We start from the raw sequence: 51,487 nt of genomic DNA, 5'->3' as shown, positions 1-51,487 counted from the left end.
CAGCATTATGCCACTATTTCTCGTTTGTTGTTGATTTTTGGTCACATGCTTTTGTTGTGTACAAATTTGCAAAGTGAAAGTCTCGGAGCGATCCAGCCTTCCAAAGTCTGGCCAAGAATCGCTACCCACCTCCAAATGCATGTGTGACTACAACAACAACACGGTACCTAAATTTTTGACTGAATATCCAAGCTTTTGGTTTTCTTTTTCTTTTTTATAGATGTAATGAAAACGTTTTATACATAGTAGAACAGGGTTCCATGAATATAATAAATATTATAAATTTTATGATATTTTTCTTAAATGTTATGAAAAATACTCATAAATTTTATGGAAGTTTTTCAAAAATGCTATGACAATTTTTCACAAACTATATGTTTGATTTTCATAACTATTATGACATGTTTCATTGAATTCAGATTTATGAAACATGTTTCATAAGTGTTATGAAAAGTTTCATTGGGACGTGTTTGAACATTTTTTTCATAAATGTTATGACAAAATCATTAATATCGTGAACATTTTTATTTCTGTGAAGTCCAACTCCAGTGCCAAGTAGGGTTCAAATCGGTGCATAACCTGATCTGACTCCCACATAAACCATTCGCCCTGTGTGAATTATTGAGCCTCTAGAGGGCGCAAATGCCATCCGACTTGGCTAAAATTTTGTAAAACGACTTCTCCTATGACCTTGCCACATATGGTCTGAATCGGTCTATAACCTGATATAGCTCCCATATAAACTGATCATCCGATTTAAATTCTTGAGCCCCTATAGGGCGCAATTCTCATCCGATTTAGCTGAATTTTTTTACAATGACTTCTACATCCAAACTAAATATTGTCCGAATTGGGGCATAACCCAATATAGCTCCAATAGCATAGCAATTCTTATCCATTATCCTTTGTTTGTCCATAAAGAGATATCGGACAAAGAATTTGACATATTCCCATATGTGGTCCATGGTGGAAAGTATATAAGATGCGGCCCTGCCGAACTCACCACGCTTTATTTGTTTTTTAATTAATTTAAACGTCTCTTGCTTTGAAGAGACCCAATTTTATCTGTGTTTATAATCCATGTGCGTCATTTAAATAATTTAACTGAGTTCAAAGTTCCATGAAATAGTTCAAAGTTAGGTCACAGACCTTTTGGACAGCGACAGCACAAAATAAAAGCTGTGGTCTAGTAATTGAAATCTTTTTTTGTTGTTGCTTATTTAGGTGAGGGTGGTATTGAGCAATCATTTCCAACTAAATAATTAAAGATGATTCCCAATTGGCATTCGTTATTCGTTTTCATGGCTTGCGTTGATGGTAATGACCAGGTAGAGTCCACCACTTTATGTTGTAAACGGTGGCTGTGTTCTCTTAAAAGCGAACGGTGTAAAATTGTAAATCAGTCATTGACCAGCAATTAAATGATGATGTTTGTTGCATCAACAACTCATTAACTGATATTGGGTTGCCCAAAATGTAATTGCGGATTTTTTAAAATAAAGTAAATGCATTTTTAATAAAACTTAGAATGAACTCTAATCAAATATACTTTTTTTACACTTTTTTTCTAAAGCAAGCTAAAAGGAACAGCTGATAACTGACAGAAGAAAGAATGCAATTACAGAGTCACAAGCTGTGAAAAAATTTGTCAACGCCGACTATATGAAAAATCCGCAATTACTTTTTGGGCAACCCAATATATTGTATATGCTTGTCTATGACTGCAGGAATGTGGTTGAGCAGTTTTGAAGTAAATAATCTTTGAGAGAATAGGGGTTGACCCGCATTTTATATATTTAAAGGCCTTTCCAAATTTCCTCAAAGCCACGTAGAAGAAGCAAAGCATGTAAAGAAAAGTCGGCAAGTTGACTAACCTCGTAACGTTTTAAAAAGCTTTTTTTTGGATTGACTGGCGTATTTGTGAAGTACAAGGTCGATAAAAATAAGTGCGATAATATGTATTATATTTTCCATAAAACAATGGTTTTGGATTTATAGTTAGTTGGAGGCTTAAACACCTTGTCTTCCATTCATCGGTGGTGAATAAAAGGCCCTTCAACAAAATAAGAACATTTGTTATGGAAAACAACTTTATTGTTCTTCAAACTCTTCTCCATTAAGATTAATACTTTCTTGCAGGAACTCAAATCAGTTTCAAAAGCGCTTTCCCCATCAATGCTTCGGACGTCTACAAACGTTAACAACAAAGAGTTTTGTTTTTCTAAACGTGGAGAGAAAACTACGACCTGCAATCAGTAGCAACGTGCTAGTTGAAGGAAAGGTATTGGGAGAAAAGGATGGAGGAGAAAAGTTCGCAGAAAGAAAACGAAAATATGAGCGAATCGAGATGTACAGGTGTCTGAATGAGGTCCGGAAATTTTACCAAGGGTCGAACATCAAACCGATGGTCCAGTACATCCTCCTGCAGAGGTAAGGAAGGAAATCTGGTACCAAATGCAGATAGTATGCTAAGGAGGCCACCGTAGCGCTGAGGTTAGCATGTCCGCCTGGGCTCTAATCCCGGCGAGACCATCAGAAAAAATTGTCAGCGGTGGTTTTCCCCTCCTAATGCTGGCAACATTTGTGAAATACTACGCCATGTAAAACTTCTCTCAAAAGAGGTGTCGCACTGCGGCACGCCGTTCGGACTCGGAGCCCCCTTATCATTGAGCTTAAACTTGAATCGGACTGCACTCATCGATATGTGAGAAGTTTGCCCCTTTTCCTTAGTGGAATGTTCATGGACAAAATTTGCATTTGTGCTTACTTTACTTTACTTTAATTGGCTATGACAGAACATTTGTTCCACTAACCGAACGTAGAATACCGTTCCAAGTGCCTCGATCTTCTGCGCTCATTCTAAAATCTCTGATACCAAGTTTCGAGGTGTCTCCCACCACTTGATCTTTCCATCGGGCTTTTGGTCTTCCCGGCTTGCGTGTACCACCGTGTTTGCCTTCAAAAGACTTCTTTGCTGGAGCTTCTTCATACATTCTGACAACATGACCTAGCCAATGCAGCCGTTGTATTGTGATGCGTGTAACTAAGCTATCGTCGTCTTACAGCTCATACAGCTCGTGGTTCATACGTCGCTTATATTCTCCATTAACGCAAACTGGTCCATATAGAATCTTTCTCTCAAATACTCCAAGCACTGCCTCATCTGCTTTCACAAGTACCCATGCTTCAGAACCATATAACAACACGGGTAGTATCAGTGTCTTGTATAGTGTAATCTTCGTCTGTCGAGAGATGGACTTGTTTCTAAAGGCAGGGCAGCGGTCATATTCTCTCTCTAGGCGCTCGTAGAAAATATCCTTGGTCTGCTCGTCCTTGTCTTCCGCCTGAGTAACCACAAATCCACAGACAAATTCATAACTCGTGTTATGGCAGCTATAGTATAGTTCGTCACTGTTTGGTGTTGTAGTGGCGCCATTCCCAGTCCATCGCACTTCCTGTAAGGCGGTTATATCTGCCTTGTACTTCTCTAATACATCCGCCAGCACCTTCTCTATAGAGAGTGCAGACATTCCAGGTGCAGATCCGCAAATCATGTTCCTTTTTTCGTTTGCGTAGGTGGTCAACCTTGGGGGTCCGTTTTTACTATTTCTTTGTTTCTCATAGTTTTCCTCGGGCGGGTTACTCGCCCAGCGCCCCAACTGCATGGGTTTTGTGGGATTGCACATATATCCCTCGTTGTGGCGAGCCGCTTGCTCAAAGATCCGACGCTCGCATCCGGCGCAAAAAACTCGCCTTGTCATCTCGAGTATCATTGACATTCAGTATTTAATTAAGAGCCAGTGCCACCTGACTCCTCACTGAGACTCTCCTCTCGAAAATCGCTTCCCGCGACCGCATTTGCAGTTACTGCGCATAAAAACAGTGCTTTCCACCAACCACAACCTGTGGACGCGCCCGGTAGCTTTCAGCTAAGCTTCCGGAGGCAACGATGGACACACATAAGCCGGAGCTCAAAGTTCCAGCCTGTGTGGTGCTCATAGTTATCCCGTGTCAGCCGGATAGTGTGCTTAGAATATGGAAAGAACATTTTTCCCGGCTGCTAGTATGTGATAGTGGCGGCGGCGAGGATACCGCAGAAATATTCCTAATGATATCCTCTTATATAAAGGGTAATTTTTTAAGAGCTATAAGAAAGTTAAAAAAACATGAACTTCAGAAAAATGCATAAGTCTTTATTTGAATCGATGGTACGGTCCATATGTTGACAAATGTTGACCGTAACTGCGCCTCAAATTGTCCATCCGCTTAGTCCAATTTTGGATTGTCTTTCCAATTTTTCGACCGGTATCTCACAAATAAATACTTAAATTCTGTCTTCCAATGCGTCAATTGAAGCGGGCTTGTCTGTATAGCCTTTAACAAAGCCCAACAAAAATAGTCTAAAGGCGCTAAATCGCACGATCTAGGCGGCCAATTGACTGGTCCCGAACGTGAAATAAAATGTTTACCGAACTCGCCTCTCAATAAGTCCATTATTACGCGTGCTGTGTGATGTGTGGCAACGTCTTGTTGAAACCACATGTCATGCAAGTCAAACTCTTGCATTTGGGCAAAACAAAAGGTGGATATCATCTCACGGTAGCGCTCACCATACGTTACGATACGCATCATCTTTGTAGAAGTACGGTCCAATGATGCCACCGGCCCATAAACCGCACCAAAAGGTCACTTTTTTTGGATGCATTGGTAACTCTTGCAATGCTTCCGGCTGATCTTCACCCCAAAATAGACAATTTTGCTTATTTACGTACCCATTGAACCAAAAATGAGAAAAAATGACCGCGCCATGAATTTTATTAACAGAGCACGCATTTTGATAATAAAATTCAATAATTTGCAAGCATTGTTCCTTTGTAAGGCGATTCATGGCTAAATTATAGGCCAAACTAAAGGTGTTTGACAGTAAAACAAAACACGAAACGTACGTGAGCTGTTTAAACCAGCGTTGCCAAAAAGATAAAAGCTGAAAAATTACCCTTTAGTATTCAGGAACTTTAAATATTGGCAACATGAAAATATATTTTTGTTACATTCAATGCAAAAGCAATTATGGTTGTAGTAAATATGGTGCGTCCGTCCGTCTGTCGAAATCACGATAGCGGTCGAACGCTTAAAGTTAGCTGTTTGAAATTTCGCACTGATACTTAATATTGATATGGGTCGTTAGGGATTCAGATTTAGATTTGACTTCTTGAGCCCCGTGAAGCCGTATTTTTTCCCGATTTGTCCGATTTGGCTGAAATTTTGCATGTAGTGTTCGGTTACGACTTCCAACAACTGTGTTAAGTAGGGTCCAAATCGGTCTTAAACCTGATATAACTCCCATATAAACCGATCTCCCGATTTGACTTCTTGAGCCCTTGGAAGCAGCAATTTTTATCCGATTTAGCTGAAATTTTGCACATAGTGTTTTGTTATGACTTCCAACAACTGTGCCAAGTAAGGTCCAAATCGGTTAAGTACCTGATATAGCTCCCATATAAACCGATCTCCCGAGTTGACTTCTTAAGCCTCTGGAAGCTGCAATTAGTCGACATAGTGTTCTGTTATGCAACATAGTGTTCTGTTATGCAACATAGTGTTCTGTTATGACTTCCAATAACTGTATCAAGTACGGTTCAAATCGGCCAAGTACCTGATATAGCTCCCATATAAACCGATCTCCCGAGTTGACTTCTTAAGCCTCGGGAAGCTGCAATTTTTATCCGATTTAACTGAAATTTTGCACATAGTGTTCTGTTACGACTTCCAACACCTGTGTTAAGTACGGTCCAAATCGATCTTAAACCTGATATAGATCCCATACAAACCGTTCTCCCGATTTGACTTTTTGAGCCCTTACAAGTCGCAATTCTTATCCGATTTGGCTAACATTTTGCATGTAGTGTTCTGTTACGACTTCCAACTAGTGTGTGAAGTATCGTCCAAATCGGTCAAGAACATGATATAGCTCCCATATAAACCGATTTCCCGATTTGACTTCTTGAACCTCTGGAAGCTGCAATTTTTATCCGATTTAGCTGAAATTTTGGTCCAAATCGGTCTATAACCAGATATAAACTGGTCTCTCGATCATCCTTGCTCGGTTCCTAGAAGCTTTAATTTTTGCTGGTTTGACAGAAGTTTGATATGTAGTATAAAATTATCCTCTCCAACTAAATGTATTTTATATACATTTTTAGCAGATTCCATGGTGCAGGGTTCCCAATATTCGGCCAGGCCGAACTTACCACGCGTTTACTTGTTTTTTCTGCAAAAAGTTTATATTTTTCTATAAATAGTCGACTTTTTGATGATCGAAAATTTAGTCAGAAGTCAACTTTTTGATTATCAGAAAAAGTCGAAAAATCGTCTTTTTGATTATCAGAAAAAGGCGAAAAGTCGACTTTTTGATAGTTGAAAAAAGTTTATTTTTTGATTATCAGAAAAATTCCATAAGTCGATTTTTCAATTTTACTTTAAATCCTTGGTGGCTAATGGGGGACGAAGCCACCTCTCGAAAGACAAGAATTATTACATTATTATTATACATTACGTTGATACTATCCGTGTTGTTATATGGTGCCGAAGCAAGGATACATGCGAAAGCAAGCGAGGGAATACTTGGAGTGTACGTGGCATAGATTTTCCGTAAATGTATGAACTAATCTGTGTTGATGAAGAATTTCAGCTTTGTTAGAACTACGAGTAGTACGACGCCATTTGCATTGTTAATCGTATCAAAGGATAATGTTCGATAGGTCATGTTATCAGAATGAACCTAGAAACTCCAATTAAGAAGTCATTTGAAAATGTACCTGAAGTCAAACGCAAAAGGGGAAAATCAAAACTCCAATGGAAAGTTCAAGTGGAGAAAATTTCAACATCTCAACATTTATGTGATATTGGGTTGCCCAAAAAGTAATTGCGGATTTTTCATATAGTCGGCGCTGACAAATTTTTTCACAGCTTGTGACTCTGTAATTGCATTCTTTCTTCTGTCAGTTATCAGCTGTTACTTTTAGCTTGCTTTAGAAAAAAAGTGTAAAAAAAGTATATTTGATTAAAGTTCATTCTAAGTTTTATTAAAAATGCATTTACTTTCTTTTAAAAAATCCACAATTACTTTTTGGGCAACCCAATTGATAGAAGACATTTGCCCAACATTTTGGACATACGATCGATCCGAGGGGGGGACATCGAATTGGGTCATCACCTTGTTGCAACAAAGGTTCGATCTCATCCAGGTGTAGCGAGGATCTGACATGTTGAAATTAGATGCCAGAAATTGGACAATAAAAGTGGAAAAGCTAAAAGATCTGCTAAGTTCAGTTAAAAGATCTGCTAAGTTCAGTTAAAAGATCTGCTAAGTTCAGTTAAAAGATCTGCTAAGTTCGGCTAAACGATCAAACAATCCGCAACGGACAACTATGTAAACATCTAAACATTTTTTTGTTTCAACTCAATAGCAAGGTTCTAAAGAATGGGACTGGGCCAAAGCAGAGTAGACAGTACCTGATATCATCGAGATAAAGATTGTTCGTAAAATTCATGGATTAATCTGTGTTGATGGGGAATGAAATGAAATGAAAACGTGGTTATATTCATTTGACAATTAACAAACAGCGTTAACTATCGCTGAAGGGGACGAACACAAAAGCAACACTAACTGCCAGTAATCCATTTTGACTTTTACAGCCCATAATGTTGGAATTCCTCTGCGTTTTTTTGCTAGAACATTTTAGAACACATTCATTATTTTTCGAATTTATTGGAATTTAATTTCAATTGTTGATATAATTACAGTTTAATAGACCCATATCTTATATGGGCTTGCAATCGAGAGTTAAAATAGGTTGCTTAAAATCAAATGTTCATATAATTTTTAACTTTTTTTGGATTTTTCTTTCTTTGATTTTATAAATCTCTGTGGACTAACAATTTTTAACTTTTAGAGGTGTCCTCTTGGTGACTTTGCCACCGCAAAGATTAATGTTCACAGTAAACTTGGGACTCTCAGACATCTCGGAATCATAATCATCGCAATCACTGACTTTATTGTTGCACTTTGAGATGAGTTTGCGGCGCTTAAATTTCTTACTCTTCTTTCGTTTTGTTTTTGTGCGTGCATTCAGGGATAATCTTCCCAAGAGCTGTACCAATTCGGTGCGATATTTCTCCAACGAGTGTAGCTGTCGATCAATGGAGGCCTCATCCATTTCATCGTCACTTAGATAATCGGTTTCCGGTTCCAAATATGAAGCCTGCTGCAGTTGGGCACAACGCAATTGATTGATGCGTATCAACTCTTCGGTGAGGGCCAATTTGGCGGCAGCCCATTTGAAAACCTGGCGTGTCTTGAAGGGCATATTTTGTTTATAAGAGAATATGTGATAGTCAATACTTTCGCCAGTTTCTTTGGCAACTTCAATGCTGGACATGCTTTGTGTCAAAGTAGGCATGCTTGGCAGTAGCTGCTGCTGCTGCTGATGTTCGTGTTGTAGTTCATTGAATGGCTCGACTAGATCCGAACGCAGGTTTTCCTCATCACCTTCGAATGTATGGGATCCTTTATCCATGTAATTACCCATAATTTTCAGAAGGAAATCTTTTGTCTAAGTTCTTGACAGCTTGCCTGTCGACTTATTTATGTTGCTTACCTTTCCAGACAGACCATTTATATGTCATTTGTTTTCAGTCTAAGCGGGATTCCTAGAAAATGGAAAAAAATTCTTGCCAAATTTTAATTTTAAAATCCCAATCCTGTTGCTAAGACTTATGCGGAAAAAATAACTCGGCTACGAAAACTGCTAAACTCAGTCACCTGGGTTGAAAATTAGCGAGTGCTTGTTTTGTTTTTACCTGGTGTGTAATGGAAAAATAGTTGTTGGAAAAATTTCCCTAATTTTTATTATTGTTGGTAAAGAAGCCCCGCATTAAGACACAGTAAGTGCTACCATAAAACCTTAAAATAGGTAAATAAGAATGTGAAGGATTACACACACTGTTGAGCCGCCATAAAACTCTGATTATCCCATTTCTAGTTGGACTATTTACTTTAAAAGTGAAGATAATACAGCTTTTCAAATGCATCCTCTTTGATTTTTTTGTGTTATATGCTTATGATTGCTGTGTTTTATTTATGTACTGGTTACAGAAGCCGCGAAGATCAATAATAAACTGTTAAAACCACATGAGGAAAAAAGTGAAAATATTTGTAAAATTTAAAAGTTAAATTTACAAAGAACAAGCAAAAGCGTGCTAAGTTCGGCCGGGCCAAATCTCGTATACCCTCCACTAATATCTGTTTGTAGGCAAACAAGAAGTAATATTGAGAAATCGGTTTATATGGGAGATATATCAGGTTGTAGACCTATTCAAACCATATTTAGCATGCATGTTTAAGGTCATCGTTGTACAAAATTTCAGCCAAATCGGATAAGATTTGCACCCTGTATAGGCTCAAGAAGTATAATTGGGAAATCGGTTTATGTGGGAGCTATACCAAGTTATAAACCGATTCAAACCATACTTGACGTAATAGTTGGATGTCGAATCTAAAGACTTCATGGAAAATTTCAGCCAAATCGGATAATAATTGCGCACTCTAGAGGCTCAAGAAGTCAAGATCCGAGATCGCTTTATATGGCAGCTATACCAAGCTATGAACCGATTTGGACCATACTAACCACAGCTGTTGGAAGTAATACCAAAACCATATATGCAAAATTTTGGCCAATTCGGATAATAATTGCGCCCTCTAAAAGCTCAAGAAGTCTAAGGCAGATTTAGATCATACTTGGCATAGTTGTTGGAAGTCATACCAAAACAATTATATGCAAAACTTCAATCAAATTGGATAAGAATTGCGCCCTCTAGAAGCACAGGACGTCAACACCCAAGATCGGTTTATATGACAGCTATATTAAAACATGGGCCGATCTCAACCGACCTACACTTATAAAAAGTATTTTTGCAAAATTTCAAGCGCCTAGCGACTTAAAATGTCATGACGATCAGGAATATATATACTATATGGCGTCTTAGGCGCATATTTCGCGGTGTTACAAACGGAGTGTTAATGTTACAAACGATTTAATAGAAATCGGTTTCAATCACGAAATTAATTGATCCAATTAATTTGTAATTGTAACTGCTTCAATCACTAAATTGATAATATCAATCACCGTAATTGAAAAAATGTTCAACTAAAAAAATTGCGTGTATTAAATGGGCATACACCTAAGCCAGTATTAGGTTTGTTTTGCTCTCTAAATACTAAAAAACTAACCTCAAAGAAGAAAATTTAAGTTAGGAATTCCGTGCAACTTACAAAATCCTTAACTGTTTTTCATGCCACGCCCCTAAGGGGGTTCATGTCTGATATTGTTTCCCCACCCAAGTAGCGGTGTATTTTAGCCGCGAAAGCCGGGCAATGTTATAAGAAATGCTCCAACGTCTCATCATCCTCCCCACATGCCCTACACATGCTATCACTTGCCGCACCGATTTTGCATAAGTGAGCTCATAGTCCGATGTGTCCCGTTATGATACCGAAAGCTATTCTGACCTCCTTCTTACTTCTTATTAGTAATAGCCTCATCTTCTCACTAACTGGATCACCCCATAGAAATTTCGCCGTCCTACCGGCCCCTTTCGCTGTTCCAATCGCCCTTAACTGGCACTGCGTCGATCCGTAAGGCTTCGGGTTAACCAAATTTATTGACGGCAGTTCTCTGGCCTTCACTGCCAACTCGTCTGCTTTCTCATTTTCAGTTATTTCGCCCCGAACCCAAACGATGCAGATCGTGCAATCCTCAGAGATGGCGTTAATTTCTTTCTCACATTCCAAGACTGTTCGTGTTCTTACCGTCCTGGTTGTTATTGGCCATATGATCTGTTTACTGTCCGTAAAGACGTACTCGACGTCCTCCCGTTAGTACCACACCACCTCACGCATTCCGTGATCGACCGGATCTCTGCCTGCAGGACCGTATATGATCAGCCAGTTTAAAATAGATCTCAATATAGACCCCCAGGCCCACTCTGTCCCCCAGCTTTGATTCATACGTATGACATGATCTTCTAGACGGCTATGCTAGTGTTCCGTCAGTCCAAGAATGTGCCGCTGGCAGCAGTGCCTCATCAAGTGTCGTCTCAGGTATCCGATCGGAGACATATTCCATTCCTTCTAGGCTTGGGGGTAGGAGCTGCTCCTACCCTCAATCTATCCTTCTATCGCTTTAAGTCTCATAGCCGCAGTGGCTGCCTCGCACTTAATCTGTATGTCTATGGGAGGGATATCTTGAATAATCTCCAGTGGCATAGTGGGCATGGTACTCATCGCTCCGCCTATATCAAGACAACATGTTCTCTGAACCTGTTGTATTATCTTTACGTTGCACTTATTCTCCATCGCAGTCCACCAAACTCCTGAGGCGTAAGTAAGTATTGGTCTAATCACGCTCCAGTAGATCGAGTTGACTATCCTTGGATTCAGGCCCAATTTCGAGCCTACATCTCGTCTACATAATTCCCAACATCTTAAGTCTTCTCAGTACGCTCCTGAATGTGACACTTTTAATTCAGTTTCCTGTCCAAAATAACCCCGTATTATTTGACCTTGTCAGATATCTAAATCGTTCTATTGGGGAAACGTGGTGTGTCAAATTGGTCCACCTTCGTCTTCCTCGTGAATATACAGATGTTTGTCTCCTTGGGGTTAACATTGAAACCCTAGGTCAAGCCCAGTCGTGCGCCACCGGCAAGACCCCTTCGGGCCTTCTGCATATCTGGTTCGAATCCTTGCCCCTTAGAAGTATTATAACATTTTCTGCGTAGTAGTAAATCCCTCCTCAGTCAACACCCGTAAAAGGTCATTTGTGATGGTCACCCATAAGAGTGGCGAAAGAATTCCCCCCTGTGGCGTGCCTTGTGCCCCTTTCTCCCTTATAAAAGGTGATTTTTTGCTATTATATTTTTGGCAACACTGGTTTAAACAGCTTACGCACGTTTTGGGTTTTGTTTCACTGTCAAACATCTTCGGTTTGGTCTATAATTTAACCATCAATCGTCTTACAAACGAACAGCGCTTGCAAATTATTGAATTTTATTGGCCCAAAAAGTAATTGCGGATTTTTCATATAGTCGGCGTTGACAAATTTTTTCACAGCTTGTGACTCTGTAATTGCATTCTTTCTTCTGTCAGTTATCAGCTGTTACTTTTAGCTTGCTTTAGAAAAAAAGTGTAAAAAAGTATATTTGATTAAAGTCCATTCTAAGATTTATTAAAAATGCATTTACTTTCTTTTAAAAAATCCCCAATTACTTTTTGGGCAACCCAATATTATCAAAATGCGTGCTCTGTTAAGAAAGTTCATTGCACGTTTCTTCCATTGAGCGAAGACCAGCCAGAAGCTTTGCAAGAGTTACCAATGCATCCAGAAAGTCACAGTTTGCTGCGGTTTATGGACTTGTGGCATTATTGGACCGTACTTCTTCAAAGATGATGCGAATCGTTACGTAACTGTGAATGGTGAGTGCTACCGTGAGATGATATCCAACCTTTTTTTTGCCCAAAATGCAGTAGTTTCACTTGCATGACATGTGTTTTCAACAAGACGGTCGTCACCGGTTAATAGGCTGCCTAGATCGTGCGATATGACGCCTATAGATAAGTTTTGGTCGGGCTATGTTAACCGGCCGAAATATTGGAAAGAGTATGCCAAAATTGGACTAAGCGGATGGACCCTGAAATAATCTTTAAACATCTAATTACATGGACCGTACTATCGATTCAAATAAAGATTTCATGAATTTGATGTGTTTTTTTTTTTAACTTTCTTATGGCTCGTAAAAAAATCACCCCTTTGCTCTCTTCATCTTCCTCTATCGTTGACCTTGCCCTGATTCCACGATATATGGTTTGATTTTAACTCTGTTTTCGTGCAGCGGATCCATGTGTTTTTCGGGCGTCCCCTTCTTCGCTGTCCTTGCGGGTTCCAGTCTAGGACATTTCTAGTTATATCATCGCGCTGTCGGCTTAGGATATGACTCAACCTGGTACATTTTCTATTCGGGACAGGGGAAGTGTTTGTTCTTATTTGCAATTCCTCACTTGAAATTCGATTTGGCACCGATATATAAAAACTTGAATTTTGCGGGTAGTCGTACTTCCGATCCTCGGTCCTTTGTTATTTTGCTGCCAAGATAGGAAAAGTTGTCAACGTCTTCAATGACATGGTCGATTATAGTGAGCGGTGTCAGATTTGATGTTCCCATCACCATCAATTTGGTCTTTGCTATGTTTATCTTCAGACCTACTTTGGCAGCATTTTCATTCAATCGTTCCAATTTGGCCTTTTTGTGCTCAAAGCGATGCGCAAAGAGGCGGATAATCAGGCCTCCCTGATCATCCGCGTAATCGATGTCTTCAAGGAAGTCGTTAATACCCCAGCGTATGCCATAGGGTGCCTCAGCCTTAGTTGCTTATAATACGGAGTTTAATAAAATTAAAAAAAGCGTCGATGACAGGATGCAGCTATGCATCCCGAATGGTCGGCTCTCGTTTCTATTGAAACGGACTGAAACTTCAGTATTCCTACACAGCTACACAATGAACTTCGCGAAACTGTGTCAAAAGCACGCTCGGAGTCGATGAATAAAAGGTATAGGTGTGAATTAAGTTCTGCAGACTTTTCTATGATTATGCACAGCGAGTAAATGTGGTCGGAACAAGAACGTCCTGACCGAAAACCTGCCTGTTCCTTCCTCAAAATGCTGTCAAGTGCAAGCGAAATACGCTGCAGAAGAAGACTTGCCATCACTTTATTGCGTTTAGCAACGTAGTCGCCCTCCAGTTCTTACACTGTGTGAGGTCGTCCTTCTTTGGGATTGTGACCACGATCACCGTTCTTCCATTCCGTGGAGACAGCGTTTGTATCCAAGGCCTCTCTGATTATTGGGGCGATCGCTTGAGCTATGGGGTATGCCCCATACCGCAACAGCACAGCAGATATAAAGGGTGATTTTTTTGAGGTTAGGATTTTCATGCATTAGTATTTGACAGATCACGTGGGATTTCAGACATGGTGTCAAAGAGAAAGATGCTCAGTATGCTTTGACATTTCATCATGAATAGACTTACTAACGAGCAACGCTTGCAAATCATTGAATTTTATTACCAAAATCAGTATTCGGTTCGAAATGTGTTCATTCACCGTTCAGCGATGAGGCTCATTTCTGGTTGAATGGCTACGTAAATAAGCAAAATTGCCGCATTTGGAGTGAAGAGCAACCAGAAGCCGTTCAAGAACTGCCCATGCATCCCGAAAAATGCACTGTTTGGTGTGGTTTGTACGCTGGTGGAATCATTGGACCGTATTTTTTCAAAGATGCTGTTGGACGCAACGTTACGGTGAATGAACACATTTCGAACCGAACACTGATTTTGGTAATAAAATTCAATGATTTGCAAGCGTTGCTCGTTAGTAAGTCTATTCATGATGAAATGTCAAAGCATACTGAGCATCTTTCTCTTTGACACCATGTCTGAAATCCCACGTGATCTGTCAAATACTAATGCATGAAAATCCTAACCTCAAAAAAATCACCCTTTATTATCAGGGCCGTTTTTGAGTACGACCAGAACGGTTTCAATTTCTTCGCAGGTGGGTGGGGCCGTAGATATATCCCTGCGTGGGTTTCGGGGCACAGGGGGATTAAGAAGGTCGAAGCTTACATCCTCGGTTGCTGGTCCTTCGGAGCTGAAGAAACCGTGCCATCGCTCTAATTGCTGTTAGGGTGTTGTTAATTCCGATCCGTCCTCATCTTTTATTATTGCCGTTGGCCTTATATTGTTGACGCTCATTTGTTTTACTGACACGTAGACACCACGCATGTTTCCGATATTAACTGCATGCTCGGTTTGCTCTGCCAGCATATTAAAATATATTCGCTTATCTCTGCGAACTAGGCTCCTGACCAGCGAGGCGGAGGCGCAATATTTAGTCCTGGCCGCGATTTTAGTTACGCTAGATTTTGCCTGTAGCAGAGCGTTTCGTTGCTTATCCATGGTTTTTAGGATTGTCGAACAATGCCTATGATAGAGGTGGCCGTCTCCGTACATGCTGCTATTATGTCGACCCATGTATGAGTGTTATTTTGCACCTTCTCTGTTAATATTGCCTTGTATTCGTGCGCTGTTTCGGGGTCTTTTAGGTTTAAGAGGTTGAACTTTGTGAACTTTGTGTTGGATGGCAAACAAAAATAAGTGGAAATAAGTTTGCCATTTTGGAATGGATAGAGATATCTTCATGATTACGGTTATAGCTGAGGTGTTATCCAGGTTATATGCAAAATTTCAGGTTTCTGGATGTCCCAGGAGGCCATTGGTGGGTCTTCAAAGTTGGTCACCTCGACCCTACAAAATTTTGTTCGGGCTGTCAAAAGCGTATTTATGGTCCGATTTTCATAAATACGTACTTAATGGAGATGCGCTTTAAGTGTAATTTTAATAAATTGTGTTAACTCTAAGAGGAGATCTGTGAAGTATAATATTGGCATTTTTTGACAAAAAAAATCTGGGAAAACCCTTCGAGTTCTCATTGCCCAAAGTAGTAACTAATTGCATGCAAAAAATTTTTTGCGTCATCCAAGGATTGAGGTCTCTACGGACATTTTACTAAAAAATGCAAATGAACAATAAGTCCTTTTTTATGGAATCGGATTTTTAGACCCAACCGCACTTTTATGATCGTCCGCTTTTGAAAAAGTCTATATGCTAGAAATTTTGATAAACAATTTCTATTTATAAGAAAAAACTTCCACACAAAGAGTGTTTCGCCTACCTTATTTAATTTCTAGACTCAATTCTAATGTTCTGTATAATCAAAATATACATTTTATCGACATAACATAATGGGGTCATTGTCACCGGACAACCGTGATTTGTGTTCCAGAAATTGATGGTGCGCCCTATATAGCGCGCTTGTTTTCAATGATTTCATTTCACTTTTAATTGCCTTCGGTGCTGAGATATGCAGCCCATTGGGGTCTATATTTGGATCTGCGCCGCCAGGGTCGCGCTTAGGCTGAGAGAGCTCGGCATTCTGAAGAAGAATGGTTGCGGCCACAGTTCGATTCGGGGTGTTATGTCTGCGGAGGGTAGACTGAGGAGGATCTCCGACTACCTGGCACCAGTGCCGACCGGAGTGAAGGCATTCGCGATTCGTTTTCCTGAGAGGGGCGAATGGAGAGCGGATAGTGTACTTGAGGAGGATGAGACCTAGATCTACACAGATGGCTCCAAGATGGAGTCAGGGACAGGATTGGGGGTCTACTCTGATGCACTCAATATCAGTATGTCTCTGAGACTGCCGGACGAGTGTACAGTCTTTCAGGTCTATGCCATTGTAGTAACCGCAAGATAAATTGTGGCAAAGGGCTTACCGCCCTCGAAACTCAGAATTTATGTGGACAGTATGGCGGCCCTCAAGGCCTTGGGGTCGAGGTCGGATGGTGAGGTCGAGACGAGTGGCGGACTGTTTGGAATCCCTGCATGGGCCCCGGACCCACGATGTGACGCTGATATGGGTTCCTGGGCATGAAGGGATTCCAGGAAATGAGAGGCCGGCCGAGTGCGCCAGGAGGGGTTCGTCTGCGCCGGGCGGACCAGTAACCGGTCTTGCCTACTTGCCATTTGTCGAGCTACTGAACACAGTAGAGGGGATGGCCAGGGCGGCGTTTTTGGCAAGGTGGGACACGGTAGATGGTTTCCGAACTGCGAAGGCGCTATGGCCGGTCATCGACCGGAAGAGGACGAGAAAATTGCTGGAGTTCGATAAGAGGTTGATGAGTACTTTGACAGGCGTCATAACCGGACACTGTGCCATAGGCCGCATGAGGATACCGCACAATGACTTCTGTAGGAGTTGCCTTGATGAGGATGAGGAGGAGACTATTGAGCACTTGCTTTGTTTCTGTCCGGGTCTGCAGAGACGTAAGCTCTTCTTTCTTGGGAGCCGTTCTTCTGTGATCTGGGTGAACTTGCGAACGTACCTCTGGTATCTCTCCTGCGGTTTGTTGACCTCTCCTCCTGTCTTTTTCTTTTTATTCGTGTATGACCACTAGCACAAGGTCTCACATTTTCCCTTTTCTTCCCTTTCTCTCTCTAGGGTACCACAATAGGCCAAACTGGCCTCCGAGTGAACTCACCTTTGGTGGGCGACCCATTCAGCCTAACCTTACCTAATTGCTCTAATTAAAAAATTATTCGAAATTTTTAAAATTTCAATCATTTTTATAATTGGATCAATTAAAAAATTAATTGGAATTTGAACATTTTTCAATAATTTTTTAATTGAATATGCAATTTTTTTAATTTAAATTTTTTCAATCACGTTTTTCGAAAACTGTGATTGATATTATCATTTTCGTGATTGAAGCATTTTCAATTGAAAAATTAATTGGATTAATTAATTTTGTGATTTAAACCGATTTTTATTGTTTTTTTCTGTGTATAGTGGTGGGTATAAAAATGATTGAATCAATCAATTTATTAATTGAACAATGCCTTAAATTTTATAGCGATGGCAACTGGAAAAAGTGCTGATTCAATTAATTTTTTAATTGAAAGCGATTTTATTTTCAATTATATTTAAATTGAAAAAAATTTCGTCACATTATTTTCTGTGTAATTGGAAAAAATCATATTCAATTAAAAAATTTAATCAATTAATTTTTTAATTGAGAAGGTTTTATTTTCAATTAAACTTTTAATTTATTTAAAAATTGTTATCGTTTTTTTCTGTGAACATTTATATGTGAGATGTGCAATTGCAAAAATTATGAAAATTTTATTTCGTCAAAATAAAAAATAAATTCATTTAATTTTCTATAAAAGCATTGGAATTTCTTTTACTTGATAGATCTTTGATACTTTAGTAAACGTTGTGTTAAAATTACTCATAACATCTGCCGCAAGGCTTTTAGTTTTCTAATCAGATGCCTTTCGATGATTTGCTTAGCATGTTCAGCCATGCTAGCTTGAACACAACATTTCAAAATGTTGTAAATCAGAATTTTTACCTGACACTAAATCGACCAGCGATTATTTGTTTGCAGCAATAAAACCTGCCTGGTTGAAACTGCTTGGCTTAAACTTCGTTTAGAGTTTACCTGAATTGGGTATATGCCAAATTTCCGCGAATGTTTTGAGTTTTTCCCAGTTTAGAGATGTGGTGTAGGCTGTCTGGTCACATAACGCCCATTACCTACCTGTGATTAAATAATGCCACTGGTTACTTGTAACGCCCCATATATAAAAAGCCAGGTCATACTCCTTAGATGTATTAGTTTAAGGTTTGTTTTCATCGTGAAGACACCATAAAAACGCGCGCGCGAATTTGTCAAAAGTCTATAGAAATTAAGCAATGAGCGAGTTGAGTAACGAAATAGTGGTGGTTGACAAAGAGACAATCGATGTATGTGATCCCCATGGTTATTACGGTAACCATGGTAGGCAGGAGCCCAATTTCAAAAGTCCCTCGAAGCGATCCTTCCTCAATGAATGCATAAGGCAGATATACATATTGCATGGCAGTGATATGTCCACGATGACCATACCAGTAGAATTTAATCGTTGTCTTATATGGAACACCTTAAACGCCTTGATGGTGCCCCAGAGAATGTCTCCTTATCAAGCCTCCGTACAAAGAGTTAGACGTCGCCTATTCCGGGATGCCAAACAGAAGAGGCGTAAAACCAAAAGGCCCACGCATAATAATATAACTGAAACTGAATGCTACCACTACAAGCCCTTTCGTCATCAAATAGGCCTTAGAAAAATACCTCGCTCCTATTTGGAAGAGGCCTGCCGCCAAATCTATGCCGAACGCAGTCAGAATTTGAAACGAAAGCACGAGAATATAGAGCCCTTACATTTAGCCACCAAAGAAGGTGTTTTCCAGGTTTCACAACAGGTCATCAACAAAGTGTGTCGTTATCATGGCAATATGGCACGTCCACAACCATCGCGAGAACGTTCCATGGAGGAGCAAATAAAACGTGAACGCAACACCGAGGCATGTCGTCTGAGTCGTCGGGCCAAAAAACTAGAGGAAGTATTGGTCGAGCAGCAGTACCGTGAACGTTTGCAGGCCAATGAAAAAGTTCTAGAGGCCTCGATTCGTTCCATTTTGTATATGAAGGCTTTAATGGGTCTCATGGTGAATGGAAGCCTGCCACAAGATGAACGTAATCTTTATATATGAAGAAAGTAAAGATTTATCTGTAAGATAAATCTAAAAAATTTTAAAAAATCTTATAACAAATATGTACATAAACAACCATATATATGTAAGGAATTGTCTTTTTGTGATTCTCTAGGAGAGTTTTAAGTCTAAAACATACAAACAAATCATTGCAAAACTCAAATTAAGCTAAGCTTTTTATATATACTTGTCATATAAAGATGTACTTAGAGAATTTGAGGGTCTTATGCAAAAAAATCTAAAACTTTATAATGGATGCTTATAAAGTCAATTTAGTATATTGTAATATTTTTTTTAATTTCAACAAAGATTGAACAAAACCTAAAAACTTATTTTTTTCCTAAAAATAAAAAGAGATATTATTGTGTGACTTTTTTTATTTTTTATAAAAAAATTATTTGTATTTAAATTCGTATTTTAAAGAGATGTCTGAACAAAAAATTGTAGACGTAGAATCAAAATTTTGACAAATGTTATAAAACGTACAAAAAATGTATCTAACATTTAAGGGCAGGATTAAAAAAAATATGATTACATTCCATCGATTAGTTTCATGTGAACATCCATCAGGCACTGAAAAAAATTATTAAAAAAAATTATATAAATTAATAAATTGCTTTTTATTGTCCTAATATATAAAACAACATAGAGAATACATATGGCTGATCAATAGGCACAAAGAAACGTTAAAGAAAGAAACGCGAACAAATTGTTAGCAACATTTTATGGCAAATAGTGTTTTTCTCTAATATTTCTGCACAATATGGAACTTTGGAAATTACATACAATCTTTGGCTTATAAGAAACCATAAAAATGTTGTCTTCCATAAATAATTGCTTCTATTGCAGTAAAAACCTATAATTTTCAATTCTTCAATTCAATCTTTGGCTTATAAAAAACCTCAAAAACTTTTGGCCTTATTCACAAAACTTAATGTAGATTAGAAAAAGGGTATATTTGACATATTTCCTTCATAGAACTGTCAAATAAACCTATTTTAAGTCTTCATAAAGTTTTGTAAATAAGGCCGTTTGTCTTCTTTAAATATTTGATTCTGATTAAGTAAAAACCTATAACTATTTTAAAGTAAAAATGCTTCGTCTGCAGTAAAAAGAGGATTGCCATCGGACTAACTGAGACATTTTAGTTGTGTGTTGTCACTGAGACGGCAGCCCTTGCCGTTGAAGGAATCCATTGGGTCAATCTGGTACGTACAACCGCCTGCCATGGATTTATTGATGATTTATCAATGATATTCTAATCCCAAGGAACTCCATGAAGCCTCCCGCCCGGTGTCCGCATCTAACAAATCAACATGGACTAAGATTAGTCCACTGTGATTTGTTATATAGGGGCACCGGGCGGGAGTCTTCATGGAGTTCTTTAGGATTAAGAAATCATATAAGCCTCAGGTGTTGCGTCTTTCAGGCAGAGTTCTTTGCGGTCCCGAAAGTTTTGGTGTCGTTGTTAATGTAAGAGTGGCTGCCCGAACGAACTGTGCTGATATAATTACAACGCCAGAGCCTTCTCCGCCGCCTGAAGTCGAGACCAGGTGTTTCTAGGGATCATGGGGAAGACTGTCAAGCTCTGCTGCGATTCGGGTCATCACGGTATGGCGGGGAACGGGGCGGCCATAGGACTAGCCAGTAATAGCGCCTATGAGCGCTGACTTGCTACTGAATACCTCTGATCCACCTGTTTCTCTTCGTTTTTGTCCTGTGCGTTTGTTCCTCTTCTACTTTTTTTCGTTCAACTGATGTGCAAAGTATTGTAGTATTTTCCCAATGAAAAGGCACTTTTCCAAAGAAAAGGGTAGTTTTAGTACCATTCCACAAAGAAAAGTGTATTTTCAATATCCTTTTCCAGAGGAAAGGGTAGTTTCAGCACAATTTCCCAGAGAAAGGAGGAGTTTAATAACTTTTCGAAGAGAAAAGGGTAGTTTTATTACCCTTTCAAAGAGAAAATGGTAGTTGCCTTTCCCAGAGAAATGGGTAGTTTCATTAAGGAAAGAGATGATTTTCAATACCCATTCGCAAAGGAAACGGTTGTTCTATTATCCATTTCCCAAACAAAAGGGTAGTTTTAATACCCTTTCCCAGAGAAAAAGGTTGTTTTTAATACCCTCTCCCAGAGAAGAGGATAGTTTTAATACACTTTCCCAAAAAAGGGTAGTTTCAATAACCTTTCCCAAAGAAAAAGGCAGTTTTAGTACCTTTTCCCAGAGAAAGGGGGAGTTTCCATACACTTTTCCAGAGAGAAGGGTGGTTTTAATACCCTCTCCCAGACAGAAGTGTAGTTTTTATAACCCCAGAGAAAAGGGTAGTTTTAATACTTTTTCCTAAAGAAAATTGTAGTTTCAATAACCTTTCCCAGAGAAAAGAATAGTTCCAATACTATTTCCCTGAGAAAAGGGTGGTTTCAATACCCTTTCCCTGAGAAAAGGGTAGTTTCAATAACCTTTCCCAGAGAAAAGTGTAGTTCCAATACCATTTCCCTGAGAAAAGGGCAGTTTCAATACCCTTTCCTAGTGAAAATGGTAGTTTTTAATACCCTTTCCGAAAGAAAAGGATAGTTTCAATACCCTTTCCCAGAGAAAAGTTTAGTTTCAATACCCTTTCCCAAAGAAAACGGTAGTTTCAGTAGCTTTTCCCAGATAAAAGGGGTGTTTCAATACTCTTCCCCAGAGAAAACGGTAGTTTTAATACTTTTTCCTAAAGAAAATGGTAATTTCAATAACCTTTCCCAGAGAAAAGAATAGTTTCAATACTATTTCCCTGAGAAAAGGGTGGTTTCAATACCCTTTCCCATAAAAAATGGTATTTTCCATACACTTTTCCAGAGAAAAGTGTAGTTTCAATACCCTTTCCCAGAGAAAAGGGTAGTTTTAATAACCTGAAAAAAGGATGGTTTTTAATACCCTTTCCCAGAGAAAAGCAAATGGGAGTTTCTGTACCTTTTACCAGAGAAAAGGGGAGTTTCAGTACCTTTTCCCAGAGAAAAGGGGAATTTCAATTCCCTTTTCCAGAGAAAATGGGAGTTTCAATACCCTTTCCCAAAGGAAAGGGTTGTTTCAGAGAAAAGTGTAGTTGCAATACCCATTCCCAAGAAATAGGGTAGCTTTAGTACCCTTTCCCAAAGAAAAGAGTTGATTTAGTACCCTTTCCGAAAAAAAAGGAATTTTTAGTACCTTCTCAATGAAAAAGGGTGGTTTTAGTACCCTTTCCCAAAAAAAGGGTAGTTCTGGTAACTTTTCACGAAGAAAGTTTAAATTTAGTACCATTTCCCAAAGAAACGAGAAGTTTTAGTACCCTTTCCCAAAGAAAAGGGTAGTTACAATACCCTTTCCCAGAGAAAGTGGTAATTTCAATACACTGTCACAGCTAAAAGTGTAGTTTTAGTACCCTTTTTCAGAGAAAAGGTACCCTATCCCAAGAAATAGGGTAGTTTTAGTACACTTTCCCAAAGAAAAGAATAGCCTTTCCGAAAGAAAAGGGAAGTTTTAGTGGCCATTTTCAAACAAAATGGTAGTTCTAGAACCCTTTCCCAAAAAAGTATAGTTTCAGGACCTTTTCCCAGAAAAAAGGGGAGTTTCGGTACCCTTTTCCTGAGAAAAGGGGAGTTTCAATGCCCTTTCCCAGAGAAAAGGGTAGTTTTAGTACCATTTCCCAAGAAATAGGATAGTTTTAGTACCCTTTCCCAAAGATAAGGGTAGTTTCAACACTTTTTCCCAGAGAAAAGGATACTTTCAGTATCCTTTCCCAAAGAATAGGCTAGTTTTAATACCCTTTCCCAAAGAAAATGGTGAACCTAAGGTTTTTATAGTTAGCAACTGTGCTCTCCAACTTAACCTAACCTAGTCCATTGTGATGCTACAGGAACAGTAAATTCGCTTTAAGTGTCTAATTGCTTATCTAGGTAAACATTTAAAAAAAAAATATTAAACTAAGTTGAATTCCTTCTACTTGTCAGTGCGGGACATACATACAGTAAATTTCCTATAGTTTCTTCTTCCCACAACTCGGACGGAAATCGTTACTTCCAACATGTACTCCATCCCCTTGTTTTCCAATCATGCAAAGGCTTGCAAAGACGGACACCATCAGCGATACTTCTATTCTACTCAAGTGACAGTAAATCGTTGGATTCATACAAGTTTAGATTAGGCCACATAATATCGGTTGGAGTTAGGTACCTAGAGGAAATGTTGGTCAGGAAATTAAACTGGAAGTATCATATTCTGGAGAGTGCGGAGAAGGCTTTTAAAAGTTCGTCACTATGAAGAAGAGATATACTACTCGAAGTAGGTACTCAATGCTAAGATGGTCAACTCGTTCTGCGATAGTGTGGTTAGGCTGATTCTCACATAAGCATAGGTACATCGGATCTAACGGACATGTAGTCTTGTCATAAATCGGCCGTCGATAACAACGTCGAGTAGGGCGCTAGAGATAATTTTGGACTTTAGGTCCAGAGACATTCGGTCGCGGATAAGAGACTTAACATAAGAAGATGTGTGAAGATAAAGAGTTAAAGTAAGCCACACCTTCATATTTGACTATAGGGGAATGAGATGTAATTGCAGAAGTTTCCAACTGAATTGCTGGAAAGACAATTGAAAACGAGTGTGAGCACGAATATCGAGAATACAGAAATGGACGGGAGGAACCTTAGCACTAGTGCCGCCTGGCAATTGTGGCTACACAGTTGTCTCGAAGATAGGAGAGATAATGGGTACGAATATCTACATTGTAGATCCAGACATCCAGGTCCAAGCTCTTTTATCCCCTGCCTGATTATAACACGGATCTACGCCTAAATGTTGATCCGAGCACCATGGAATTCGTGAGCTGGTATAGTATCTACACTAGGCCTGCAATTGAACATTCTCATGTAGAGTCAAATTGCAATTAGGACGACAACAGGTAAAGTCACAGACTAGATTACAAGAAAATTAATAAAGCATATGCTTTATATGGTAGGATTCGCATCATTTGGATGCCAAATCACACTGGGTTAGGAGAAAATGCAGGATTCACTAATAGAAGGTTAGGTCACATGCAAAAACACAAAGTGGATAGGCCCCATAAACATCATTAAGGATGTCAAATCTGACGATTGAAAATGTCATCATATAGGAGAAAACGTAAACAAATAATGAATGTAAAAAGAGAACAAGTTGACATCCTCAATGCCAAGTACTGCCAAATATTAAAAAAAAAGTATATCGGCTGATCGCTTGGCTTAACCTTATTCAGTGAATCCTGGAGAAAATGGAAGAACAGACACCTGACTTTAAAGACCAGTAGTCTGCCGACGATGAACGCAAGAAAAACCTCTCACCGATTGGGATTGGACGTTATATCAGATGCAAAGAATAAACTTAGAAACGCGAAACTCTTCGAGACAACGACATCTGAGTTAAGAATATGGGCACGTGACACGTTGGAACGAAGAAAGAACAGAATTCCTTTCCAATACTTTTCGAGGTGGTTTCGTCCCCAATGGAAATGTGATGCTCATACAAACCATCCCTTGCATCCGGTTAAATATTGAACAGTATGTGGATTTTTAAAGGCCTATCAACCAGACAACAACACCATATACAGTACGTTCATAACACGTCACGAGAGGTTGTTTGAACTAAGACCCCTAAGGAGGAAAGTAAACTTGGGTTGTCGAATGAATGGAAGTAAGAGACCTTTAGATGGCGCAGGGGTGAGACGCCACGATGTAAACCGGCAAGCTTGGACTCTTGTTTGGGCAGAGAAAGATCCAACAAGACAAAAGGTTCGCATAAGATTTGCATTTGTTAGAATTGAAGTTATGCCGGAAAAAAGAGAAAAGTGTCGCTACCCTAGGATCTAAGGCAACTCATCTCGAAAGTGCAATCATAGTTAACATAAAAATATTTTCCCCACGGATTTATTTTAATGCTGGGTTTTAAGTCGAAATTAATTCATTTTAATCGGTAGGTTTATATCTAAATATCGATGGGCTTTGATCACACGACAAGGTACAAGAAGTAGAAAAAAGTAGAGTGCAGATAGTTTAACACAAAAAATAATAATAGTGCGATTACACTATGCAAATATTTGGCAGTTTCACTAAACGTGTATAAAATATTTTGATAAAATCGTATATCCTTGCAAGAGAAGGCATATCAAGAATAAATTAAGATTGAAATGAACTTTTTGAGTGTTCCGCATAAGGGATACAAGAAGTCTAGATTAAAACGACAGTTAAAGAAAGTAGAGTGCATATAGTTTTACACAAAAAAAAATAATAGTGCGTTTGCTCTAGGAAAATATTTTGCAGTTACTAAACGTCTATAAAATAGTGTAATAAAATCATATATATCCTTCCATAACAAGGCACATCATCAATAACAAAACCAACTTTGGATTTATTTTTCACAAAAATCAATAACAAAACCAACTTTGGATTTATTTTGTACCAAAATCAACAAATCAAATTTTTTTCAAATATTTTTCCCAGTATAAACGCACCTTAATATGTAAGTTTTAACGATTAGCACACAACCTTAATGACTATATTCATAGGATTTTACATACACATGATATTTTTGTGATCGGTTTAATTTTCAATCTGCTTTGATTCCGCTTCGGCAACAGAATAATCTCCTTGAATACCCTAAATTGTAATAAATCATTTGTTGAATTGAGTTGTATAAAAATTTATGAATTTGTGCAAATGAAGCAGAGTTAATACAAATCCACCATATTTGTTAGATTTTTGTATGTTGTACCAACACCCATATAGTCAAATTTACAAAATAAATAAGTGCATGAAAATGGTATTAATTAGTTAGTAACAAAAGTTTTCAATTGGATTTAGAAGAAGGACTCAAATACTGGCGTGAGTTCGGCCGAGCCAAATCTTGGGAACCCACCACCATGGATTCTGCAAAAAATTTACACTTTATAGTGCAAATAACGTTTAATCGTTTCTTATTATCTGTTAGTCAGGCTACCGTAGCGCAGAGGTAAGCATGTCCGCCTATGACGCTGAACGCCTGGGTTCGAATCCTGGCGAGACCGGGTTGGCAACATTTGTGAGGTACTATGCCATGTAAAACTCTTCTCCAAAGAGGTGTCGCACTGCGTCACGCCGTTCGGACTCGGCTATAAAAAGGAGGCCCCTTATCATTGAGCTTAAACTTGAATCGGACTGCACTCATTGATATGTGAGAAGTTTGCCCCTGTTCATGGGCAAAATTTACATTGCATTATCTGTTATTGCATGTTATCGATAACTTAGCAGTACAACTTTGAACTGATATTTTATCCAGATCGTCTACATTGCATTGGCTTTGACGAAAAATGGAACACAGCAATAGTTAAAGACATATGTGTATTTAACGTACCACATTTCTGCCAAATTAGCACAAATTGAAGCTTCTAGAGTTCGAAGAATACTAATCGAGAAATCGGTTTATATGGGAGCTATGATATATGTGCATTGTAAGATATGCACATAGGCGGCACGCATGCCAATCCCACGTAACGATTACTGTCTTGATGAAATGAGACGATCGGGTACCAGTCTGCAGAGCAAGATCTGGGTCAGAATTTGGTCTCCGAGTGAATTCACCTTTACAGGCGACCTTATCAAACATAATCACTGCCGTACAAAGTCTCATATTACAACCACCATAGTATGTTTAGGTTAGTTTGAAAAGAAAGTGAGGGTCTATGCCACTATAGGCATACACCCAAGTAAGTTATCGGCTTGTTGTACGCTTTTAATGCGAAAAGTATCTCCGAAAAGATCTATGTCAGGAATTTCAAGCTCACAAAATTCTTGGTCGTATTTTATTTTATGCCACTAAGCTGGCTCAAATTTGGTATCGTATCCGCACCCAAGAGCCGTAATCTGTTAGCTGCGTAAGCCGGACTTTGATATAGGAAATGACCCAACGTCCTATCTATTCCGTTTTGTACCCCACTGGGCACTCTGTGCAAAATTATAGCTAAATCGAATGACAATTGCATCTTCTAGGTCCTGAAGATGTCAAATCGAGCAATCAGTTTATATGGAAGCTTTATCAGGTTATATACCAATTTGGATCGTACTTGGCACGGTATTTTAAAGTCGTAATGAAATATTCTGTGCAAAATATCAGCTAAATCGGATAAAAATTGCGGCTTCCAGGGGTTCAAGATGTCAAATCAGTATATTGGTACATATGGAAGCTATATCAGGTTATAGACCGATTGGCATGGTAGTTGGACGTCATAACACAATACACGTTGCAAAATTTCAGCCAAAACGGATGAGAATTGCCGTTTCTAGGGGCTCAAGATGTCATATCGGGAGATTGGTTTATATGAGAGCAATATCCAAATCTGAACCGATATGGCCCGAAATTGGGAGAAATAGTACGTTTAGTACCGCAATTGGTACTATTTGGTACTTTCTGTGTAAATTAAATAAGATCTCTGAATTTTGGAACTTAGCTACACTATAGCAGAAAAAGTGTTTCATTCATAAATGGCTAATTTATTTCCCGCTTTTTAAGAATTTTGGTACAGTGCCTTGAATTAGACTCTTACACATCCATCCCAAAAATGATGCAGATCAGACTATATTTGGATATAGCTGGCGTATAGACCAATTTTCTTTTCTACCTTTTTAACCAAAAATTGTGCTAATAACCTAGCTAGATGTATAATAAGTTCTATTTCCAACCGGTAATAACATTCAATGCTTCAATTCTGTGTATATTTAAACATTATACGAGGGCTGCTATATAAGTTTCTGGCCTAGCAATGAAAATGCTAATTTTTATCATTGAAATTGAGTTTTAATGGTTTTCAAAGTATCCTCCAAAAAGATTTATATACATTTGTATGCGCTAAAACTAATTCTCGAAGCACTTCAACCAAAAAAGCTGGCATGTCCAATGGAAAAATCATTAGAACGACACACAAATGGCTGACAGGTACAAGAAGACACAACAAGAATTTCTAAAGCACATACATTGTTTGGTAACATTTATGCGACAAAGAAATGTCCATTACAAAGTAGGTATTTAAATGTGCGAAAACAACAACAACCATTTTTTGTTTTATTTATAGCATAACGCAAACAGCATATCATTATATACAACCATAAAATAGTTGTGCGAAAATGGAAGGCTTTTAATATAATTGTGTATCATGATAGAAATAAATAAACATAGAAATAAATCCAAATAAACTGAGATTTGCTTATAATTTGTACAAATTTGAGTTTGAATTATGTTTCAACATGAAATTGAACTTAGCATCCTTTTCAATATGCAGAATCCATTTTAAACGCTTGACGTTAAATTAATTTATAGATAAAGATAAACTAGTTGAAACCCCGGAAAACATGTTCTATATATCAAGAATGAAAAGTGTTGTCAGGGTAAAAAAAAAACTATATTTGTCACAAATTATTACAAGAATTGATAGCAAAAACAAGCAAAACTTACAAAATGAATTTCTGTAACACATTCAGGTTTTCAAAATCTTTGCTCTATCAGTTCATAACATTTAGTACTTTTCTTACACTTCTAAGATGGATTTTCAAAACCCCATTTCTATCTCATAACTTGTTACCACTTGTGACTCTCATGTCAACAAAATAATTTACTCACCCTAATATACATATTTATTACTTTTAGTAAATATTATAGACTCAACTAAAAAAAGCTTTTCTTAGCCAGAGCATACCAAAAACACACAATGCCTTTTTTTATATACAAATTTTTAAACATAGCACAAGATAAAGCGCATCTATTATCTACTGCACTACAAAACCCTTAAACCTTAATTTCCAATATTGTTCCACAAATTAGGAACTACAACCACCTATCACATATTAGGACCATTATGACACTTACCTTAAAGTATTTAACAGTCTTAACTCGCAATTCCAAGGTGGCATCTTCATCGCATAACATCAGGGTATTGGGGTGTTGTTGGAAAGCACTAACGGTCCACATATGATTGATGCCCTCCTCAATAGCTTTGTATAATGCAAAAGCCTTATGGGCACCGGTTATCAAAATCATAACTTCCTTGGAGTCCATTACTGTGCCGACGCCCACCGTCAAAGCCTGTTTGGGCACCTTACTCATATCGTTATCGAAGAAACGTGCATTGGCCTCCAAGGTATCCTGAGCCAAGGTTTTGACGCGAGTTCGCGATACCAATGAGGAGCCGGGCTCATTAAAAGCAATATGTCCATCTGGACCAATGCCACCTATAAATAATTCCACACCACCGGCTTCCTTGATTTTTGCTTCGAATTCATTGCACTCGGCTATCAAGTCGGGGGCATTACCATCGAGTATATGGACATTTTTGGGATTGATATTGATGTGCTTGAAAAAATTCTCCCACATAAAGTAGTGATAACTTTCGGGATGGTCTCGTGCTAAACCTAATGGCAATATAACATGGACTCAGTTTATGTTCAAGGTTTTATTCTTTATACATATATCCAACTTACCCACATATTCATCCATATTGAATGTTTTCACATACTCAAAAGAAACTTTACCTTCCTTGTAGAATTTTATTAGATTTTTGTACATGCCCATAGGCGTACTACCGGTGGGTAGACCCAAAACTAAGTATCTGTAGACATGAAATATTTTAGTTGGTAAATGTTTAATAACATGTGTGTTTATAACTATTACCTGTCGGGTCCTGGATTGAAATCATTTATTCTCTTAGTAACATATTTGGCAGCCCAAAGGCCAACTGATTCAGAGGTGTCCAAAATAACTAATCTCATGTTGATTTACTAAAATAGAAATTAAAGAAATGCAAAAATAATAACCAGTCAAATTAGCACAGTTTACATAAAGATTTTTCATTTTTATATACAAACTACACTGAAAAAAAAGTTGGACCAAAATTTATGTTTTTTTCTTATTCGTAGGATTTTATCAATGAAAACGAGCCAAAGAGCAAAAACTTTAAAATAACGATCTATATTTAAATTTAATTCTCTATTTATTAATAGACATGACCATCTGTTTCAAATTTTGATCGCTGATTGATTCTTATTTTTTTTAACTTAGCATCTGAACGTAAAAAAAGTAAACATTTATAAGGCTATTTTACGTTTGTAACTACGGTTCACTGTTGTATTGTCCCAAGGTCAATTTCCTAATTTTCAACGATATTTTGACCTTGATTTCAGATTTTTGTCTTCGACAAGAGCCAAAGTTAAGGATTTATAAGCCTACCTTTTAAAATAAAAAGTCCTTAATATGAAGAAAATTTTTTTCACCAGTGGGAATGTTTTCTTAAAAAAATGAATAATTGATCATCTTTAAATTAATTTTGGTAATCTTTGGCTCGAATTTTTTAAATTAGGACAAAATTTTTTTCAGTGCAGTCTTCAACTTTTCAACTGAGGCCCAATAAAGTAAAACATTAACTCAATAAATGCTCCAATAGAAACAATAATAAAACCTTTATATGCTGAAATAATAGCCTATATAATTTTTTGATATCGGAAGGGGGGAGGACCCTCCCCCTTACCCCAAAAGACCACCCAAAATTAAAAGTGGACCGATCGGGACAATGTGGGACTCAAATGAAAGGTAATCGGGAGTAGAGTATAAATTTCAAAAGAAACATTGGGTTGTGGTAACTAGGGGGCCACCCCGACCCAAAACCCTCTCAAATAATAAACGATAATGCCAATATAGACCTCAAATCAAAGGTACGATTATTTTCTGCAAGGAACAATAGGCTATAGAAATTTGGATATCGTAAGAGGCGAACACTCCCTTACCCCGAAAGCACCACCCAATAATAAAAGTGGACCGATCGGTACAATATTGGACTCCTCATTAGGGAATAGATAAAGAGTATGAGAATTTGTTGATATCGTAAGGGGATGGTTCGTCCCCCTCACCCTAAAAGCACCACCCAAAAATAAAAGTATACCGATCAAGACAATATGGGAGTCAAATGAAAGATATTCAACCGAAGATTACCAACTTGAAATTAAAAATTGGGTCCACGTACCCAGGGGCGCCCAGACCCCAAAACCCCCTCAAAGAGGCAAATTGGGCGATAATGACAATATAGTACTCAAATGAATGGTATTAGGGAGAAATTACGAATATGATCTGGAAGGAGCAATAGAATAATAGAATCGCGCAAAAATAAAATTTCACCGATCGGGACAATATGAGACTCAAATGAATGCTAGTAGGAAGTTGATTACGAATATGGTCTGGAAGGAGAAATAGGCTAAAGAATTTTTTGATATTGTAAGGAGAAGGACTCTCCCCCTTACCCCAAAAGCACCACCCAAAAATAAAAGTGGCTCGGGACGATATGCGACTTAAATGAAAGGAATTCGGCAGTAGTAGACCTAGGGGCCGCCCCGACGCAAAACCTCCTCCAATAGCCATATTGGGCGATAATGAAATATAGGACTCAAATTAAAGGAAAAGAGATCGGTTTATATGGGAGCTATATCAGGTTATAGACCGATTCAGACCATACTTGGCACACTTATTGGAAGACAGAACAGAACACTACATACAAAATTTCAGCCAAATCGGACAAAAATTGCGGCTTGTAAAGGCTGAAGAAGTAAAATCGGGAGATCGGTTTATATGGGAGCTATATCAGGTTCTTGACCGATTTGGCCCTGGCACTGTTATTGGAAGTCATAACAGAAAACTATGTGCAAAATTTCAGCCAAATCGGTTGAAAATTGAGGCTTCCATGGGCTCAAGAAGTCAAATCGGAAGATCGGTTTATATGGGAGCTATATCTAAATCTGATCCGATATGGCCCATTTGCAATCCCTAACGACCTATGTACATTAATACTAAGTATTTGTTCAAAATTTCAAGCGGCTAGCTTTCGATCGTTATCGTGATTTCGACAGACGGACGAACATGGCTAGATCGACTCAGGATGTCGAGACGATCAAGAATATATATACTTTATAAGGTCCTAAATCAATATTTCGAGGTGTTACAAACGGAATAGCTAGATTAGTATACCCCCATCCTATGGTGGTGGGTATAAAAATAGGTTTAGAAAATTTCCCCCAGACAATCCCTTAAAGGGACAGTAAGTACTTCGAAAAAATTCAAGGGCGATGCTCCACTTTTATGCATCTATTTATACCATGGTTGTAATTTTATGGGCTTTTTGGCCTACTGCAAGAGTTATTCAAACTTTAATCCACTCGGATTGGCAGTGCCGGGGGTCGTGGGTTCGCACTTAAACTGTTTTAAGCGATTCTGTAAAGGACTGCCACTCTTACCTAACCGAACCATATAGTATATTCGTAAAATTTTCAAAAAAAAAAAAACGAGGTTATTGCTTTTTTACGCAAGATTTTACTCTCTTTTACCCTTTTTAGGGCGCCCAGGTAGCCGAGTTGGTAGCGTGCTTGGATTACCAGTGCAGGGGTCGTGGGGTTCGATTCCCGCCAAACACGCGCGCATAGTATGTAACTCCATCTTTATGGAAACCAAAATATTTTTATTGCGTTTTTTTCTGCGTATCATCCTTGAAGGACCAAATAGAAAAGGCTCTCGGATTGGAATATGGCGAATTGGACAGCCATTATGCCGGCGAAATGAAGTGCGAAACATGATTTCTGAGCAATGTGATTTTAATGCGGGCGCATAGTATGTAACTCCACCTTAAAGCTAGAGTTTCACACCACGCGAATCACTTATGCGTGCTTAAGCAATCAGATGCGCCCTCATGCGTTCTTTGGGTTGAGTTACATACCATGCGCCTTTGCACGAATTTCTAGAAATCAGCTTATTCATGTCATTTCCAAAGTTAATTTCAATGGAAATTGGCAATGACGTGGTTTAGTAAGACAATAATAAAAAAAATCTCTAATTTACGGACAATTTTGAGCAGTAAGCATATTCAAATCATATCTTTTGCGCCCTGAAAGGCGTTCAAAGTTAAGAGTTGGTTAACTTATTTTGTCAGGTGCGTGCGTTCATTTGTTGATTTTTCCCCCTTCATTGAAACAAAACTTTTTTTACTTTTACCATTTTTTGCAACACGTAATGGATTTATTCTGACGCTGAACGCCTGTGTTCGAATCCTGGCGAGAACATCAGAAAAAAATATTCGGCGGTGGTTATCCCCTCCTAATGATAGCGACATTCGTTATGTACTGTACCATTTGAGATGGCAGTAATGTGAAAACTTTTCCACAAAAAAGGTGACACACTGCGGCACGCCGTTCGGAATCGGCTATAAAAAGAAAGCCCCTTATCATTGAGCCTAAACTTTAATCGGACATCACTCATTGATATGTGAGAATTTTGCCCGTTCCTTAATGGGATGTTCATGGGCAAATTTGCATTTGCAATGGATTTATTTGTACATAACAACGCTAACTTTATCAGCAAAAAAAGTGGCAGATTAGCCAATTGAGTTTTTTTGGCACAATGTGTTTGCTTACGAATATTTTGCCAGAGCTGCATACCGGTTTTTTAAGATTCAAATCAGGCTGTCCTAATTCGCATGCCATTCTCACATTTCTCTCGAATTTCATTTTTGTAGAAATAAAATTATAGATTCTAATTGACTTAATTTAAGCTCAGGTGATTGACATTGAAAATATTTTGACAGACTTTCATAGAGAACAAAAGAATGCAAATAAAAACAAGGCGCGAAGTGGGTATGGTGAACAGGAATTGTATGGGTCAATTAACCAAGCGAAGAACCGGATTCAGGGGATGCGGCTAGACGAAACGCAACAACCAACAGAAACAGCAAGGCAGGCTAAAGCTTTTGCCATCCTAACTAACAAGAGAGTTTTTAACCTTGTTCGCCTCTTCTCAATTATCATTGTGTGTGTGTGTGCTCAAGGTTTTGAGTTTAATGTTGATTTACTAACCTATGGGATATGGATGAGAGGAGGTAGTTGTTGGCAAGTGCTAAGTGGAGCTACTGCGTTTTGTTGATTTGATTTCAATGGATTACTTGTAGATACGACAATTGTTTATAGCACTTTTTTACACTACAAAAAAATTTAAATAATTTAGACTTTTTTTCAAAACAATAACTATTATAAAGACGTTTTTATTTATATTCTAACGCGAGCGTTACTCGTTTCTTTTTCCATAATGACAAATAAATTCAAAGGCCACAAACAATAATGACGGTCACTCCCCGCACTCAAAACAAAGCAACCGTAGATAAATTTATTTGTATATAGTACGTACATACAACAACACACTGTGAGTGCATGGGTATATGTACATACAATGTTGTTTGTCAATTGAATGTTAACAGCAGTCGAATATCAAATGATGTCAAAGTACGACAACGACATTTCGAACATATTTTCACAACAATCACGAAACGATGGTTGCCGTTCTGGAATACTACAAAAAAATACCTCCACTCGCAGCAAATGTTAATGTATACTCTAAAACTTGAATAGGAAATCCTGTGCATTTTATTCATTTCACGACTTCGTTTTTTACGCGCTAGGGTTGCCTTAACGTTTGCATTTAGCCTGCTAACAAGTATATGGTTATCGCATAGAAGCAAACACAAAGCAACTGATTCCAAAAATAGGAGGCCACTGTAGCGCATATTCGCCTACACCCAGAGAAATTAGCTAAAACTGTCTGCTGATGTTAAGTTAACAATTTTAAACTTTTGAATGAGTCCGTACAAAATTTTTGAACTTCTAAGCAACAATTGAGTCATTTTCTAAAAGGTCGATTTTTTAAGATCTATAGGACAGTTAAAAAAACACAAAATTTAGAAAAATGCATAAAATTTTTATTTGAATCTTTAGTACGGTCCAAGGCGGATTTATAAAGGTGGTCTCACGCGAACAGCTGTTAACAGCCGCCCAGGTTTGACGGTATTTAGATGACAGATTTTTGTTTGCATTCACTTTGTTGTTATCTTCTTTCTCGCATATTCTCTGCTCATGTACGCAGACGTAATACACACTCAAATTTCTTTCTATCAACTTGATGGCAAGATGGCTGATTGCACCATATGATTTGTCGTTGTTGTACAAATGAGACAACCTTTAATTGTTTCGCCATGAGTACGGTCCTTATAATTTAATGTTTGAAGATTATTTCATGCAAATGTTGACCGTAACTGCGTCTGAAATGGCCCATCCGCTTAGTCCAATTTTGGCATACTCTTTCCAACATTTCGGCTATTATCTCACGAATAAATGCTTAAATGTTTTCTTCCAATCCATCAAATGAAGCGGGCTTGTCTGTATATACATTAGCTTTAACGTAGCCCCACAAAAAATAGTCAATGGCATTAAATCGCACCATCTAGGCGGCCAATTGACTGATCCCGAACGTGAAATAAAATGTACACCGAACTCGCTTCTCAATAAGTCCATTGTTACGCGTGTTGTGTGACATGTGGCACCGTCTTGTTGAAAACACATGTCATGCAAGTCAAGCTTTTGCAGTTTGGGTAAAAAAAGTTCGATATCATTTCACGATAGCGCTCACTATTCACAGTTACGTTACGGTTCGTATCATCTTTGAAGAAGTACGGTCCAATGATGCCACCAGCCCATAAACCGCACCAAACTGTGACTTTTTCTGGATGCAATGCTTGCAATGCAATAGTAACTCTTGCAATGCTTGTTGCTGATCTTCACTCCAAAATCGACAATTTTGCTTATTTACGTACCCATTGAGCCAAAAATGAGCTTCGTCCATAAAATGGAAGAAGCGCGCGATGAATTTTCTTTACAGAGCATGCATTTTGATAATAAAATTCAAAAATTCGCAAGCGTTGTTCGTTTGTAAGACGATTCATGGTTAAATAATAGACCAAACTGAAGATGTTTCACAGTAAAAGAAAACACGAAACGTGCGTGTGCTGTTTAAACCAGTGTTGCCAAAAAGATAGTAGCGAAAAAATACCCTTTATGTATTTATAATAAAAATTGCCAATTTTAAGAGTAGATTTTTTGTTTAAAATGATTTATAGGCGTTATTGGCTTTATATTACATATTTGGTTAATAAATGAAATGAAATGAAATATAATAGCAGTAGTAAATTTGTAAATTTGTTATTTAAATTCGTTTAAAAATTAAATATGTAGAGGTTAGGTTAGAGGGTTCGGATATTAATCCGCCCCATGCCACTATGGACATAAACCTAAGCCAGTAATAAGCAAGTTTTGCGCTCTAGTAGCGCTCTCTATAAGCGCAATGAATCTTAAAAGACACATTCAGTGTCGGATTGCTTATTTTTGTTTAAATTTGCAAAAAAATTTAATTTTTGTGATAGTATCCATCGGGAAAAAATTTAAATCCATAATTATGCAAAAAATTAAATATCGATAGTACCATCAATATTTTGCCAGCTCCATCTAGTACTAAAAAAGTAACCTCGAAAAAGAAAATCTAAGTTAGGAATTCCGTGCTACTTACAAAGTTGGTTCATGTTTGGTATTGTGTCTCCACCTAAGTGGCGCTATCCGTTAGACGCGAAAGATGGGCAATGACATAGAAAATGCTCCAACGTCTCATCATCTTTCCCACACCGCACCGATTTTACATAAGTGAGCTCCTATGTGTCCCGTAATGGGACACATAGGAGTCTCCCCATAGGATTTTCGTCGTCCTACCTTGCGGCACCGATTTTACATAAGTGAGCTACTATGTCTCCCATAATGATACCAAGAGCTATACTTACCTCCTTCTTTCATCCTTTCAGTAATAGCCTCGTCTTCTCACGATCTGGGTCTCCCCATAGGATTTTCACCGTCCTACCGACCGTTTCGCTGTTCCACAGGGTTGCATGTGCATTCGTCGCCCATGCCCTTAACTCGAACTGCGTCGAACCAAAAGAATTCGCTTTAACCAAGTTTATTGACAGCAGTTCTCTGGCCTTCACCACCAAATTGTCTGCCCTTTTCTTCCCCCTTACTGCGTTATGGCCCGGCACCCAAACGATGCGGATTTTGCCATCCTCAGTGAAGGCGTTAATCTCCTTCTTACATTCCAAGGCTGTTCGTGATCTTACTGTTTGTTATTGTCCTTACGGACAGAAAATTGAAAAAAATCCATTATATTCTTGTAAAATTGAAAGATATGATGGAATATAAAAATTTTTGGAATATTTATAAAATTTTTAAACTTTTTTTAACTGTTTAGCATTTACCAGCATGAAATTTTTGCTGTTTTATCAAAAAATTACTGCTGTCCCATTTTTAGTAGACTTTCTCCTGATACAAAAAATCATGTTTGCTGTTTTACTGAAAAATTTCTCTGAGTGTATGACTGAATACTTTTGATGGAATCGTGGAAATAACATCAGGAAACTTTTACCGTTACAAACAAAAAATTTTGCAGTTTTTACTGACAAATTTCTCTGAGTGTACGACCCTGAAGGCCTGTGTTCCAATCCTGGCAATAACAACAGGAAAAAAATGTAGCTATTCCGTCACTGGTGCTGGCAACATTTGTGAGATATTTGGTCATGTAAAAAGACGTGTCGTCCAGCACACCATTCGGGCTCGGCTTAAAATGGAGGTCTCTAGGCAAATTTATACAAGGTAAATCATAAGTCCAACAACAACGAAATCCAGTATACAACCCTGTAAGAATGGTGACTCAAATTGCCTTCCTAATTGACATTCTAGTTTTACGCAGCCACATGATCAAAAGATTTATGATTACAAACGTGTAAATTATAAATTCATACGATAAAAATGTAAAAAAAGAAATAAAATGTAAAAAACCTTTCTAATACAGACAAAGCATATGGCGTTCTAGGGGTTTAGCATACACCTCTGGAATTAGAAAATTTCATCAGCTGGGCTAATGACTTACCTTTTATAAATTTACCAAGGGAGGCCTCTTTTCAATGAACTATTCCTTAATGAAATGTACATGGAAAAATTTGCACCCCATTATACCCTCATAGTGCTGGTTAATGAAGAGTTTACATGGCACATCTGATGTACGGTCATTGCAATAGCATTGGTGAAAACAGAGGTGTATGCGTCACATGTACACATAACCATCAGTCATGGCTGAAAAATCAAAATGATTTGATTTTTTCGATGAATGACGTCTATCGATTACCGTTTACAAAAAAATGTGTAATCATTAATTGACACATATTGCAAAACACGTTCTGTGACAAATAAAGTTAGGAATTGAGAAGTAAAGTATGAAAAATTAAATAAAATCAAAGAAAAGAAAAAATCGATGTACCGTTTTTGGCAAAACCTGTAATCAACACGTATACACGATGAGTACGATCATGATGTGCCGTATAAAAGAGCCATAAGGGTTGGTACCAGTGTTGCCGTTTGTGGTAGGTTCCTACCAAAATTGGTAGGTTTTAATTCTCTTGGTAGGCTGGCCTCAATTTTTGGTAGGTTTTTCCAACATAAATAGCAAGTTAATTGCTGAAAAATACCCGAGAATAACTCAAATTTATTTTATTTCTGTGTATTCGTTAGGAATGCAGAATAAAAGCATAGATTTCAACGGACCAAATACTGTTAAATGGCGTCTCACTGCTTCAAATGTTAGGAGAAAGGGCGTAAGTTCTCATATTAATAGTAAATGGTGCGAGTTTTAAGGGATCTCTTCCAAATTTCGTAAATTTTGGATAAGAAATGCGGCTTTTGGGGTTTCAAAATTCACCTGTTCAATGCCTTCAACCGGAAAACAGGGTTTTATGACAGCTGCATACAAATATGTTCAGATTTAGTCCATACTCAGATGTTAGTAAATCGTTAGTAAAAGCGCATTTCTGAGGGCCAAACTCGGCACCGCAACAATTCCGAAATCAGAACAAAATAACGGCATTCCTAAAAACAACCAAAAATTCCCTTGTGTTCCCAGAATTTAAAGAAATTCCAGCGTATTATGAATACTGTCTGTCACATATGTCAAATCACGTCTCCAATTACTATGAGGAAAGTATTAATACCAACAACGCATGAACATTCTCTCAAACCAGAGCTGGGATATACATATTTCTTATGTAGTTAAAACAAGCAAAAATGTGTTTAGCCGGACCGAATCTTATATGCCCTTCTCTTCAAAGGCAGAAACTAAAAAATTATAATGAGATAAGTAATAAATCCCATTTATTTTTTATATACTTTGGTAAGAATTGCCTCCTTAAGGCACTCAAAGCGTCAAATCGAGATAAACGTAGGTTTATATGGAACCTATATCAGGTTATTGATCGATCGATTCGAAGTGCAAAATTTCGGCTAAAACTGATAAGAATTGCGCCCTCAAAAGGCTCAAAAAGTCAAATCGGGAGATCAGTTTATAGGGGAGCTATTTTAAGTTATGGTCCAATTTGGACAATGCGCGGCACTGGTGGAAGTTCTAACAAAACGACACGTGCAATATTTCACTCAAATCAGATAAGAAATACGCCCTCTAAAATTTCGGCTAAAACTGATAAGAATTGCGCCCTCAAAAGGCTCAAAAAGTCAAATCGGGAGATCAGTTTATAGGGGAGCTATTTTAAGTTATGGTCCAATTTGGACAATGCGCGGCACTGGTGGAAGTTCTAACAAAACGACACGTGCAATATTTCACTCAAATCAGATAAGAAATACGCCCTCTAAATGTTTAATAAGTCAAATGAGAAGATCGGTTTTTATGGCAGTTATATCAAAACATGGACTCATTTATCGCTGATTGTCTTCGACTGCCTTTGCAGCTTCGCCGTATGGAGCATTCCACTATCCGCAAGCTGGATGCGTCCTGTAACTCACAGCTAAGCTTCACGTGACAGCATTGAATACCACATAGATCGGACCTCAATGTTCCAGCCTGTGCTATCCCGTGCCGACCTAATAAGAAGTATTTGTGCATAAATTTAGCTAAGGTTTACTCCTTAATAAATTAGTGTCACTCCTTTGAAAATTTGAGTGCTTTCGACAGACAGAGAGACGAGCGGAAAGACGGACGGATATGGCTAAATCGATTTAGAGTGTCAAGGCGATAAAATATTTATATACTGTATTGGGTCTCATAACAATACTTCGATGAGTTACAAACGGTAAAACGAAATCAATGTATCCCTATCCTATGCTAAAAAGTGTCATGGCATAGTCATGACCGATCTCGATGACATCCTCTCATGTCAGAGGGAGGCTGGTCGTGTTTGTTTGCCCTATTTGTCAGTTGGATGGCTGTCTTGTTCAGAGTTGGAAAGAGAATTCCATTGGTTTGTAAGGATTGGCTCACTGACAACTTCTTGAGGAAAAGTGGAAAACACGATGAGCATATACTGGTGGAACATGTTTTTTTTTCAACGGGGAATCTTGCCCTTTACTCGTTGACTGGACAAGACCTGGTTACTGGAGTCATGTACCAACGGAATGCGGGTGACATTAGAAATTGATGATGAGGTATGGGATTTCAATAGTTCTTTCGAAGGGGATGACCACCTTTTCTAGTAAAGTATTTATTAAGAGATGGAGGCGTCGTTTAGGAAAGCATGAAAACAAGCTAGGAAATGCAGTCGGTTTGAAGTTTCAATGGAGTCTTCAGCGTCAATAATTCATTGCAAAGAATGGCCACCTTTTCAAGAAAAATTAGGCGACTTGGTGGGTTCTGCAGAATGGCAAGAGGGCTAAGTGCCTGTAGGCACCGAAAAATGTGTTCAGCCATTATCCTGTATCTTCTCCTCACAATTGCGGGGCAATGATACAAAATTTGGCCGACGCTCTCAAACTACTCACCATCGAACTCCCTGGAGAAGGCTGCATCGCCTTGCGTCCGGTGCGACGGCCAACACCTGACGCTTCAGTGAACGGTAAAAAACCAGGATAAACGACGTCCTCCTCTTATACCAATTTCGAACTCACATGACCCGACGCCAGAGCTTTGAACGCCGCCTGACTGTCCACGTTTATCGTGCCAGTCTGATCAGGCTGTTGCTCCCTCATCGACATCGTATCCAGTGCATTTAGCACAGCGAAGATCTTCGACGCTGTATTTGTCCAGAAACCTTTATGATTACCTATTTGCTCGGAATGCAATGAAGACTCCGGCCCCAGTGTCCCTATCCAATTGAGACTTATCCGTCCTGTAGAACTTCTTCCAAAAGAATTGTCGCACTGCGGCACGCCGTAGGAGGGTGCTTATCATTGAGGTTAAATGTGAATCGGATAGCACTCATTGATATGTGAGATGTTTGGCCCTGTTCCTTTAATGGAATGTTCATGGGTAAATTTGCATTTTTCCTGCAGAATTGGTGACTCCGAATGTAACGACTCACTTATTGTGAAATCCAGAAGAATCAAACTGCCTCTTTTTAGCGAAAAGACCAAGGACAGGGTGGGGATTTGATCTTTAGATTCCCATTATAATATCGGCCTCTAGATCTGTCTCTGCATTAGAGACAGACCATCAACCACATAGTGGATAATAAATAATATTGTGGCTCTACCTGAGAAACTGTAAAATAATTCTAGCATAAATATGTACCTGTTACAAGGCGCAGAGCTATTTTTGTACTGCGCACTCACAGGTTCCACTCACAGGTTCAACAAAGAATCATGGACCTAGCGCCTGTCTTGCTAAATTTTCTGCGCTTGTTTGGCTTTTGTTGTCCCATTTTTGCCTCGAAGTATTAGTTATTCTGGTGGGTGGCCCTGGTATGACTGCTTTTCTCTGTTACTAAGTGACCAGTCCCGGTCAATATAGAAATCAGCTAGTTATAGCATCACCTAGGAAGAAGGATATTTTAATCTGGGTCCAACCTGACTATGTTAAAGGCCGCTATTGGAAGGAACGGCAATGGTTAGATCGCTTGTTAGTTGCAGTGACCCATATAAAGAAAGCTTTAGGAAGGTTCCACTCATAACCGAGGAGGTAAACATGCCCAATCGAATGATCGATCGATCATATGTAGCCAGTCTCATATGAGTGCACTGGGTCGTGATGGTAATAACTGCATAAAACCCATAGCTCAATCATTGTACTAAGTAAGGTTGTGCTTTCGCTAAGTCCCACACACATCAGATTAATCTGCCGAATTTGACTGAACAAGCCGATTTCTGTATGTTTGTACGAAGCCTTGGAAACTTTTTTATACCTTCAAACTGGTAAGTTAAAACTTTCCATCTCTGGATTATTAATTTAGGGGCGTTTACCCAAACTCTTTTGAACTCTTTTGACAATTTATCGTAGCGATAAAAATATATCCGCCAGACATCCCCACACAGTTCTCTACTACAAATTCCATTGAAGCTTTGAAGGGATTATCGAATAATGGGCATGCATCAACGCAATATATAATATTTTACATTGCACATTGAGAAATTGGCCCTGAGAGCGTCTTATGTAGCACATACATATTTTTCCTCTCTCTATCAGTTGAGAATAAATTCAAAATTGATTTAAATTTTTTGAGTGTGGTTTAACTTGAATGTTTACCGCATAATAAATTCAAGCATATTCGTAACATTGCAACAACTTGGTTGTTTTGAAGAACATTTGATTATGTTTTCAAAGTGACTATATGCTCAAGTGTAATCAAAATTATTAACACTACTTCAACAACTCAGTCAGCTTATACAAATATTTATGCATACTTATTATGAACAAAGGCAATTGTTAACCACCATTGATAACGCTTAAGAACTGACCTAATTCTCAATCGAACATTTGAGATAGTAGATTAAGCTACAAAAATTACTGCCACAATTATGGCAGTAATTTTTACTGTTCAATTATCTGCAATAACATTACATATTGCCTTTACGAACTCGAGTTAATTTATTTCCAGTATCTCCATTTTCGAGTTCAATGACACTGAAGGCCAGTAAAAAGCAACGACAACAAAAAACAATTGCAGAAAATATTTTACCAATGCTCTCAGCAACAAAAAAAATTATCATTGTAGGTAAAGAATGAGAGAGAAAGGCATCAGAACATTGGGTTACCTTTTATTGTATTCGGTGGGAAAAAGAAGCCTTGTTGACTAGTTTTGTGGAAATCTGTTCTCTAACCTATCTAGGAAAGAGATTGGATGCTCTTTAGGGACTCAAAAGCCATTGAGAGCATAGTAAGAGAAGGGAACTTGGGTGGAATCTAGCTATGAAACTCTTGGACTCTTCGCTGCGACATAATCGCTGAGTGCTATAGCGTGACCAGCTATTCGATGTAATCATAGACAGTAGATTTCTATAGATGTTCCTTTCTTCTCCCAAAATAATGACTTCTAGGTGGAACGATTACAAATCTGAGCGGAGTATGCACCTCTAGTGAATATTTCGGTTGCAGCCAAGACATTTATTTCGCCACTGAAAAATAGTTGTGTAGAAAACAAGATGGCGACAAACATCGATTTATAATTTTGGCCGAATTTCAATAATTTTTGGCTTATAAATAAGATATGTGCTGTAATTAACCTTTTAATTTGCAAATAATTTTATTTCATATTGCATGGATCTATTAAAATATACATTTTCATTCGTAGTTGCAAGAAAAACTTCAACAATGCCTATTATGTCACCATGTTTCGCAAAGAAAATTTCATTTGAGCTGCGAACCTGCAAGCAAAATTTTCGGTAACTTTTTTTATGGCAACGAAAATTTTGCCGGTGGTGCATACTGTGCTTAAGAGACAACTTAAGAGAGAAAATCAAGTAAAAGCGTGCTAATTTCGCCCGGGTCGAATCTTGGGAACCCACAGCCATTGATTCTGCTAAAAAATTTTACAAAATAAATTTAATTGAATGGCATAATTTTATTCTACAAACCAAACTTCTGTCAAACCAGCAAAAATTCAATTTTCTAGGAACCGAATAAGAATGATCCGGAGACCGGTTTATATAGGAGCTATGTCAGGTTATAGAACGATTTGGAGCGTATTTGGCACAGTTTTTGGAAGTCGTAGCAGAACACCACATGCAAAATTTCAGCCAAATCGAACAAATATTGCGGTTTGTAAGGACCTAAGAAGTCAAATCGGGAGATTGGTTTATGTCAGGTTATAAACCGATTTGGACCGTACTTGACACAGTTGTTCGAAGTCAATTCAAAACACTATATGTCCAATTTCAGCTAAATCGGACAAAAATTGCAGCTTTCAGGGGCTTAAGTAGTCAAATCGGGAGACCGGTTTGTATGGAAGCTTTATCAGGTTATAGACCGTACTTGGCACAGTTGTCGCAACAGTTAACGCCTTGCAAAATTTCAGCCAAATCGGACAACAATTGCGGCTTGTAAGGGCTCAAGAAGTCAAATCGGGAGATTGGTTTATATGGGTTCTAATATCAGGTTATGGACCGATTTGAACCACACTTAACACATTTATTGGAAATCATTAGAGAACACCTTGCGCAAAATTTCAGCCAAATCGGACAAAAATTGCGGCCTCCATGGGCTCAAATCGGGAGATCGGTTTATATGGGAGCTATATCAGGTTATAGACCGAGCTGGACCGTACTTGGCACAGTTATTGGAAATCATTAGAGAACATATGTGCAAAATTTCAGCCAAATCGGACAAAAATTGCGGCTTCCAGGGGCTCAAGAAGTCAAATCGGAAGATCGATTTATATGGGACCTGTGTCAAGCTATAGATCGATTCAGACCATATTGGACACGTATGTTGAAGGTCATGGAAGAAGCCGTTGTACAAAATTTCTGTAAATGGAACCTCAGCATACTATGCCCCTTTACACAAGAAAGGAGACAAGACAGAATGTGCAAACTATATAGGAATAAGTCTCCTCCCCATAGCATTCAAGATACTCTCGAGCGTACTGTGTGAAAGATTAAAACCTAAAAGTCAATGAGATAATTGGGCCCCTTAAATGTGGCTTTTGACCTGGAAAATCCACCCTAGACCACATATTCACACTGCGCGAAATCCTGGAAATGACCCAAGAAGGACAAATAAACACCTACCATCTCTTTGTTGACTACAAAGCCGGTTTCGATACCCCTTTACGTTCAAAGCTATTTCAAGCCATGTCCGAGTTTGGTATCCCTGCAAAATTAAAAAGGTTCTGCAGGATGACACTTGCTGATACGCGTTCCTCAGTAAGAATAAGAAAGAATCTCTCCGAACCATTTAATACCAAACGAGGTTTCAGACAAGGAGACAGGCTATCGTGTTATCTCATTAATATCCTGCTGGAGAAGATTATACAAGATGCAGATGTAAATAGATATGACAGATGACTCACAAGATAACATATGCTACTCGCCTATGCTAACGACATCGGTATCATAGGTCGGCCACCGGAATTAGTAACTGCAGCCTTTGAAAGAATCGAAAGATAGTCAGTGAAAATGGGTCTGGCAGTAAATGGAGACGAAAGAATGGTTTCAACTCCCAAAACGTCTTGTAACGCCGATCAGATAAAGATAATGGAGAAATTTGGGAACCACAACTTTGACATAGTCAGCAACTTCATCTACCTTAGCGACGCCGTAAGCAAATCGTATGACACCAGTTTTGAGATAAATCGAAGAATAATTAATACAGATGCTACTTTGGATTAGTGAGCAGTTTAGAAATAAGGCCATCTCTCGACATACGAAGAGTATACTATACAAGACATTGATAGTAGCCGTGTTGTTATATGGTTTTGAGGCATGGGTACTTATGAAAGCTGACGAGTGCTTGGAGTGTTTGAGAGAAAGATTCTTCGTAAAATATATGGACCAGTTTGCATTAATGGAAAATATGGGCGTCGTGTGAACCACGAGCTGTATGACGACGATAGCATAGTTACAGATATTAAAATACAACGTTTGCGTTGGCTAGGTCATGTTTTGAGCTTGGTCATGTTGTATTAAGAAGCTCCGGCGAAGAAGTCTTTTGTAGGCGATCACGATAGTACACGCAAACCGGAACGGCCAAGAGCCCGATGGAAAGATCAAGTGGTGAGAGACACCTCGAAACTTAATGTCACAGATTATAGAAGGAGCGCAGAAGATCGAGGCGCTTGGAACGAGAGAATAAGAATAACACTCGTTAAAAGTCGGCTATGATACATAAACTCTTTCAAGTTTTAATTCAAATACAAAAAGGGGAAAAATAAACGGGAATGTGCAATCTTTTGAAAATTTTTGAAAAAAATTGGCTATATTGGCTTTATATTGATGGAGGGGTAAAAGAAGAGTGGGTTTCTGCTTTGTCTTCCCCATACAGTAAAATAACTCGCGTTAAAGACCCAACCTGTTCGATGTATTCCAATTGGGTTCACATTGAGGTTGCAACATTTTCGGGTTTTTTTCTTTTGATTCGGGCATTAGTTCGAACATTTTTTCGTATTTTGCTTGTGTCTTTACCAAAAGTTGGAATAACAGGAAAAACGAAATTTGCAAGAAATTCAAACTTGTTGTGTCTTTAACTTTTGTCACTCGTCATCCCGAATTGGGCTCTAATGCCAACTCTTCTTCGTTTTTACCCTCCTTGCACTAGATATGGATTGTTGTTGTTGTGTTAAAAGGTGCATATCAGAAAAAGTAAAAAATGGGTCTCCTCGTAGAAACAAAGAGTAAAAAGGGATAAAAGTTAGGTAGACCAAAAAATTTTTGGTACAAAGAAGTTTCCAAATGAGACCAGCAGGTTGTTGTTGTTGTAGCCACATTTGCATGTGGAGATGGCGATCCTCGTTCAAGCTCGTTCCGGTCTATACGGCCGATCGCTGTGGGAACATGATGGCCATTGAGTATTTAAAGGCGCCAATAACTCGCCTTGTGGTACCGAGCATCATAGGCACTCAGTATTTAAGAAAGAGCCGGTGCCACCCTCCACTCGATACCGCTTATTGTCCGCGACTGCAGTTGTAGCTACTCCATATGAAGCATTCCACTATCCACTATAGCTTCCAGCTAAGCTTTTCGTGATAACAAAGAGCACCACACAGATTGGAGCTCAAAGCTCCAGCCTGTGTGATGATCATAGTAATCCTGTGCCGGGAAGCTAGTAGGCAAATGGAGATGTGTATCTCAGTGGCTGTTTACATTCCACTTGGTTTTTTCTTTAATATCGATATAAGTAGAAATCAGCTACAAAGCTTGTAGCCACGACAGTGTGCGCATTAGCATTAAAATCGTTTCTCCCTCCGACTCCCTTTGGTAACAAATGCTCAACGTACCCATCTGGTGAAATCTTTTTTTTAATATTTCACCAGATTTTTGAAATGAAAACAGCAGATTTTGTTAGCTTAAATGGCAATACAAAATTTTCGCTAAAACAGCAGCACAATGTTTGCTGAAACAGCAGTAATGTGTGCCTTCCCTTTTTGAGCAAAAAAACAGTTGGCTACATTAGCTGGCTTACGGCACGCTATACCAGACTTGAACCGATTTAAGGACGTGGAATGTGAATACACAGTTCGAGGCTACTGTTTAGTATTCTGCAAGTGTAAAATATAGTAGAATTGTGCGCTTACATCACCTTATAACTTCCTTTTCCCGAATTGTGGACTAGTTTTATTTATTTTGGTACCTTCAATAGTTGCATTATGACCCACCCATTCAGTGAACAGCTTCATTTCTGTCTTCCTTGAGTTTGTCACTCAACTCGATGTACCCTAAGATGGCTTGCTACAATCTTACTTTGCATTCGACTAGCAACAAGACATCCTCTGCATATGCGATTAACTGAAAGTCTTTTAAGCTTAAGTTAAGTGAATACAACTCACTCAGAATTAATTCTTTAATACTCCCAAGTGTTGAGCTTGAGTAATTTTTATAGTAAAGATGGTATTCCTACATGCTTATGTTTGCGCACTTTCGACTCCAACTGTTATATGTACACACATCTATACTAATTCTTGAACTTGGAAGTTACAAAAACTCATTTCATTACTGTCTTCCTTGAGTTTGTCACTCAACTCGATGTACCCTAAGATGACTTGCTACAATCTTACTTTGCATCCGATTAGCAACAAGACATCCTCTTCATATGCGATTAACTGAAAGTCTTTTAAGCTTAAGTTAAGTGATTGCAACTCACTCCAAGTGTTGAGCTTTAGTAATTTTTATAGAAAAGATGGTATACCTACATGCAAATGTTTGCTCACTTTCGACTCCAACTGTTATATGTACACACATCTATACAAATTCTTGAACTTGGAAGTTACAAAAACTCATTTCAAAGCCACCACACGAGTATGTATGGATTGTGTTCGAATTGTTTACAAATTTATGCTATTTCAAGTTATTTAAAATTCCATGTGGTGAGCAGATTATGAACAAAACAAAATATAATAAAAAAAATGCAACGTAGAGCAACCAACCACACAGAAGAATACAACAAACTCAAGTATCGTTGGAAGGAAAGCATCCCTAATAACTGAATTGTTGTTTTTGCGTGAACCGGTATTTTGTTGTTGTCAAATAACCCCAATTTATATACATGCATACATATGTATATGATATTTGACGTGTGCGTGTATTTAGATGACAGCCAGCCTAATAAAGAGGTGGTGATAGGCGTGCCTTTTAAATTATGTTTAGAAATGTTTTTTTCTTAACCGAGAGAGCTGAATGAAACAGGGGAAATGGGCACACACATACATACACACTCCAAGAAAACAAATTTCAAAAACATAAACATGAAAGACATAAAAAAACTTGTATAACTCGAGCGACAATACCTATCTATAATTAACCTGCTGAATTTTAAATCAAACACTGTTTTTGTAAGTTTTGTTGGACTTTGAAAAATAAAGTTTATATTTAATTTTTTTAACTAAATAGAACCAAACATCTTAAAGGTATTTGATTTTACGGATTAGTCGATAAAATGTATTTTGTATTTTTAGATTTTAATTTTTGTGTGTTTGTTGCTTAGTAGTCGTTCCATGCTCACTCACATAGTCATGTTGAATGATAACGAAAATATTATGAGAGCAAATTCTTATAAAAGAAATTCATATACTCTCTCGCCCACATTTTGAGATAGTATTGGAAGTGCTTAATTATTTATTAGGCTTTTGCCTTGGGTTTAATAGTTGCTGCATGGTACCAAACAAGATTTCTACAGAAGAAATAAAATATTACATGGCAACAGTGTAAATGTATTTTTTTACTAAAGTATGTCAACAGGCCTTGCCTTATTATTGGGCACTAGAAATGTAGACAAGTATACTGAAGCACTTAATTAAGGAAGCAAACTGAGTTATTTCTCATTCCCACATGATTTCGAGGGAGAGATTATCTCTCTTAACAAAGAGAGAGCGCGAGGATTTCTCATACTTTTGTAACACTGCTTGAAAATAGTTATCTTGTTTCTCTTTATTGTAATTTGTAAAAAAAATTAAATAAAGCAAATAGAAACCCAATTTTTAGTTAACAGGCTTGTTTGTATTTTATATATCTTATGAAACGCCTTGTTGAGATCTCTAAACGATTTCATTCTATAAAAAATCACTTAGAAGTTAAAATGCAAAATTGTAAGGAATTGGCATAAAACTGCGCTCTTTAGACGCTGAAAACTCATATTGGAAGATCAGTTTATATGGAAGCTATAGCAGGTTATGTAGTAAATAGGGACATACTTAGCATGAGTGCCAAACGCCCCTGTAGCGAAGCTGGTAGTGTGCTCGGATTATCAGTGTGGGTGTAGTGTGTTCGATTCACAGCATAGGCCAGTTCTAACGCCACTGTGGTATTAGAATGGACAAAAATTGTCTGCAACTTTAATCTAACCTAGCATTTGTGCCGAGTCCTGATTTCGGCTGCCTGCAGGGTCCATTTTAAAACGTCTAGTGTGAACCTCTTTAAAGACTGTAGGTTGGCCACTAGGCCAAAAGAAACTAAGACGTTAACGTCACAAACCGTCTTGAGCGTGTTTGAAGGAGATTAACGTATTCTCTATGTACGGCGCAATATGTATCATCTGGGTGCCAGACCTTAGTGGAGTAAGAAGGAATAAAAATTCAGACGACTTGGTTAGAAGAGTAAACATAACGAATTAACGAGGCAACACAGTCCGAGTCAACGGTGTGGACGAGAAGCAGGTATGTAATGCAAATGCAAATTTGCCCATGAACATTCTATTAAGAAACGGGCAAAACTTCTCACGCATCAATGAGTGCTATCCGAATCAAGTTTTAAGCTCAAAGATAAGGGACCTCCAGTCTGAACATGGCTGCCATACCAAATGGTACAGTACCTCCCAAATGTCGCCAGCATTAGGAGGGGATAACCACCGCTGAACATTTTCATAATGTTCTCGCCAGGATTCGAACCCAGGCGTTCAGCGTCTTAGGCGGGCTAACCTCTGCGCTATGGTTGCCTCCAGGCAGGTATGTAGCAGTTTGGAGCAGTGAACCGTTGGAAAGGACAACGAAAATGTAGAAAATGTAGGTGACAAAACATGCTTATTTCTAACTTCGAACCATAGGGATGACTATACATTAGTGGGTGGCGAGGAATGGGTCTGTTTGCCAGGTATTTTGCACGGAACAGGACGCTACTTCTGGGGAAAGTGCCAAATGGGACTGCAAGCAAATCTTTTTAAGTCTGTCAAGGCCACCTGGCCCAATTTTTCAGCATTTGTGGTAATTAGAAGTTGGAGGTGGCTGAACAACTTTGGTGTACCTGCTCTTCGATTGCGGGAAGACAAGATTATAATTGAAAACCTCTTTCTCTTTCCGGACTTCCTACAGGCACAACGGAACCCCTTTTTATTCTGGACTACTTTGGTGCCTGAAGTGGTGGACTTAAGGAAGCTCTCACCGATGAAAACTCTTCATCTGGCTCATTTCGTCTTTGTCTTTGGTTTTTTTATATTCCTTCTCTTTTTGTTCTACTGCTTTGCCCCGTACATACTTTGGTGAATCTCTCTCGCGCTGTACCCTTCTTCTTTTCGTTTCTTCCCTTATCCTCCAAAACATAAGCAACGGTCTCCTAGAAAAGCGGCTGGCGATCGGTATAAATAGACGCGAGCAGTTCTACTTAATCTAACCTATCCATGGGGTCTTAGACAACATTTTGAAATGTTACAAACGGAATGATTATCATTGAGCTTAAACTTGAATCGGACATCACTCATTGATATGTGTGAAATTTGATCCCTATTCCTTAGTGGAATATTTATGGGATTTTTGTTTGCAAATTTACAAACGGAATGGTGGATTATATCCTCCAGCTATTATTGTAGACTTTTGCATTTTTTCGAAAAAGTATTTTTTTTCGATTTTTTTCATAAGTAGATGTTTAAAAAAAACTTTGCCACATCAGG

The 51,487-nt window shown here is 38.3% G+C and overlaps 2 protein-coding genes across 8 annotated transcripts; one reads left to right on the top strand and one right to left on the bottom strand.

Annotated features, from left to right (window-relative positions):
* Positions 1 to 18,431: 18,431 nt before the first annotated feature.
* On the top strand, positions 18,432 to 19,271 carry LOC106083053 (uncharacterized). Its single transcript, XM_013245877.1, has one exon. The coding sequence runs from the start codon at positions 18,432 to 18,434 to the stop codon at positions 19,269 to 19,271; it is 840 nt and encodes a 279-aa protein (XP_013101331.1).
* A 385-nt stretch (positions 19,272 to 19,656) lies between these two features.
* LOC106083077 (glucosamine-6-phosphate isomerase) lies at positions 19,657 to 34,782 on the bottom strand. Of its 7 annotated transcripts, none has more exons than XM_013245907.2 (7): positions 34,681 to 34,782; positions 34,177 to 34,299; positions 29,963 to 30,069; positions 29,773 to 29,900; positions 29,162 to 29,703; positions 25,845 to 25,923; positions 19,658 to 19,844 (listed from the first exon to the last, which is right to left on the bottom strand). In XM_013245907.2, exons 3-6 carry the CDS (start codon positions 30,058 to 30,060, stop codon positions 25,867 to 25,869), a joined length of 825 nt encoding a protein of 274 aa, XP_013101361.2. In that variant the 5' UTR covers positions 30,061 to 30,069; positions 34,177 to 34,299; positions 34,681 to 34,782; the 3' UTR covers positions 19,658 to 19,844; positions 25,845 to 25,866. The 7 variants fall into 7 exon arrangements, with proteins under 7 accessions (XP_013101365.2, XP_013101366.2, XP_013101361.2 ...); XM_013245910.2 differs by lacking the exon at positions 34,681 to 34,782 and adding an exon at positions 34,546 to 34,674; XM_013245909.2 differs by lacking the exon at positions 34,681 to 34,782 and adding an exon at positions 34,389 to 34,470.
* Between the last annotated feature and the right edge of the window lie 16,705 nt (positions 34,783 to 51,487).

This window comes from Stomoxys calcitrans, chromosome 3 (assembly GCF_963082655.1).
Source record: "Stomoxys calcitrans chromosome 3, idStoCalc2.1, whole genome shotgun sequence".
Taxonomy (NCBI): domain Eukaryota; kingdom Metazoa; phylum Arthropoda; class Insecta; order Diptera; family Muscidae; genus Stomoxys; species Stomoxys calcitrans.
This window is presented reverse-complemented; position numbering and strand designations above follow the sequence as displayed.

Excerpts from the sequence above, each read along its gene's own strand:
- LOC106083053 (XM_013245877.1), top strand. The coding sequence starts at position 18,432 with ATGAGCGAGTTGAGTAACGAAATAGTGGTGGTTGACAAAGAGACAATC.
- LOC106083077 (XM_013245907.2), bottom strand. The coding sequence starts at position 30,060 with ATGAGATTAGTTATTTTGGACACCTCTGAATCAGTTGGCCTTTGGGCT. Across the intron at positions 29,704-29,772 it reads CAATATGGATGAATATGTGG|GTTTAGCACGAGACCATCCC; the intron begins GTAAGTTGGATA and ends TATTGCCATTAG. Across the intron at positions 25,924-29,161 it reads AGACTGTTAAATACTTTAAG|GGTATTCAAGGAGATTATTC; the intron begins GTAAGTGTCATA and ends ATTACAATTTAG.